Below are 72,089 nucleotides of genomic sequence, written 5' to 3' on the forward strand. Positions count from 1 at the left end.
AATTTACAATTTAGGCAGACGCTCTGAATCCATAGTGATTTACACAGTAAGCAAAATAACATTTTATTCACAAAAGTTACTTAGTGTAGCTTCATTATTTCACTCATTATTTTAATTGTTCCTATTTTTTTAATCTCATGAATTTCAATCGTGTTTCATTTCCTTGATGTTCAATTTCACATTGCACTGTATATTTTATGCAGTATATGCCAAGCCTTGATATCTGTTTGTTTGATTGTTTTTTGTTTTCAGTTTTATGCAAAGCACTTTGTAACCTTGTGCTGGACAATAACTTTTGTATTATTTATCATTATTACACGGCTTGGTTGAATGCTCGATTCTGATTGGTCAGTCATCGGTCATTATTTCTGGATAATGACCGATGAGCTCAATAACGGACCGCTGTGTAATCAGAGACTCAGAACACCTGCTCATATCAACCTCCGCTGCTTTGTTTTATGCTTTATCCAACATGACAGCCATGTAAACAAACAACCAATGTCATTTACAACTAAACGTTGCTCTCAAGAATGTTTTTGAAAACATTTGAAGTGAGAAATAGACGATGCAATGACCGAAAAGTGATTCTATTTGATCCACTGCACTTCCTTGTTAATCGTGGCTACGGGGGAAATACCAAAACGCTCGCCCCAAAACACAGTTGCCCCGGGGCAAATCCGGCGGTATTACAGGCAAATCGGCAGTATATAGAATGGGGGGCGAGTGTGTTTTGGGGCGAGTTTTTTTCTATTTTGTCATTTGTTTTCCGAGGCAAACTCCGCCCAGCCCAATAGGCTACTTATGGAATACTTTCATTGCCGTAAGCAAGGAAATACTTCGTTTTGTTGTTACTTTTGGGTAAATGTATTTATGTATTTATTAAGTAGCCGTGTAATAAGCAGGATAATGCATGGGCGATTAACCACCTCGGGCGATTAACCACCTCGGCTGCGCCTCGGTGGTTAATCGCCCTGTTGGGCTTTAAATTTCAATAATGACTGCCTCCCCATGCATTATCCCTTGCTTATTTTCTCTAGCCCAAAGCACTCCATAGTGTAAAGTAACTCTTGTGTGCCTGCGTGCGTGTGTGACGGTAAATGTGATGATGTTTAGCCCCTGCCCTGTCGTTATTATTCACAGCACCTGTGAAGGTGGCAAGCTGACCAACTGCACTCAACTCAGCTGCAACGGTAAGAGAAACTGACGCATGAACTGTTAATACTGTCACAATGTTAGTACTGTTACTCAGTGGTGTAAAGTAACTAAGTACGTTTACTCAATTACTGTACTTAAGTACATTTTTTAGGTACTTTTACTTTGCAGATATACATTATTACATTATAAAACATACATTAACCACTTTAGCCCTATTTTACACAAAGGCTATTTGAAAATAGCCGATCTACAAGGTTGTGAGCTTGTAGATCTGCTATTTTCAAACATTTTAGTACTTTTACTTTTGGTACTTTAAGTACATTTGGATAGCAATACTTTTGTACTATTACGCAAGTCAATCTTTAATTCCGGACTTTTAGAGTATTTCCACAGTATGGCAGTATTGATACTTTAACTTAAGTAAACATTTGAGTACTTTCCCTGTTAAAATGATACTAATGTCCCTGTAAGGTAAGGTAAGGTAAGGTAAACTTTTATTGTCCCGAAGGAAATTTGTTTTGGGCTTTAACCCCAGCTGCAGCCACACGTAAAACAATGACAATACAAAATACAAAATACATAACAGGGGGGGGGGAGGGGGACAACATTACACAAGTGCACAGATAGTGATCGGTCTACTCTTAATGGTCACTGCAGGGCCTCATTTAGCATTTTAGTTGCCACAGGAACAAACGATTTTTTGAATCGTACATAATTCCATCTAGGTTCGCTATACCTTCTCCCAGAGGGCAGCATTACAAACTGTCCATGTAGAACATGGGTAGCATCACTGACTATTTTCTGAGCTTGTCTTAGCGTGGCCTGCTCGTAAATAGACTGCAGAGAGGGGAGTTGTCTTACTCCTATGATTTTCCCTGCAGTCTGCACCAATCGGAGCAAACACTGTCACAGTGTTCGAACACTTTGGAAATATAGACCAGGTGTGTTTCACTAACTGACAGTGGTATTACAGGAATAGAGAGATTACGATATATTATTAATACTCTACTCTATCTCTGTCCCCCCCCCCCCCCCCCGCACACCAGTGGAAGGACAGTGGGTCAGCGGTGGACTCCATGGGGGTCAGTGTTCGGTGTCGTGCGGAGCGGTGTCTCCAGTCTCGGTACCGGTTCTGTTCCAGCTCGGCTCCGGGCCTGCCTTGCCCAGGTTCCCACCGCCAGGATCAAATCTGCGTGTCCGTCCCCTGTGACCGTGAGTGACACACACTCCCATACCATTCCAAATATGAAGGATGACACTTTCTAGGTTTGAAACAAGTGCTTTGGTATACTATTGTTTAAAAACATCTAGGCTAAATAGCCTTTTATGTTAACACTTTGTGAATATCATATAATAAATTAACCAATTGAAACTAATCAGGAAAAACATACCTGATGTTCAATAGTACTGGATCCAGGATGAGGCCCAATCATAGTTTCTGTGAATTTGTTTGAAATCGCTGAATATTTTGATATCCATTGGAGGAAATTGCTATCAAAGTCCTTTGCGATGGTTTTCAGTTTATTCACGAGTGGGGTGTGGGTCACGCAAACTCCTAGTCTTGCCAATCTAGTTACACATCTTTTTTTGGCTCCTCCCTGCCGTAGGATCAAGGAGTTACGGTACATGGGTGCACACATATGGTCTGTACGTGCGTTGAGAAGACTTGCCCCAGCCATTGCCATGGTACATCTCTTCGATGGATTTGAAGTTCTTTTCTCAAAGGATGCTAGACTGTCAACAATATTGCTAGAAGCTTCCAAAAAAACTAAGGAAGGTTGGTGCTGTATTCTTCCACTCCTTTATCAAATTCAACCATTTGAATGATTTGATTGATGTTGGGCTAGTCTGCCGCATAATAGAATTGAACTTCAAAGCGGTAAGGTTCCTGCACTCCTCTTTCACAAGCTTTGTGACTTGTTCAACAATGATTTCACGCATGCCAGGGACTGCCATGAGATTTGTTGGTATTGTGTTGAAGCGGCCATTAACCAAATTTATAGCAACAATCTCCCATGGCCCTTGGAGTATTCTTGATCTTTCCCCTGATCCACATTTCACAGTGACCTGTAATTAAACATCAGGTCAATGACAGGACAATATTACATAAAATGTATCGTGCAATTAAATCAGAGAGAGAGAGAGAGAGAGAGAGAGAGAGAGAGAGAGAGAGAGAGAGAGAGAGAGAGAGAGAGAGAGAGAGAGAGAGAGAGAGAGAGAGACAGTGTTAATCACACTAACAAATAACACATTTTACATATATCAAAGTTCTCAAAACATTTCAGGCACTTTAAAATTAAATACATTATTCAGAAATGTCACTAACCTTTACTGGACCAGGTGAAAAGGCAACATGAACTGATGTCATTGGTGGTTCTTCAAACACAGAGGCTTCTGACAAAAAGGCAGGCATTGGGACTTCAGTGTGGCCATCTTTAACAACTAGATGACTCACAGCATGCTGCAATATGTTGAAAGAGAGACAGAGGGAGAGCCTTAAGGCATGGAGGCTGTCGACGTCAAATCAGGCTGAGGGACTTTAGCCTGTGTGTCTCCTGCACTTAAACGTTTAACAGCACACTGCAATGTGGACGAGAGATAACCCATGATTATCAATTAATTAGAAATGTAAAGGTGTGATTGAAACATTTACATGTCATGTCACTCATTTTTTCCACTACTTCATCTAAACTGACCTGTACTGTTTTAAGTGAAAAGGCAACATGATGAACTGATGTCTCTGCTGGCGCTTGAAATACAGTGACTGTTGCAGGTGTCATGGTAGGTTTAGGGACATCAGTATGCGTGTCTTTTACACCCAGCTGACTCACAGAATGCTGCAATATGGACAGGAGATGGGGTCACTTAAACAAATTATCAAATAACATCACGCATTTGATTTTTTTTATAGCTTTATTTTACACTTATCTAAAAGAATGATTGTGCCATCAAAAAAGTTGACACCTACATCTAACAATTGTTATTCATTTGTAGCAATTATGAATAGGCATGGCATTCTTAATTGTTATTGTAGTTTTACTCCACCACAACTATTTGAAAACTTTAGTTACTAGTTACTTTGTAGATTGTATTATCATTAAAAACATACATTAACCACTTACCCTATTTAAACTTTAGCTATTTGAAAATAGCAGATCTACAAGCTCACAATGCCATACTGCGATGTGTTTAATACATTGTATACATTTCGTACCTTTTTCTGTTTCCACTGGGACTACAAGTCCGCGGGCACCGCGTCGTGATTGGTCGAATGTCTTTCCGGTCTGAGTAGCATAGAACAACTTCCGTTACACAGCTTTCGGGAAGTGGAGTCCCAGACTCTATTATAGCATTCAGAGATTGTGGAATAGTTGTCTGGTGACGCGAGACTATAGTCAGCCCTATTCATAATAATGACACTAATCTAATTTCTTGAGCCACTATCTGTCTTGCATGTCTGTCTGTGGCGGAAAAAAGTACTCAAATGTTTTGCTTAAGTAAAAGTATCAATACTGCAATGTAGAAGTCTGTGTTACAAGTACTAAGTACCAAAGTAAAAGTACTAAAATGTTTGAAAGTAGCAGATCTACAAGCTGTATATCGGCTATTTTCAAATAGCCTACTGTAGGTATAAAATAGGGCTAAAGTGGTTAATGTATGTTTTATAACGTAATAATGTATATCTGCAAAATAATTAGTAACTAAAGTTTTCAAATAATCGTAGTGGAGTAAAAGTACAATATTTGCCTCCAAGATGTAGTGGAGTAGAAGTAGAAGTATAGACAAACCGAAATACTCCAGTAAAGTGAAAAGTACCTCAAAATTGTACTTACTGTACGTACAGTACTTGTGTAAATGTACTTAGTTACTTTACACCACTGCATGTCTGTGTGTGTGGCGTTGCAGAGGTGGGCTGTCCCCCAGGCAGGCTGTACAGAGAGTGCGAGCGCGGCGAGGGCTGCCCGTTCAGCTGTTCCCAGGTCAGCGGCCGGGAGGGAAGGCTGCCACTGTCCCCTGCAGACCTACCAACACAATGGACTCTGTCTACCGGTGGGTTCTTACCAAGGGCCCAGCTTCCTGCTTTGAAATTGAGTCTATATAGGAAGTGACAGTTCATATGAATAGACTGTAGTTCCGCTGTTTTACCCCTGCTGGTGTCAGAAAGAATTTCTCTCAATGCAAGAGGGTGGGTTTTTTGACGAACTTTAGACTTGATTTTCTTACCTTAATAAACATTGTCATGAATACTATTGGCTTCCAGTCGCTAGTTTAAAGTCTTCTTTAAATCGATAAAGTAGGGTATGCTCTAGGAGGGGCGGGATGATTTGATTGACAAGCTATACAACCAATAGCATTCATTCCTCACCCCGCTCTTGATTGACAAGCTACCCAACCAATAGCATTCATTTCTGGTTGCATTAGCTATGTGACACGATATGACGTTAGGGGGTGTGTGGCAAGAACCCCCCTCCACACACATTTACCTAATTCTTAGGTATGGATTTTGTATCTAAAATTAGGAGGATTTTAATCTAAGGTACACCTTTAAAATACTCTTAATTTTAGACACAAAATGAGCAGTATTCTGCCACTTGTCTTGCAAAGAGCTGGTTCCGAGAGCCATCGTTCCCGTAACCCGAAGGGACAGCTGGGTGTTTCCAAGCAACATCATTCCTGTAACTCGGAGGGATGCTCTTTAGCTCTTTAGATGCCATAGGAACAGACATATTTTAATTGGCTCATCGGCTAACTGGCTAACAACTGCAGACCGTCACACTGGGTTGCTATTGATGTACAACAAAGAATATTGGGTTTGTGTGTGTGTGTGTGTGTGTGTGTGTGTCGGTGGGTGGGTGGGTGGGTGGGTGTGGTGCGTGTGTGTGTGTCTCTATCTCCTGGTTTGTCCTTTTAACGTATATACGTCTTTTAATTATCAGCTGTTGTCCGCCAAAGACGTATATATACGTCATGGAAAAAAAGGGGAAAAAAATGTTGAATTTTTTTATAATTTCAACCCTTGTCGAATTACGAACAGATTAGGAGCTAAAAATGTTCGAAGATTTGCTGCTCCATTCACTTCAATGTTAAAATTCAAACGGACAAACAATTCACTTTGTTTTTTGGTTTAAAACTACTGGTTTTGAGCTATATTGAAACATCAAACAACACATGTCAACGAGGTCAAAATGACCTCGTTGACATTTGTGAAACCACACCTGAATCTCATCTGTGATTAGAAACCATCTGGGGATCAATCATACTGGAGGAAAAAAATCTGTGGCTACGCGAACAGGTACCAAAATCATGGCAAAACCCTGGCAGAGGCTACAGACTGTTCTGAAAAAACTCTGGCAGTCAATGTGTTAAGTGAAGTTACCCAGAACGTCTTTCTGATCTTTTTGTTCATTATGAAGTCTGTCTCCATTACTGCATTGTTGAAATTGTGTGTGTGTGTGTGTGTGTGTGTGTTTATAGGAATGCCCATGTCTGGTGGACAGAGCGTTCCTGGCCTCTCTGCAGAGCGTGTGTCCATCACACCTGTCTCCTCTCTGCTCCATCATAACATCTCAGAAGGAGCAGAGCTCCAATCTGGAGACACACTGGTCCACGACTGCAGCTCCTGGTGAGGAGACGACTACTTTATTACCTTCAACACGTTTAAAAATAGCACCAACAGCACAGGTTACTGAATAGACGTGAAAAGAAGTAGTGGGGCAACAGTCAATCAAAGTGATCGATTTCATTGAATGTATATGTTTTTACATTTAACTCAAATGTTTGTTCTGTGGGTCCCTGGAACAAAATATTTTGAGATGGGGGTCCGCCCCATTTCACCCCATGTCAATTCTGTTAACAATAATGATAAAGATGATGACGATGGAGGAGATGAAATAAATAACCAACTATATCTCCCATCCTTTTCCAATCCTCTAGTTGGTGTGAGCACGGCAGATGGAACTGTTCCTTGGAGAACTGTCCAGTAGACGGAGGCCTGTCCCCCTGGGGGCCCTGGGGGTCCTGCTCCCTGTCCTGTGGGGGTCTGGGGGGCGTGAAGACGCGAGGGCGGAGCTGCACCCGGCCGGCCCCCGCCCACGGAGGGAGGGATTGCGTGGGACAGCGACAGGAGACCACCTATTGTCAAACCCCTGACTGTCCAGGTCCGTTCGTGTGCGTGTGCGTGTGCGTGTGCGTGTGTGTGTGTGTGTGTGTGTGTGTGTGTGTGTGTGTGCGTGCGTGTGTGTGTTCATACTTGGATATGTGCGCGCCACATTTAACCGGAACAGTAAATAACATTAAAGGTTTATCAATTTTAAGGGATTGAAAACTTCAGTCCACCACACCCGATTAAAATGCTGTACGTTACTTACATACTTACAAACATACTGTTGTACTTGGTTGCTGCCCATTCCGAGTACAAAATAATGATACCTTTAAGACATAATCCAGCCCCTACAACCCTTACCACTCACTTACAGTAAATCATTTAAAGGGATAGTTCACCCCCAAAATGACTTTTTTTCTATTGATTATTCACCCCATGGAGACTTGAATTCATAGATATTTTTTAGTGTTTTGTCGCATTCCTAAGCCAATAATTTGATGACCGGCAGCGGTTCCGGTAGGAGACACAAGGAGTCTCCTTTGTATCTCCTACCGGAACCGCTGCCTACCAGTCTGCTGGTCATCAAATTATTGGCTTAGGAATGCAACAAAAACTAAAAATGTCTATGAATTCAAGTCTCCATGGGGTGAATAATCAATAGAAAAAGAGTAATTTGTTGGGTGAACTATCCCTTTAACATAGGAATCCTGTACGAACCTTCCCAAATACACCCTGGACAACGCTCCTTCTCCCTCCTGGCTCTGAAACTGGAATAAACCCCCCCCCCCATTGCAGTCAGAACTGCAGACTCATTTCTCTCTGCGCTCTAGTTATGTGATTTTTTTTAATTGACCTTGTTTATCAACTAGAATGCGTGCTTACTCCGCTTATTCCAATCTTGCACTTGTAAGTCACTCTGGATAAAAGTGTCGGCTAAATGCCGAAATTGTAAATTGCAATGGCTTTCAGTGGCTGGGAACTGGCACTAAAATACCTCTCGCTGACACTACATACACAAATATTTTGCAGTGCAGCTTTAAATGTCATTTGCTGCTTCTGTGAAATATTGTAATTCAGAATGGAGGTTAGCCGTGTTAGATGAAACGATACATTTCACTTGAAGTACTTTATAGCCTGCAGACCTTAGAAACAATGTATCATATCTAATGCGTTTTCTGCTTCTTGCTGTTCGCAGTGACGCAGTCGTTCCCACGGATGAGCCCACCACACCTGGTAAAATACCACTCAATCTATTCCTGCCTCTTTCATTCGCCCAACAATTATCACCGCTGTCACCTTAGAGCTTTCTGCCTTAACCCATTAAGACCGGGAACACATCTGTGTCATTTTAAGATTTCTTTGGCTATGCAAAAAAAAACATTTGTGCAAATCTTTGAATATACTGTATATATACATTTTTTATTCAAATATTTGCTTCTTGGGGTCCCTGGAACACAATATTCTGAGATGGCGGGTCCGCGGACAAATACATATCATTTTGGGGGTCTTTGACATGAAAAATGTCAAAGACATTGGTTTGAGAACCACTGATATATCACTGATATATCAGTGGTTTGAGAACCACTGATATCATTGCAACATGGATTTTTTTTTCAGATAAACTGTTAGGATTTAGAAGACATTTGTAGAATCCCCCAGAAGCAAAGATTTGAGTAAAAAATTTCCTATCTTTAAAAACATAATAATTTATTCAAAGATTTGCAAAGAAAAAAAAATGAAATAGCAGATCTACAAGCTCGTAGTGCGGCACTCGGTGCCGCACTACGAGCTTGTATATCTGCTGTCTGACGGTCTTGTCTTGACGTATTTCCTCTTCCTCCCTCCATCTCCGTCTCTCATAGACGAGGATGCAGGATTCTCTCCCTGGTCGTCATGGAGCCCTTGTACCAAGACCTGTACCGATGCCACCAGCCCTGCCCTGAAGTCCCGCCGGCGCCGCTGTGTCAGCCCCCCGTGCTCTGGATTCTCCCACCAGGAGAGAGTCTGCAACATGCCACAGTGTACAGGTACAACCTCTTCTGTCTGTCCACAAATAACAAACAGTGGTTTATCCCTTTAACCGCTTAAGCCCCATATGCTTTGTTATATTGGGCAAATAGCAAAAATAGCTAATGCTAATAGCTAATTTGGGTGGTTATTTTTTAATTTGTACACCTGCTATTTTTGACCATAACAATTTAGGAAAATGTTTGACATGCCCAAAATATGGACGCCAGCTTGAAACTGGTTGAAAAAGGATGATTGTAGGGACACACTGGTACAGTAGACGAGCGCATCGTGCGTCATTAACATTCTGTACACGGTCAAGGTCAACCTTATGGTCCACAAGGGAAATTTGGCAATACAGTGCAATAGAAATACATAAGAAGAGAGGGACACACAAGTGTACAATTAGTGAGATTCACCTTACCTATTTCAAAGCATCATTTAACAGTTTAATTGACAAAGATACAAAGGAGTGAAGTTAAATCTATTTAAGCCACACTTGGGTACCCTGCACCTTCTACCTGAGGGCATTAATTTATACACCTCATGCAGAACATGGGTAATGTCCAGTGGTGGAAAGTAACTAAGTACATTTACTTAAGTACTCTACTTGAGTACAATTTTGAGGTATTTGTACTTTACTTGAGTATTTCCAATTTCCAGTACTTTTACTTCTACTCCACTACATCTCAGAGGCAAATATTGTACTTTTACTCCACTACAATTACTTGAAAACTTTAGTTACTAGTTACTTTTCAGATATAAATTATTACATTATAAAACATACATTAACCATTTTAGCCTTATTTTATACCTAGGCTATTTTCAAATATTTAGTACTTTTACTTTTGGTACTTTAAGTACATTTTGATGCCAATACTTTTGTACTTTTACTCAAGTACATTTTTAATTACAGACTTTTACTTGTAATGGAGTACTTCTACATTGCAGTATTGGTACTTTTACTCAAGTAAAGGAATTGATTACTTTTTCCACCACTGGTAATGTCTCTGAACATTTTTTGAGGTTGTCTTAAGTGTGAACCTGCTCATAAATAGACTCCAGAGAGGGGAGCTGTCTTACCCCTATACAATCTTCCCTGCAGTCTGCATCATGTTGGACAAAATGTGGATCTCAATTGCACTGAGAGATTACGGAGACCTGTGTCGAATATCTTCCGCCCTCTCTTTGCCCTCTGCTTCCCTGTCTGCACTCTCCTGTCTAAACACAGCAACGCCTCACTAAAAATAATCTTTAGAAAAGAGACAATGGCAGCTGCAGAGGACAGAGAGGTGGACTGGAAAGTCTGGAGAATCACCCTGTATCCAGTGGTGTAAAGTAACTAAATACATTTACTTTATTGTACTTAAGTACAATTTTGAGGTATTTGTACTTTACTTTCCAATTTCCAATTTCCAATACTTTTACTTCTACTCCACTACATCTCATAGGCAAATAGTGTACTCCACTACAATTATTTAAAAACTTTAGTTACTAGTTACTTTTCAGATATTATAGATGATTATATTATGAACCTTGAGCCAAAACACAGATGACATCAACCACCCAGTGTGCTACTTCTAAACAAAGTTCAAGAAGCATCAGTTGGGGTATTCCACGATAGAGAAAGAGACTCTGGCCATGTTGCTCGCAATCCAACACTTCGATGTTTATGTAGGCTCCAGTCCTTCACCAGTGACTCTGTCACGTCCTGTTTTTCATCATTAGCGAGGTAGGACAAATATGTGTCTAACTTTGACAATATTTCAGAGTTTGGTAGCCTACCCCGTTGTTGAGCGTTACATCCCAGTTTTAAACCATCCTCATCCACCTGTGCCGTTGGGCTCACTACCAGAGAAACTGAGGCATCTGGGGTGACAGCAGCTTCAGTACTTTTCTCTGGCCTGTCCTTGGAATCCTCTCTAGAATGAAACAGTTTCAGCATGTTAACATGGCAGAGACGTGTCTGGCGTTTGCGTTCAGGAGTGTGAATTACATAGTCTGTGTCACTCACTTTACTCTTCACAGTATATGGGCCTGAGAACCGTGCACTAAGGGAAGAACCTAGCACGGGCAGCAGGACTAACACCTGATCTCCTGGTTGGAGACTGCGTTCAACTGCCTTCCTGTCATAGTGCTGTTTCATCTTTCCCTGGCTGCTAGAAAGGCTTGCCTTTGCCAAGGCGCAGGCATGGTGGAGTCGTTCCCGACACTGTAGTACTACAGTACTGCAGTATTGATACTTTTACTTAAGTACAACATTTGCGTACTTTTCCCACCACTGTGACAAAGATACGGTTTATAGTCGCTTCTTTTGGGCTTGTTTTCATAGACAGGGTTGCTTATTTCTCTCACAAAACCTGGCAACACTGACCAGGCCAGGTCCATCGTATTGTTTACATTGGATCACAGCATCCAACAGTAGTTTAATAATCATGGGGAAAATATAAGTCACACTTACAGAAACAAACATAGATAGGAGCAACACTACTACTACACTACTTGTGTCGCACCGAAAATAATGTTTTACCGCTACGCGCGGCATCGGGGACTTGCGCAACACGGCCGTACGACAAACTTTAAATACTCGCCGACGGAAAGGGACCTAACTCTATATGAGAGGGACAGAGCGAGAGAGAGGGGAGGGGGGGGGGACTCGCTGCCCTCTCGTCCCGCAGGTGCTCTGGGATTAATATTAATATTATATATATTAATACTATATATTGCGATATAAACGATAGAGCTTCCTATTAAACGATAGACATTTTCTATCGTCCAGACGATACATATCGCCCAGCCCTAACAGACGCCGTATGCCCGACGGAGGCTATCCTCAGGGGCCCCCTAGGCCGCCCGGTCTCTTGGGGGTCCGGCCTGGCATGCCCATCCCTCAGCCTCAGGGACCTGTGGTAGGTCCTGGGTCCTCTGAATGTTTGGGCGGTGTAGCCGTCCCTATATGTGAGGTTGGGACATTGACATTTGCTGAACTGTGATTGGCCACCCATTGTACCCCCCAAACCCTGCACTGTGATTGGCCACCCATTGTACACCCCTTCCACCCACAATGGGTGGCCCCTGGACACCCCCGCTGACTCTATTCAGCACTGTGATTGGCTAGCGAGACACATGATGAAATTAATAACCTATAAATAGGACTATGCACTTTGTGAGCTTCCATCACTGTGATGGCCACTGTGATGACCACACCGCCCACTTCACACTGGGTGTGATTTTTGGGGCGGTGTAACATTGAACCCCCTATAGGTTGATTGATTGATGTACTTTATTTAGTAAGACATGAGAACAACAGTACATGGAAGTACAAATTCACAATACAAGGTCTACTAAACTGGAAGACTCATAAAAGCACTGAGCTTGTTTCAAATGAGTTCCCCATGCACACAAATCATGATGACATATAAGAGACAGACAGATATACACAACTAATGATACAGATGTGCCACTTCAAAACTTCACACGTTACTGTTCTTTCCCTGAAAGTGGCCTGAAAAGGCATGTTTTCCTCCCTGTTCTGCCCTTAAAATTGCACTGTTTTGCCCCTGAAAAGAAGTTGTCACTAAACCCCCCCGTTTTCCCCTTCAACAGACATCCTTATACATGAGAACAAAAGAATGTGTGTTGAATAAGGTGTCAGACTCATTATGAGGCGAAAGGTGATTTGAAGAGTTGCTCAAATTAATTAGCATCATAAAAGCAGTGATCATCAAAATAATTCATCATTTTAAATGCCCTTCTTTGTCCCTCTTATTGCCCTGGGAATCCCCTGAAAATTTACTGTCTTGGCGATGGCAGGACATGTGAAGTTTTGAAGTGGCACATCTGTACGTAGCCTGCGAGTTAGTTCTGGCAGCATACACTCGAGATAGGTTACATGCATTGCTCATTCTATGAGGCTGGTTACAGCGTCATGCAGACCCATACAGTACGTCATACTCTGACGTGGCAGTCACGTCAGTCAGTTGTCCAATCGGGCGGGTTATTTAAGCTCACCATCATCTGTGTTCTGTCTGCTTTGTGTTTCATAGGTGTTGTAGGCAGCGTTGCTCCCACCACCACCCCAGCACCACCAGTGGGCTCTGCTATTGTTCTGTTCCCCATGGGGGGTTGTTATGTATATCTAGCTCCCTGCTCTTAATGGTTAATGATGGCTGTATGATTGTGCTGAGCAGGGAGAAAAATATAGCAGAGCCTGAACGCCAAAATAAAATATTACATCCACACTTGTATTCTCATTCTATTATATTGCTTAAATATATTCGGTCTATAATATTGGTTCAATCTTTCGTGAGTTATCTGACAGAACTATAGAATGTCATACAATCAGTTTACAGGTTACTGGTATGAAGAGTGAGAAATATGTACAAAAGGAGAAGGAGAGAGGGGGGGGGTAGGGGGGTAGGTTAGGTTAGGGCTTAGACAGGGGCCATTTTCCAATTGCAGCCTCCTGAAGGTGTATCTTTAGGGCTGTTTTGAAAGAGAGTAGGGTTTTACACTCCTTTACTCCTTTTGGTAGGGCGTTCCACATTTTTGATGAATAGCATGAGAACGAGTTACTTCCCTTTGTTGAGCCAAAAAAGGGTTGGACAAGGTTTGTGGAGCTGCCTCTGGTATTGTGATCATGGACATCATTAACATTTTGGAAGTATTTTGACAAATACAGGGGGATCCCGATGTTGTGATATATCTTGAAGACCAGGCCCATAGCAAGTTGCTGTACTCTGTCCGCAACCCTAAGCCATCCAATCCTATCAAAATGATCAGGGGTTAGATGGGTTTTGTAGTTGAGGCCAAGAAGTAGCCTTACAAGTTTGTTTTGGGATGTTTGGAGCCTTGTTTTTAAGGCCTTGGAGGTGTTGTGATACCATGAAGTACATGCATAATCGTAATGACCTTGTATGAGGGCCACTGCAAGAGTCTTCAGAGTCTTCTTACTGACTTTACGATCAATACTCCGCAAATAGCGTGTTTTTTTGTGAACCGTTTTGATCGTTTTTTCAGCATTTTTGTCACCAGAGAGGTCAGCCTCCAAGATAGAGCCCAGGTAGGTAATTTTGTTTTTTCTTTTGATGATATCATCACCCGCTTTGATCGTGAAGCTCTCTGCCTTTCTGAGGTTAGGAGTGGACCCAAAGAGGATGCATTCCGTTTTGCCCAGGTGTAATGAGAGCTTGTTGTCGGAGAGCCAGATGCAGATCTTGTTGAGTTCAGAGCTGAGAGTTTTCTCAACCTGCAGCCTGTCCCTGTCCGAGACTAGCAGGGCCGAGTCATCTGCGAACAGGAACAGGTTGCAGTCGCAGGCTGACGACATGTCATTCACATATATCAGGAACAGTAAGGGTCCTAGTATACTTCCTTGGGGAACACCACTGGTGTTCGCTGGGTGCCTGTCCCGGGGGCGCTGCTCAGCTGCGAACCGTGTCCATGTCGAATCCGCTCAAGATTGTTTGTTAAGTGTGTTATATGTTTGTCTGACTTTGTCATCGCATGTTAGGATGACTAAACGGGAACGAAAATGAACTGTCAGTGGTTTATACTGATTTTGGTGGGGATCGGTGCCCTTTGGGGAGCACAGTTCTCAGCTGCCACACAAACAACAACTAACCCGAACGCCGACTTCGGCAGGGGAATGAGCCTCTCCTATAGCCGGGAATTCCTGTTGGAGCTAGCAACCCAAGAGGACAGAAACCAACACCGTTTACCACCGGTGATTTTGGACAACATCCCACCCGAGCTGAGACGGCCAGCCAAGCGTAGGAAACGAGGAAAGAGAGGAGGTATTCGCAACCGACTTCGGCGAAGACACACAAGACCGCCGCTCCCTGCTATCATCCTCAGTAACCTGCGCTCCCTGAACAACAAGGTGGACGAGGTCCGAGCCTATGCGAGGTACTGCCACGAATTCCGCGAGGCATCTTTATTATGCTTCACGGAGAGCTGGCTCAAATCTGATGCGCCTGACTCCCTGTTTGAGATCAATGGATTTACTCTCGTGCGAGCTAACAGAGACTCTAACTCGGGAAAGTCCATAGGGGGAGGTGTCATCGCGTATGTAAATGACCTCTGGTGTCGACAGTTCACTGTAAGAGAAACGATCTGCAATAAGAATGTGGAGATCCTTTGTGTAAGTCTGAGACCCTTTTATTTACCTAGGGAGTTTGGAAGCATCCTGTTGTGCGTGGTGTATGTGCCGCCCAAGGCTAATGCTGCGCAAGCGGCCGCAACCATCGCGGACTGTGTCCATAACCAACAGCAGAGATATCCAGGTGCACCTACTATTGTTCTGGGGGATCTGAATCACTGTTACTTGGACAGCACTCTGCCTGGTTTTAACCAGTTTGTAAAAAGTCCCACCAGGAAAGACAAGATCCTTGACAAATGCTATGTGAACGTTAAAACGGCATATGAATCCAGAATTAGACCCCCCATAGCCAACTCTGACCACAACGTGGTGTACCTGATCCCTACCTATAAAACAAAACTTAAAGCTAGCAAGCCAGAGGAGAGGGAAATAAGGAAATGGTCACTTGAAAGCAGGGAGAGGCTGGGAGCCTGCTTTGACTGTACAGACTGGGACACATTCCACAGCAGCTCCGTAGATGAAACCACCACTGTAACCAGCGACTACATCAACTTCTGTGTGCAGATGGCTATTCCTACGAAGAAAATTAAGATCTATCCCAATAACAAACTGTATGTGACCAGAGACATTAAAATCGAGATTAACGACAGGAAAGCTGCGTTTAAGAACAAGGACTTGGCCAAACTTAAGAGTTTGGACAAGAACCTAAAGAAGAAAATTGGGGAGGCGAAACAGGCTCATAGGAGGCGTTTAGAGGATTCATTTCAAGCAAATAACCCTAAAAGACTCTGGGACACTATGAAAAGTATGACCGGTATGTCTCCTTCCAATAAGCCAATTGTGACGGATAACGAACTGGTGTTTGCAAATGATTTAAACAGCTTTTTCTCTCGCTTTGAGTCTGTAAACGATGGTCTAGATAAAGGTGTAGATTTAATTGATGCGTTGGTGCCCTCTAGTGGGGATAGAATCACTGTCAGTGAGGAGGAAACCAGGCGCATATTTCAGCGTTTAAACGCAAAAAAAGCCCCTGGTCCCGACCTAATAAGCCCCCTTATTCTGAAGGATTTTGCCACAGAATTGGCCCCTGTCTGGCAGCCCATTTTTCAGCACATTGTTGATAATCCACATACTATACCACAGGCTTGGTTGACCGCTCACATAAAACCACTGCCAAAAAAGCCAAACCCCAAAGAACACAATGATTATAGACCAATAGCACTCACATCTGTTATCATGAAAGCTCTGGAAAAAAATATGGTTCATCATCTCAACAATGCCATATTTAACTCACAGGACCCATTTCAATTCGCTTACAAGCAGGGTCGTAGTACAGAGGATGCAGTTGTCACATTGGTTCACGTCATCTCTAAACATCTTGACAAACCAAAATCCTATGCTAGAGGACTTTTCCTAGATTTTTCTTCTGCTTTCAACACAATACAGCCGGACTTGCTCCTCACTAAAATGGTTCAGTTACACATTAATCCTTTTGTTATTCAGTTTTATCTTAAGTTCCTCACTGACAGAATTCAGTATGTAAAGGTAAACAAGACACTCTCCTCTCCCATCAGGACCAGAGTTGGTGCACCCCAAGGTTGCATTAGCTCTCCTGTATTGTTTACTCTTTACACGGCAGACTGTAACACCTGCGAGTCAAATCAGTTTCTTCTGAAATATTCAGATGACTCTACGCTAATAGCTCTGATGACTGACAGTGATGACCCGAAACAGTACCAGGGTAGCGTTGACCGGCTTGTGGAGTGGTGTGACAAAAATAATCTGATTATCAACACTAAGAAAACTGAGGAAATTATATTTGGCCCTGCTCCCGGTGATAAGACACCACCGGTGACAATCCATGGTTCAGCTATTGAACAAGTCCCATCTTACAAATATCTGGGGGTGATGATAGATGCCACCTTATCATGGTCATCTCATATTGATTATATTTGTAAGAGGATACAGCAGCGTATGTACTCCCTACGCCGACTGAGATCGTTTGGTGCTAGTAGTCAGATCTTGTCTCTTTTCTATACGTCTGTTGTTCAAACTGTGATGTTGTACTGTAGCACGGCCTGGTTTAACAGCCTATCAATGGTATATAAGAACAAACTGTATAGCCAAATTAAGATCTGCGCTAAAATAGTTGGTAGGCTAGTCGAGGCTGTGTTGCGTTCCTTTAAAGAGGCCCAGATCAATAGTATGCTTAGACTGGCAAAGAGCATCTCCTCTGACCCCTTACATGTTTTAAATGATGAATATCAACTGTTGCCCTCCGGGAGGCGGTTTAGAGTCCCTAAATATGAGAAAAACAGGCTAAAGAACTCTTTTGTACATCAGTCTGTTCGGCTTTTAAACCAAAGTCGGTAAACCAAAAGGATTTGTTCTACTGTTCTTGTTTCTGTCTGCTTCTGTGATGTATGTCCTGTAATGTACTTTGTGTAATGTATTGTGTATGTCCTGCCTGTATCTTGAGCGGTGACGTCATGGACACAAAGCAAATTTCGGTGAAAGCTGACAATAAAGTTGTATCGTATCGTATCGTATCGTATCGTATCGTATCGTTTACTTCCACCACTTGCTCCCTCCCTTCCAGGTAGGATCTCATCCAGTTCACTGACGTGTCATCAAAACCTATTGCTTTGAGCTTATTGATCATAATTGGGTGATTAACGGTGTCAAAAGCCTTCTGGAGGTCCAGCATGACCATGCCGCAATATTTGCCCTTTTCAATCTCTTGTTTGATAGAGTCGTTCAAATAGAGAAGGCATGTGTCAGTGGAGTGGTTTGTTCTGAAGCCAGATTGGAATTTGTAGATTAGATTTTTCTCAGCAAGATACTTGTCGACCTGTTCATAGACTATTTTTTCCATGACTTTCGAGATGGAGCTTAGAATAGAAATAGGGCGGTAGTTGCCAGGGTCTAATTGGTTTCCTTTTTTGAACAGAGGGGTCACCCTTGCTTTTTTGAAGTCGTTGGGGACCTGTCCCTGTGTGGTGGAGAGGTTTAATATGTGGGTAATGATTGGAGCAATGGAGGCGGCTGAGTCTTTTAGAAATTTGGGGGGGATATTGTCGAGGCCTGTGGCTCTGTGTTGATGAAGAGCACTCAATTTTTTAAACACCTCTTCTGTTTTCACAGGGGAGAGTTTAAAGTCATCTTTGCAAACACCCTGTTTTTCGTAAAATGAGACAACATACTCCTCACCATATCTCCCAGAGTGTGGAGGAAGTTTTTCAACCAAATCTGAGGCTACGGTCGTGAAGAATATGTTGAGGATTTTACTCACTTCGTGTTTGGATGAAATGAGAGTGTCATTCACCTTGAGGCTTAAGTTTGAAAGCCTGGTTTTCATTTTTTTGCTGCAGCCTAGGAGGTTCTTGAGTAGCTTCCAAAGCTCTCGTGTTTTTTTTTTTATTTTCCTCAATCTTGTCATCGAGGTAGCTTTTTTCTGCTAACAGGAGCATGCTATTTACCTTGTTTCTTAGCTTGTTTTTTTCCTTTTCAAGTTTAGCTACGTGGGATTCGAGACCTTTGTTAAAACATTTGGCTAGTTTGATCCTACTTTTGTGAAGCTCAGAACACTTTTTGTCTCTGACTTTCATGGCAGTAAGGATGTCCGAATTCATCCATGGTACCGAGCGGGTTTTGACCCTGATGGTTTTCATGGGAGCCACACTGTCCAAAATTTGAATGAATTTGGTTTTGAAACTAAGCCAGGATTCGTCTACCTGTGTGCTGTTTAGAACGTCGGACCAATCCTGTTCCTCCAGTCTGTGATCTAAGTCCTCACTCTTATAATTTTTGAGGTCTCTGATTGTGACTGTTTTGTGGTAACCGGTCTTAGGTTTACGTTTCTTTCTGGTGCAGAAGATCATGTTGTGATCAGATATGCCACAGGTGGAAACACCACTATTTAGGATTTTTTCCTTGTCCGTTGTTAGAATGAGATCTATGGTAGTTTGAGAGGAAACACACAGCCTTGTGGGCTGAGTGATCAGCTGGTGGAGTGAATGCCGATCACAACACGCCTTGAATGACTTATACACTGACGCTTCCTTGCGGAGTATGTCAGTGTTAAAATCACCAAGAAGAATCGTCTCCGCATGGTCCACTTTAGCTAAGCATTCATCAAGTCTATCATAGAAATCAGTCTGGTTAGGAGGTCTGTATATGGTACCGACTAGCACAGGTTTGGCATGTTTAAAAATGATCTCGACCCACACAGCTTCAATGTTTTCATCCATCAGGTCTTCCCGAAGGATGCAGACATTGTCAGTATGAACATACATGCAAACACCACCCCCGTTTCTGTTCCTATCTTTCCTGAAGAGTTTGTAGTTTTCAATCTCAATCACAGAATCAGTTATCGCTTGATCAAGTTTTGTTTCAGAGAAAGTTAAAATGTCAACCTTACCATCATAAAACATCTGCTTGATTTGTGTTAGCTTGTCTCCTGCTAGAGAATTCACATTAAGATGTATCATGTGCAAGCCAACGCCAAACGATTTGATCATTTTTTCAATGGATAGGTGTTTATCCACTGAGAGATGTTTAGGAGCAGTCTCGGGGGGGGAGGGGGGTGTAGTGTCCATCAAAGCCATTGTTCCGTCGTGGGCAGCCAGCAGTGGGGGTTGGGGGGGGTTGGGGGATTGGGGAGGGTTGGGGGGTTGGGGGGGGATGGGGCGCGGAGGTCCCAGCACGGCCTCTGCTAATGGTCCCATCACGGTCTCTGCTGGGACCCTGGTGAGTTTTGGACACTGACCAATCCTGCACCGTGATTGGCCAATAGTCTACAACGCAGTCTACACCCCTAACCCTTCCATTGTTAATGCAAATTGATACTTTTTTCATATCAGCCAATCACATTACAGCTAGTGTCATCACCACTAGCTGTAATGTGATTGGCTGACTTTGCAAAGTCAGGACTGTGATTGGCTAGCGAAACACATGACACATGTGCAGCCCTATGAATAGCAGTATGGACTTTAAAAAAAAGTAATTTATCCTTTTTTTAAAGTGAGTCATCTTGTGATGACCACACACCGCCCACTTCACACTGGGTGTGATTTTTATTTACTATTTGAATGCAGTTTTGCGTTCTGTTAATCAAGTAACTCGTTGCAGAACTATGTCTTTGTCATTAAAAAGTAATTGGTTACAGAATTACCTACTGAGAATAGTAACTCTTTGGAATACTCTTACATGAACTAAATTGAAACCTCATTGCGATTCCTTTCTTGTCCTGTGAATGAATAGTTTTCTTTCCACCATTTCTCTTTTAGCCGCCTCGTCGCCCCGACTCTTCAGACAATCGCTACGTAATGACCAAGCATGCAGCCATTTATCCCTCAGAGGATGAACTCCAAGCTATCCAGAAGATTGTGTCCATCACAGAACGTGCCCTCAAACTGGTGTCGGACATCATCACCAGTGGCGTGCACAGACATTTTGAGGGGCAGGTGCTCAAGTAAATTACACTTTTTTTTGTGTACTTGGTCTCCTCTTTTTTCCCTCTACACCTATACCTCTTTGCCAAAAATAGCCGATCTACAAGCCCACAACGCCTCGCAGCGTGAGGCGTTGTGGGCTTGTAGATCTGCTATTTTTGGCTAAAGTTCTCCTCAGCAAAGGGATGCTAGGTTTCGAGTGGTTATGGTAAAAAGAAAAATCATATCACATAAAGATTTGGCGGACCCCCTGTAGTAACTCTGAGGACCCCCTAGGGTCCCGGACCCCCTGTTGAAGACCCCTGCTGTAAACCCTTTTTTTCAAAAGGGCCCTTCTGGTCAAGAGGGCAAAGGGCAGGTGCTGTAGCACCACCTAGAGTCTATCTGTGCACGTCCCTGATCATCACTGACCAGGACAAGGGCAAGGAAGAAGAGATGGAGAAGAAAGAAGTCGCTAAAGACAGGTGAGGCATCTGAGAGAGCTCAACATCTCTTTGTCTCCTCGCGTTTCTGTGTTTAAACTAGAATGTTTGAAAAATAGCAGATCTACAAGCTCATGAGCTTGTAGATCTGCTATTTTCAAGTAGCATATTTATAAAGTAGGGCTACAATGGCTTTCAAATAATTGTAGTGGAGTAAAAGTACAATATTTGCCTCTGAGATGTAGTGGAGTGAAAGTAATTACAATAGTATATTTGAAATACTCAAGTAAAGTACAAATACCTCAAAATTGTACTTAAGTACAGTACTTAAGTAAATGTACTTTGTTACTTTACACCACTGCTAGATAGCCTGCCTGTAGATAGTGCCTTTGTAATAGTTTCTAATTGTAACACTCCTCATACTGCATGAGTTGTAACATTATTATGTTTTCTCCATCAAAGCATGCATGCTGTACGTGTGAAACATCTTGACCGGCAGAAATACATCTGCTTTGAGGGACCACTGTCTTTTACATCATTTCTGGAGTGTGGTGAGTGAAACATTGTTCCACAGCATGCCCTATGCCATTGATGGTGTACAAATTATTGGGGTCCATTGGGTTCCATTTTTACACTGTCTTAAAGGAGACACACCATGAATTTAAAAAAAATATTTGATATTTAATATCATATGGTGTATGTCCCTCAAACCATTTTCAAAAGGTTTGAGCCTAAATCAACACTCAGATATACTCATCCCAAGTCAATTCTCTCAGGCTTATAAAGCACTTTCAGCTGCAATACCAAAACGTCCTGTTGGGCAGGGGGGTGCTGTACTGCGGTACTGAGCAATTCTGTCTGGCAAAATACATGGGCAGAAAGTTTGGTGAGGTAAGCAAACTTGCCATTCTGAGATGGCCTGTTCAGACACGCCCATTCTGAAAATCTCTGAAATGAGAATGAATGACTGAATGTTAAAAAAATATATATTTTGGGGTACAAGAGACACTGGGGAGCCAAAAAAATACAAAAAAAATACAAAAAAAGTGAAATTCATGGTGTGTCTCCTTTAACATTGATTTTACAATATAAATTGGGGTCCCAGAGATAGACATGCCATTAAATGGGGGTCCATTAAAAGGGTTGAGAATCACTGCTAGAGCCGTAAAAGTCTTCTTATTATGGGGGTCCCTGGCATATCTTTTCAAATGGGGGTCTGTGGGCTAATTGTCAATTTGGGGGGTCCTTGACATGAAAAATTGAGAACCACTGACATATGCAACAACATGCTGGGTGTACAGTACAAGGCACAATCCATTTTATTTAGGATAGAGTGATTCAATGTCTTCGGTAGGGCTGTCAATCTTCCTCATATGATTGAATTTTCTGTGGCTATTTTAATCCATTTTTATGACACATTAATACAAATTAAATCAATTGCACAACAGATTTATCAATAAGCTTGTGCAATCTTGTTTTGTCTTCAGTTGCCAAGAAATTTGAAATTCCTAGTACCTCAGACTTAAAAGTCTATGATGACTTGAACACTGAAGTTGACGAGGAGGCGTTTCAGTTTTTTAGATACCAGACCTTGGTGTGTTGGAGATTTGTTCACCCCAAGACCCAAATCCTGAAGGTGAGTTCTGTTGCTTATCAACATGGAGCCTTATAGCCTCATCCATACAGTCCTGGCTAGCCTAAAATGTCACACAGGTATATTTTTGTACTTTGAAATGATCTTTGTTTCTATACGCCCAATGTAAGTAAAAGAGAGAAAGTGTCTGAGGAAGAACTTTGTTGGTGTGTGGATCCTTCCGTATCTAATGTGAGCTTTTTACATTACACTTGCCACAAACATTCCTCTCTTGCTAATCACACTTGTTATGTCAACATTATTGCTAGATTCAGTGAGCCCCCCTGCAAGCAATTCCATTCCAATTTCCTTAAATATACTTGGCCACCAAATGTAGTGGCCTGTAGGACCAGACTGAGGAACTTGAAGGGGTCCTTGGGGGGGTTCCAGGGGGTCCCCAGCTTGATTGATTGCTAGGAACCAAATCGACCCTTAATGGGTCTTTAACTCAGAGTCTATAGCGGGAACCAAATGGACCCGTAGTGGTCCATTTGGTTCCATTTACACACTCAGACTGATGCCTTGCCATGTAGATTGGGCTCCCAGAGATGAGAATCGTATGAAATGGGGGTCCGCGACCTCATGCTAAACAAACTGGGGGTCCTCAAAATGATAAAGGTTGATAATCACTGCTCAAAAATCTATGTACACGTGTTTCTTAATGGTTTGTATCTGTCTCTCTTTCTCTCCCATCCACCCCTGTCTCTCTGTCCAATGGTTCCTTGCTGTCTCTCTCATTCTTTCTCTCTCTCTGACTCTCTCTACGCCACTCTCTCCCTGTGTGTATCTTTCTCTCCCACCTCTACCGGGTTCCTCTCATCACGCTGTCCCTCCAGGTACAGACGGCGCGGCCTCCAGCTACCATGTCAAACAGTTGGAGGAGCAGAAGGGCAGGCTGAAGGAGGCCTTGGTCAGGTCAGTCAAAATGTGTACATCTGTTTAAAAACAACAGCAGTTGACCCAAATGGTTTCCAATCAGGAATGACTTGACAACAGCATGATAGTCATAATAACCATTATCCACAAAAGCAAGTGGTTTAAAAATAAACCACTTGACTTAAATGATATGTAGGTGTCCTCTGCTGCCTCGGACACACGCACATTGTACTTTTACAATAACAAGACATAGTCTGGTTATGACATTGCCTCCCTGTCAAATTGTAAGCAGAGTTGTACCGATACTTGTATCGGAAAGGCTGCCGATACTGCCTAAAATGCTGGTATCTGTATTGGCGAGGATGCCATTCCGATACCACATAGCACCGAAGTCTGACGTAATTTACACATCCTAGGTTTGTCTACCTGGTTCTGTTTTTTAAATAATGATATTTCATTCATATTTTGATTTCTTCAATTGATGTTACACGACTGTTTTATACTCTTACTTGTACTTTTTACCTGAGAGTGTACAAATGATATACTCTCAGACCTGTAAGGGTCTATTTGGAACCCCCTCAAGGAACCCAGATGGTCCCTGAACCCCACTTTGAGAACCACTGTCCTAGATTTGTTTAAATGAGATGCGCAAGTTATGGGGATCGGTAAGGGAAAAAATGGTATCGGTTACATCTCTAATTGTAAGTTGTTAACCCCCCTGTTATGTTCACAGGACGCGTGACCTGTCCTCGTCAGAGAAGCAGGAGCACGTGAAGCTGCAGAAGCAGACGGAGAAGAAGAACGTGGAGCTGGACACTGTGAGGAGCCAGAAGGAGAAACTCCAAGAGGACTAGCCGAGGCAACTATCGATGAGCTGAAAGAACAGGTACGGACAGTTAGAGCGAATCACTATCATTTTGAAGAGGGGGTACTGTCTTCCCCTGTATAGGATATGAACCACATGCTTAAAATGAAGATGATTTCATCTTTTTCTTTAAAAAGATGACTGCTAATGCTCTTTATCGTTAAGACCTGAGGCCGATGCTGCAAATGCCTTCTAAACCAGTAGTTTTTCCAAGATCTTTCAAAAATGTTAAAAAATGGCAGATAAAATCTAAAATGACACAGATCCTTTCCCGTTTTTAAGGGGTAACATGTTCTAGTTTACTATTTCACCATATCTAAACTACTTTAATAATACATTTTACACACTTTAATTATACAATGAACAATCAAACAGCTAAGTATGCAATACACATGAACTTAATTTTATTTAACCACTTAAGCCCTAAAATTCTCACTTACATGCCCAAAATTGGGACGGGACGTTGAATGAAAGTGGTTAAATATTGTATTTGCTGATGCTGATATTGTCAAAAAAATAGAATGTTTAAAAGAACAAAAGCACAGCAAAAGAAACACAATACAAAGTGATGAAAAATTGTAAGAGGCAAACCATTTGGGTTAAACAGGTTTCCTTTGCCGATATGAATGTCATTCTGTCAGATTTGCAGATATTAGTGAATGGGATTGGGTGAAGTGACATTTAAATGGATATGGATAATTGTACCTGACTTTCAAACCATGTGCCTCTTGTAATGATTGTTTGTGTGTGTGTGTGTGTGTGTGTGTGTGTGTGTGTGTGTGTGTGTGTGTGTGTGTGTGTGTGTGTGTGTGTGTGTGTGTGTGTGTGTGTGTGTGTGTGTGTGTGTGTGTGTCACAGGTGGATGCTGCGCTGGGGTCAGAGGAGATGGTGGAGACCCTGACGGAGAGGGACCTGGAGGAGAAAGTCCGGGAGCTGAGAGAGACGGTCACTGACCTGGTCAGTGCACCTGTGTTCTTCACCCCGACTTGCATGCAATCAGTGTTTCATAGCCCATTAAGACCTGAGGCCCATTTTACAAACGCCCTCTCAGTGGTTCTCAAACCTTTTCATGTCAAGGACCCCCAAATTGTTGTACAAGCTTGCAGCGTGGCACGAAGTGACACGTTGTGAGCTTGTAGATCTGCTATTTTCAAAAGATTTGTACCGGTATACATTTTGAAAACTTAAAATGGGACATTCTGCATAAGGAATACTTTTACTTTTGGTATTTTAAAGGAATAGTTTACCCCGAAAATAACTTTCCGTCGCATTCCTAAGCCAATAATTTGATGACCGGCAGCGGTTCCATATGGAGACACAAAGAAGATTCTTTGTATCTCCATACAGAACCGCTGCCGGTGGGTAATCGATAGAAAACGTCATTTTGGGCGTGAACTATCCCTTAAGTACATTTTGATGCCACTACTTTTGTAGTTTTACCCAAGTACATTTTGAATACCAGACTTTAGCTTGTAACAGTTTTCCTACATTGTAGTATTTATAATTTTACTTAAGTAAAAAGATTTGAGTACTCCTTCCACCACTGCATTTGGCTTTGTTCTACGCCTTACAATGTATAAACTACCACACATGACGGTCGGTCCCCTCTTCTGTCCTCCCAACAGGAGGCCATTAATGACATGAACGACGAGCTCCAGGAGAACGGCAGGGAGACTGAGATGGAGCTGAGAGAGCAGCTGGACATGAGCGGGGGAAAGGTCCGCGAGGCCCACAAGAGAGTTGAGGCTGCCCAGGAGACCATGGCCCATTACCAGCAGACCATCAACAAGTACAGAGAGCTCACTGCCAGCCTGCAGGTGCATAGATCACTACACACATACACGTTGTACTACTATACTTACTTACCGCAACATTTTAGGATGGATTTTCGTTTTAAATGCATTTTTTCCCCCATGACTTTTTTTGCCGTTTGTAACCCTGAACCTAACTCTAAATCCTAATTCTGACCCCAACCTGAATCTTTTCCTAATTGTAACCTTGGCTCTAAAAGTCTTTGTTAACAAATTCTCTTGTGGTGTCCAGGAAAATGGCCTTCACAAGGTCAATTTCTACTATACTTATGGGGACACGTGGCCCTCAAGTATATTCATAAACACACACACACACACACACACACACACACACACACACACACACACACACACACACACACACACACACACACACACACACACACACACACACATTTGAATACTTTTATTTGGATCTACAAAATACAGTAGCATACAAGATTAAAACACAGTGGGATAATAATATGCATGCAGAGCAGTGATTATAATTTAGCACCAGGCAACAATATATATCAGAAAATGTTAGTCCACTCAAGGATAGACAAAGCACCGCCTCTTCCAGATAGAGAGACAGACACACACACACACACACATACACACACACACACACACACACACACATAGGTCGTCAGTAAATGCACATTGCTCACTGCTGTCTGTGTGTGCTTTTCCCTGTGTGCACCAGGAGACCAACATAGAGCTGACCAACCTGCAGAGATGTTTGATTTCAAGATAAAGTTTGCAGAGACCAAAGCTTATGCCAAGGTACGGCTGAGACGAATGTCAGAATGCTAGGAATCTGATTGGGAGTTGATGGGGATTTGAATCAATCCAATGACAATAAAATGTCTAAAGTGACACTTTGGTACCACTACCACAAAACTCAAGCCAAGCCATACTGGAAAGAAATGGATTGGAAAAGGTTGTATCCAGTTTAACTGAGCACTAGGCTTACGTGATCATAATTCTTGTTAATGGCATCAATGGACATTTAGTTTAAAAGTTTTACATTAATAAAAGTTTAAGAAGAGTAATGAATAGTAACCGCTCATATCATAAAATTAGGATAATCATTTCTGGATCCTAAAATTATTACGATATTTATCAATTCCGATTCCTTCATTTTCATGGGTACCTGGCAGTTTGGATATGGTTCCTAACTTCTATACCCAACCTTGACTGTGTGTCTTCCAGGCCATCGAGATGGAACTGAGGAAGATGGAGGTGGGCCAGGCTAACCGCCAGGTGTCCCTCCTCACCGCCTTCATGCCTGAGTCCTTCCTCCGCCATGGAGGAGACCACGACTGTATCCTGGTGCTGCTGCTCATTCCAAGGCTCATCTGCAAGGTGTGTGTGATCTGCAAAAAATAACGAAAAAAATAGTCTGACCAATGCCACATGGGTTCGATCCTGATTTTGGAGAGTCCTAGACCACTAATGTTTGACCGATCTTTTGTAAAAAAAAGTATTTTAATGTTTTTAACAACATAAGCCCTGTTCATACATTTTCAGAAATAGCCTATCTACAAGCTCACAATGTGTCGTGAGCTTGTAGATCGACTATTTTTGTTATTGTTTTGAAAACGTTTGTTAATGTTCACTTAAAATGACATGCCCAAATAGGGACACTCTGTTGAAAGTGGTAAAACATTGGGACACATCGGCTGCATAATTACAATACTGATCGTCGACAAATAAGTAAAACAATGGCCATATATCAGCCAACCGATGTATCGCTCAGGCTCTGCTTACCACCTGTTCCCAACATGTCCGTGTGTCATTTCCCCTGCAGGCGGAGTTGATCAGCAAGCAGGCCCAGGAGAAGTTTGACCTGAACGGTGACCCCCTGCAGGGAACCGCGATGAGGGGATCCCGTGGAGAGCAGCTCAGCTTCGCCTCAGGACTGGTCTACTCCCTGGGCCTGCTGCAGGCCACTCTGCACAAATATGGGAATGTTGTCATTGGAGAATTCCCACCATGCTAAAACTTTATAACAAGATTCCAAATAAATTAAAAGATTCTGGTAATGCTCCATGTTGCTATCCAGAACTGAACACCTTTATTCCCAATGTATTGAACATCTTCAATAAAAATTCAGTCCAATGAGAGACAACTTTTCTCGCTCGTATTTCGTTTATAAGTTTTGTCCTCTGTTAACTACTTAAGCCCTGCATACTTACCGTCACACCGTATGACGAATAGTGAAACTAGCAATTCTACAAGCTCACAACAATCTGCTATTTTTGCTGCAAGGGAAAGTGCGACATTGTATCATATTGGTCCCTGAATCTGAACAAAGCAAACGCACTACTGGTTTGAAAACACACTTAATGCATTACTTTTGAGCGTCCTGTGTATCACAAAAACCTTAACGTTATCGGTCTCTCCACTCTCGCCACTTCTAACATTATCTGTCCTTCCATTGTCATGTCCTCCTCTCATCCAGGGCTATGAGTGGCTGCAGTGTGGAGGTGTTTAACCCATTGAGACCTGGAACTGTGTCATTTTTAGATTTGAGCTAAAAAGCATTATTTTACACTTTTGGCTATTCAAAAATAGCAGATCTACAAGCTCATAGCGCGGCACCGAGTGCCGCGCTATGAGCTTGTAGATCTGCTATTTTTGAAAATTCGTGAAAATGTGTGCAAATCTTTGAATAGATAAATTTTTAAAGCGAACATTTTTAACTCAAATCTTTGCTTCTGGGGGGTCCCTGGAACAAAATATTTTGATGGGGGTCCGCGGCCAAATACATATAATTTTGGGGGTCCTTGACATGAAAAAGATTGAGCACCACTGATATAGAAACATAAGTTTTTCAGAAAAGTTGAGATTTAGGAGACATGTAGAATCGGCTTCAGGTCTCGATGGGTTAAGAGGATGGGCACGCTGTACTCTGAAATGAGCGTCCACGAGCGCTCTCTGGACTACTTCATCGACCTGCTGCACAAAGACCAGCTGGATGAGACCATTCAAGTGGAGCCACTCACCAAGGCCATCAAATACTACCAGGTAACAACAATACAGGACCTCTAGGCTGCCATCTAGCATTTAAAACATTCACACATTTGTGTGTGTGTGTGTGTGTGTGTGTGTGTGTGTGTGTGTGTGTGTGTGTGTGTGTGTGTGTGTGTGTGTGTGTGTGTGTGTGTGTGTGTGTGTGTGTGTGTGTGTGTGTGTGTGTGTGAGTGAGTGAGTGAGTGAGTGAGTGAGTGAGTGAGTGAGTGAGTGAGTGAGTGAGTGAGTGAGTGAGTGAGTGAGTGAGTGAGTGAGTGAGTGAGTGAGTGAGTGAGTGAGTGAGTGAGTGAGAGTGTGTGTGTGTGTGTGTGTGTGTCTCTCTCCATGGAAAAACTGTGCATGTGCCCGGTCTGCATTAATACGCATTCAACGTATTCATGCTTGTTACTTGTCTGTAAGTAACTCACTACTGTTGTGTCCTCCAGCATCTGTACAGCATCCACCTGGCGGAGCTCACAGAGGACTGCACCGTGCAGCTGGCTGACCACGTCAAGGTATTTCAACGCCTTGTGATTTTATTTTGTCTTTATTTATTTTTTGTTGGTGTTTGCTGCTGTCTGCTGCACCTTTAATGCGGTCACACCCTTGCCCGTTAAAGCCGAAAGCAAGCTACGTACACTGCAACTGTAAAGACAAACGGATCTAACAAAATAAGACTAAGGAGGTTTATTTTGTAATTTGGTGTTTTTTTTTTAATTCTGTTGTGATTTGGCACTATAGTCAAATTTAACAAATTGTCTCAAGACAGTTTACATATAGAGCAGAGACCCAACGTTTCCCCCCCTGAGAGAACATTTGGCAACAGTGGCAAGGAAAAAACTCTACTTTTAACCACTTAAACCCTATACTTAGTTGACTGGATTCCCAAGAACTCTATTCTAGATCCACTCCTGTTTTCGCTCTACACTGAAATACATTGTCATCAAATGTTTGCCCCAGAATAGGGTTCATGTGGTTATTGGGAAGAAACCTTGGGCAGAACCAGGCTCTAGAGGGTGGGCGCCCCTGAGATACAGGGGAATGGAGAGAGAGAATAAGTGCCTGGTGTGCATGGATTCAAGTTCTCGCCACGACTGATCTCAGTCATTTGTATTCCATAGAAGCCAGCATGTCTTCTATGGCATCATGTTGCGCACCTATGCTCTCAATGCGCCTGCGACTGTTTCACAAATCACACATTACGACTTGGTCATACAAACCTTTTTCAGTCGTGAGATTGTATTTTGCTTTAATCCATGGGTGTGTCTCAGTTCATCCAGAGTGGCCTGGACTGTGTGGCAGTGGCGTCGGCTCGCCTGCGGGCCTTCCTGACCGCCGGTCAGGGGAGCTCCAGCCTCTGCATCCTGCTGAAGGACCTGGACACCTCCTGCTCCGACATCAGACAGTTCTGCAAGAAGATCCGTCGCCGCATGCCCGGAACGGACGTGATGGGAGCACCCGCCGCTGTCATGTTTGGACCACAGGTACACATACACCCATTCTACTGTCTGTACGAGTCAGTGATTCTCAAACCTTTGAATTTCAAGGACCCCCCCCCCCTAATTTTTATGTGCACTAGGCCACAGACCCCCATTTGATGCAATTCATCTCTGGGGTCAATTCTTCATCTCTGGGAACCCCAATCTACCCTGTAAAATATTTTTTCAATTAAACAAAAAGCTACTTTTTGATATAATCTTTCACTGATATATTTTTCACAATGACCATTCCACATACAGGTAAATGTTGTTTGACAACTTCTCTTAGAGTGTTTGCCCCTGACAACCGGGAATGTATTTCTTTATGTACTTTCACAGTTGATAACAGGATTCCCACGGTCATGAATTTCCTGGATATATTTTGAAATGAGAGAAACTGTCTGCCAGGCCTGGAAAATGTTTGGAATTCATCAAATGTTTTGGAAGATGTTTGGATATACATAGTTTTTGGCTATTGATTTTGTTCATAAAAAACATGTCTGACATTGTAACATGGTAAAATGCAGTGCTGCGTGAGAGCTGCCTATTATACAGAACATCACGGAACAAAAATAATACATCTACAAGCTAAGAACAAACGTTGTTAGCTTGTAGATCTGTTCTGTCATGTGACGCCTTTGCTCGAGGTCTGTCTTGGGGCATTGATGGAGTAAGAGCCTCATTATTGCCACCATACGATTGATATAGGCCTGGAAATAGGGTGAAAAAGTGATGGAAAAGTTTTGAAAATGACCAGGTAAAAATGTGTGGGAACCCTGACCAGTGCTTTAAAATATTACTGTCTATCCCTGTGTTTCCCCTCCCATTTTTTTTACTTCCACTTAGATGGTTGAAAAAATTCTGAAGGACAGACCTGGCGGAGAGAGGATCCTTACCGAGTATGCTCGGACAAAAAGCCTAACGGATACCAGAAGACGCGACATGGTGAAGATATTGGTTGCACACATGGCAAGTGAACATGGGTATGTTGTCATCTAAAAATTATGCACCCCATACACAATTTTGGTTGTACTTGGTGCAGGCCAAAATCCTCCTTTTTGCAGAAGGCAGCGGCACAGCAATACTTTTGTTTGGATCTCATACGTGTGTGTGTGTGTGTGTGTGTGTGTGTGTGTGTGTGTGTGTGTGTGTGTGTGTGTGTGTGTGTGTGTGTGTGTGTGTGTGTGTGTGTGTGTGTACTGTAGGACGAGTCCTTCAAGGCGTGTTAAAGAGGACTACGCAAAGGGCATCACTGCCTTATTCCCATACCTGGCCGATCCCCAGGGAAATTTGGGCTATGTAAGTACATAAAACACCAGTCTAACGCACATTTACACATGCTCATTAAAACCAAATGACACTTTTCCCCCGTCTTTTCTTCTTGTGTTTTAGGAACAGTATTACAATCCAGTAGATGGGAGTGGGTTTCTGGCATGGCGAGTGAAATCACTTCAAAAAGAAGCATCAGAGGGACAAGAAAAGAGCAGAAATGTTCAGCCACTGACGGGTGTGTGATTTTGATTGTAGCTAGAATTTAAGGTGGAAGTCACATGTTCACACACACACACACACACACACACACACACACACACACACACACACACACACACACACACACACACACACACACACACACACACACACACACAGGAAGAACCAGTGCAACATGTCATGTTTCCCCCAGTCCACTGTCTAGCAACTGTGAAGATGGATCCTTATAGTAATGCATATCACTGGAAAGTATTGCAGCAGTATATGTGGTTTCTACACTGTTACAGGTGGTCCAAATGCTGGCGACAGAGCTCCTGTCTGTGAGGAAAACCAGCTAACCACAGAAACCCAGTGTCGTGAGGCCATTGTATATGGCTGTATGTATGTATGTATGTATGTATGTGGCTCTTCAACTGCCTTGCATTAACCCACTAAGACCTGAGGAAGCATCTGTGTCACTTTTTCATTTGAGCTAAAAAGCATTATTTTACACTTTGACTATTCAAAAATAGCAGATATACAAGCTCATAGCGCGGCACCGAGTGCCGCGCTATGAGCGTGTAGATCTGCTATTTTTTGAAAATATATATTCTTTTAAAGCGAACAATAACTCAAATCTTTGCTTCTGGGGGTCCATGGAACAAAATATTTTGAGACGGGGGTCCGCGGCCAAATTCATATCATTTTGGGGGGTCCTTTACATTTTGCAGAATATAAATTATACAGCAGAAAATGTCCTTATGGTTCATCTTGCATATTGTGGCAATAAAAGTGATTCTGGAGGCTACCTAATCGTGACCAAAACATCCCATTGCGATCCGGCTCTAAACTGTTTGCAAACGGTGACTAATTTTAACAGCAAGACTAATAAAGTTCTCTTTTCACAGACTGGGACCAGTGTCCAGGGGCATCTGGACAGCATCACAGAGTGCCTTCAACCCTATCTGCTTGCTGTGGGTATCCAGAAGAGTGTGATTCACAATGAAGTACTTCATTGTGATTGACAAACGTGCAATCCCTTGTAAGTCACCCAGGGGTTGACACTAACGCCTGCCCGACTCACCCCTCCTCTCCCCTCTTCTAACCTCCTCTCCTCTCCTCTCCCCTATTCTCCCCTCCCCTCCTCTCCTCTCCCCTTCTCTCCTTCTCTCCATATCTACAAGCTCACTGTGAGTTTAATGTTTGGAAAATAGCAGATCTACAAGCTCACTGTAAACTTGTTGCCTTATTTTAAATAGCCAATCGACAAGCTCACTTGTCAGCTTGTAGATAACTTGTGAGCTTGTAGATCTGCTATTGTCACTATATTTATATAGTGACAAATATATATTTGTGTCTAAAATACAGTATTTTTGCTTGAAATGTTCAGCTGTGGCGTGGCTGTACACTGGATCTGATATCTTGGCCAACGCAGCTGTGGACTGAGGGGACCGTCCCAGACTGCACTACTGCAAGGTTTGTTTAACATAACATGACACATGTGCAAATCAAAACCTTTTAGATCTAACTATCTAATGTTAGCATATGGACATTTTCTTGTGGTCAGTCCATTGTCCGTTTTTAAGGAGGCATTGCCAATATATATACTCTGTAGCTTAACTCTTTGACTGCCATATGAACAGTGTAATAGTGTGCCACTGCTGCCAGCAAAAACAGTGATTTTTACTGTATCAGTTTGCATAGAAAAATACTGTACTTGTACTTCTATCCACTACAGCTCAGAGGCAGATATTGTACTTTTAATCCACTGCAATTGTTAGAAAACTTTAGTTACTTTGTAGATTTTGGTTATTGTTTAAAAAAAACATAGGGTACATTAACCACTTCAGCCCCATTTAAACTTTGGCTATTTGAAAATGGCAGATCTACAAGCTCACAATGCAACATGTTGTGAGCTTGTAGGCTTACAAGCTCACTTGCCAGCTTGTTGGACACTTGTCAGCTTGTAGATCTGCTATTGTCTATTGATATGCATGTACTTTCATAGCTTTGTGTCTAAAATATTGTATTTCTTTTTTTTACAGCTCCTGCTGCGGACACAGGTGACAGACACACCATCCCAGACCTACTGCAAGGTGTGTACCTATCTAATGTTGGCTTATTGACATTGTCTTGGGGTCAAATACTAGGTTGTGGGGGTCTGTGGTTTAATGCATAGGCTAAAAAATGGAAGCTCTTTGACACTACAATAGTTTGAGAACCACTGGTATTCAGGTGACAAGTATATGTTGCTTACATTTTCTATAGTTGTCAGCTAATAATAATAATAATAATACATTTTATTTATAACGCACTTTACATTCTCACGGATGTCAGAGTGCTACAGATTAAAAGCATAGCATAAAAACAGCATAGGCAACAAAACAATTACAATAGACCCAACCAGGCTAAACTAAAGGGCCAACTTTTAGAAATTAAAACTCAATACGAAAAACAAACAAAAACAAGCCGTAAATGCACTGATGGGTGAGAAGGGAAATCTTGTATTCGGTCCTGAAGGAGATGGGGAGCCAGTGAAGTGAGCGGAGGGTGGGTGTGATATGGTCATATTTTCGCACTCTCATCAGGACCCTAGCAGCGCTGTTTTGGATGTATTGGAGCCTTTGGAGGCTCTTGTTAGGGATCCCGATGAGTTGCAGTAATCCAGCCTGGAGGAGATAAAGGCGTGGACGAGTCAGCTGACTGAAAGGTACACAAAGTAGATTATTTGTGTCTCCTACCGGAAATACACACAGTCATCAAATTGTTTTCTTAGGAATGCCACAAAAACAAAAATAAATCCATGAAATCAAGGCATAAATCACAGTATTATTCATATTGTAGCATTGTTTTGCCTTATTCATATTATAGCATTGTTTTGTCTTATTCATATTGTAGCATTGTTTTGTCTTTTTTCATAACTATTGATTGTGAAGCATTTGTTTGAAAAGAACACTAACACTTGTTTCCCTGTTTTTCAGAAGCCGTCCAGCACTGACATTTTTTTTTGCCTTTAACCTTTTTCTACTTTTCAGGAATGTTCTTTGTGAATAATTGTCATATTTCTAAGATAATTGCATTCCATTTATGTTGTGGCTCGTGAACCGGTAGTACCCAATTTCTATAACACAATATTGGCCATCCCTGAATTTAATAACAAACTCACACATGAAATAATCAATTCTAACAAATGCATAACAAGCTATTTTGGATTGTATACTGCCTTTTCATGACCCACTACCTTATATTTACATGTGCATGTTGTAAATGTTTAACTCACCATTTGTTTTTAGGGCTGTAAGACTGTAACACTTATTAGGACTAAATTATTTTTTTATTCATTTTGACAAAAAATTAAATTTTATTCAAACAGCCAATATACACTTATTAAAATAGGACTTAATTTCTTAATTAAACTAATAAATGTAATCCCAAAATAATTATGGAAAATGTTACACATTGATTCATTGATAAATACAAAATTAGATATCTACAAAATACACTTTGAGATAATTAACTTAATCAATATAGTTGCAGCCCTACAATTTGTACCTATTTTTCAGAATGTTACATGTTGTTTAATAATATATTAATATATTTACCAGGAGCTTGCTTGATCCCCCTTTTTAACAAATGGGTCGGTGCAAGAATTTTTTTCCCCGTGCACTCCTAAATTGGCTGAAATAGGAGGCGGGTTTTTTGCTTCACCCTGGAAAATATTGAATTTACTTAAACGTTAGAATATAATTTTGGATAATAACAGTAATAGTAGTAATAATAATCATTATAGCATCAATAATATATCTGTCAATAATAAACTGTTTACAGGCATTGTAATAGTTACCATAATATATAATTGTATAATTATCACTAATAACTATAATTAACCTATATATAGAATCATAAAATATAACCATACTATTATTACATATATAATCATAATAACAACAACTATAATAACAATAATTGATAGGACATTATACCAAATATATTGATGGTGTTGCTTACAGTAAAGGTACCAATAATACAATTGTGTTAATAAATACTTTAAACTATATCTGCTCTGCTTTGTCTCTACTTATTATTCTTTTTACCATGTGGTTGAAAAGTGAATCTATATGTTTGGTAATGTATTTAGTCACATGTATTTAACATGTACAATGAATACAGATGTGTGTGGGGTTTTTTTTTGGAATTACTATTCACGTTCAGAAGGTTTCTTCACTACTAAAGCTGAACAAAAAGTGAAACTTTGGAATGCAACCTCATTAATGCCTAAGCCCATACACATATGAAAATAATACACAAACGTTGTTTGTTTAACTGACAATAATTTTTGCCTTCTACAATCTGGTGTTTTAATTTATTTGACCGACTTATCCACTTAACGGTTTGATCCATGCAAGAGTCAAAGCTTGTAATTGAAATTGTTGTCAGACTATAATCTCTGCCTGCTGGACAAAATGGACTTCAATCCCTCTACTGTGTGTAAAATTGTGAAGCAATCTACATGGACATTAGAGCTTATCCAAAACTCCTGGCTGGTGCTGACAAGTCTCACAATGTAGGCTATTGACGCCATTCAGTAACATTAAGGATACTTCCTTTTGACAGGTCGTTCATGAAAGTCCTTGCGGTCTTGTTTCCAATGAGAACCTGTGAGCAATTAGGGGTTAAGTAGTCTCGCGTAGCCAGACCCAACTGAAAATGAAAAACAGCGACCTCTGCTGTTTGTTATAGCAGAATCTGTTCTTGGGTATCGTAATGGTTCCACATGTAGTATATGGTGAGACATTCCCAAGTACATTACAAGGTATTTAATATCTATTATCAGGCTGGGGGAAAATAGGTGCTTGAATTTTATACTCACAAAACATGACATCATAATATAAGGAAAACGTGAAATGTCTTCTGAGTATTTACAACTTGTTTGCAAATAGCAGATATGCCATTTACTCTATATACACAGGGTATTGTCTCCTCACAATATCTCAGATCAGAACAATAAGGTAAAAAAAAAATGGCGAGTTTGCTTTAACAATAATTTATTTTGGGATCTTCAACACCACTGGGGACTGGACTGTGAACTACTATGTGACGATGGATTCCTTGGACCCCCATGGCCGCAACCCAGAACTCTGCGTCGGCGCAACCACACTTTGCAATTGCCCTGAATTGTGAAAATTCTAGTTCAGTCTTATGCTAGATGTGCTCCTGTTTCTGCTCAACATTGTAACAGGGCCTTTTATTTATATGGTATATATTTTACCACGAATGTTTAGCAAAATGTCATGATTCCCAAATCATACCCCATCAACCAAGACAGTTAATAATGGAAAATTATATTATTGAGCATTGGAACACACGTTTAATTTAATGTTTAATATGTCCATAATGATTGATGAAGAGCATAGAGTTAAAAAAAAATAAGGGACAGCGCCCTCTATGTCTTGTCCGTCAGACTGCAGATGGACCCTTCAGATATCTTCCCAAATCTCGCGAGAGTGTGTTGCTGGGATAGAGAAAAGTCAATAACAAAGTTGATTTCCTCCTCATTTGTGTCTCTAAAAAAAGCCATTTTAGTATGAAAATCTTGTACATATTGTGTGTCTTGTGACGATTGGGTCCAATATTTAGTTCAGTAACCATGGAGCTAAGGAATGGTTCAGAAGCTGTGTTCACGTTCACAAAATAAATATTGGAATTGGTCTATTTGTTCTATTTGATGCCTCTTTGTTATGCATCTTTTGGGAGGCCAAATACAGGCTTATATTTTTGTAACTGTCATTATTCGACTGTTCTCTTGGGATAAAAAAACTAAAACAAAACAATTAAACGTCAACGGTATAGTTTGAATTACCGGCTTGCTCCTCCGGACGCGAAACGTAACGTCTGGGGGGTGACAGATACATTTTTACACCCACCCTTTGTTATTGTGGTCCAAGTGAAGACGATGATTACTTTTAATTGAAAGTCATGTGTAATAATTAAAAGTAACTTCCCCTACACTGTCTATGAATTGACCTTCCTTCTCTCCGTGTCTTCCGGGTTGCAGTTGGAGGTTCTTCACCTGCTGTCTCCAGAACAGAAGGCTGAGCTGCTACTGAGGCCTGAGGCTGCAGGCCTGGACAACGGGACCCTCAGCCTGGTCTTCCACAGCTTGATGACCGGTGGTCCTGGGCCCACCCCCACCTCCACCCCCGGATACACATACACCTCACATAACCCCTACTCACCACCATCACCACCACAGAATAGCTTCAGAGAGGTTGCATAGCTTTAAATATTATACATTTCTTTCATCCAATTAAACTTTTACCAGATTGTTGATGGTAATCTTCATAACCTTAAACAATATTATTTTGTTCTTTTTGAAACACTTGCAGGTGGTGAATGGGTTGATGGGAGCTTTCAGACCTGTTGGGAGCCTCTTCAGTGAGTTTGTGTCTCTCACACGTGAGGTACATACAGCGTACATACATATACTATATGCATATATGAGAAGCCAATTACTTGTTTTTATATGACTAGTTTATTATGATTATGCATATTACATCTGCTAACCTGACATGACCCTATCTATCTGTTGCTCTCCAGAGAAATGTATCCGAGATCGGAAGCATGACTCTGACCCAGACCCTGCTGAACTGGACCCTAGCTGAGCTGGCTGGCTTGTACACGCCACATAATACGTCCATAGCCCAACCAATGGAAGAGTTTGATGTGACAAATGTGGAGGATTGGTTCAACCATGTTGTAACGCCACTATTACAGAGATTCTTACCCCATGGGCAACTCCCTGACCAAATCAAGTATGCCTTCCACCAACATGCACCAAGTGTTGCATGTACAGTCCAGCGTCCATGTCTTTCCAATTATGTTGTGCAGGCTAGTCTTGACCAAAGTCCCAGATTTTTCTGGATGAGCCGAGCTAGTTTAATTAAGAGTGCCGGTGGTGTTAGTGGACTTCTGTTTCCTTTCACATTCAACACAACACAACACAAAATAATGGAAATCAACAAAAGGGCAACGTTTATTTATGGATTAGCTCAAAACGTTTCTTTGAATATTACATGCGAGATAGCAAATATTGAATGAGTAATAACTGGAATTGTTGATTGTAACCTTAAACAAGTGACCCAAGCAAGGCAGGACACAAAGATTACAAAAGGAAAGACAAACACAAGCCCTTTACTAAGATGTGAACACAAGGTAGGTGGCTGAACAAAGTACAAATTATTAAAGGGAACTTAAATACAAACCGACACAAGGAATGTGTCACTTTGTGATAGTGAACCTAACAAGACAAAGGTCAACAATGTCCTGCTTTTGGAGTGATAACAAAGGTCAGCCTGTGGGCACCCTCTGGTGGCCATCCAGAAATATTGCAGGTTATGTCCTTTGTAAGTCCCTTGTTTTGTCCACTGTCCATTATCTATGAATATGATGCTGATTATTGTGCTTGCTTGTTGAACAGCTATTTGGACATGGGCAATGACACCACTGAGGTCCAGGACACTTGCAGCATCACCCTTGAAGAAAGAACATGTGGCGTGAGAAGGCTTTATTAATTGTTTCTGAATTTCTTTAATTTAAATGTATTACACAAAGGATTCCAGATTCTATTCTAGATGTCGTCGGATAGGAAAGTCATGCCTGTACATCCATTATCCTTCTCCCCATCTCTTCTACCAGCTTACCAACGCAGTGGAAAATGTGGCCCGTTTCATGCACTGTGCTGCCCGTAGCAACCTCACTATGTCAGAGGCGATGATACTGAGAATGATCACAGAGCTGACCGGAAGGCTCACCCTACTGGTCAATGAGTTCGCCACAGCGGTAAGCCTTGGGCGGTCACTGGTGGTTGATTTCTGCTCATAAGTTCCCTTTCAGAGCCAAAAATATAATATTTTACAACTCTACTTTTCCCCCCCTCGTTTTAGAACTTCAGTGAGCTTGCGTCCCACTTCAGAGAAGTGTTTGCTCAGGTGGAGTCTCCATCCCTGACCCAGGAGAACCTGGAGGACCCAGACTTCATCAGGATGTGGTTCCAGATCAAACTGCTGCCTCTGCTGCCTACAGTTCCCATAAGCCTCCTCGACTGCCTCAGCTTTAAGAACTTCACCTGTCCTGTTTACCAAGCCCTGTGAGTTGTCCCGTTTATAAAGGGAATGCTATATTCTCTAGAACATACCCAAACATTTTCAGCTTGAGACCTGAAAGATACATTTGGTGACTTCCTGGGACCTAAACTTTTAAGAAAAATCATTATGAATTATAAAGTACTAGACCATACCCGGTCGACGCATCCGTGGGGGGATATGCGCACATGATCTGGCAACCCGGGAGGCGACATTGTTTGACACATAAACGCTAATAAGAAGCTGAGATTTGATGAAATTGAAAAACGGGCTTCACAGTTAAGTTCAGATGGTAATGGTCAATGGCTGTGTGCAAAATCAGAGCAATTGGTCCAGCCACTGAGGAGAACCGGGTAGCTTCACCTACCACTACAGACACCTACCACTACAGACGGGTTACTAGAATTATAGTAGGATGCATATTTAAAAAATGTATTTCTTAAAATCTTCTGAAAATCTTTTGTATTCCTTTTCCTTTTATTTAATTTCTGAAAATCTGTTGATTTTCTTTTAAAGATTGTGGGACTTTGTTTATTTTTGAAAAAACAAAAAACAAGCAGGATATTTACTTTACCTTACTTTAATTCATAAAACCTGGTCTGTGACCCAAAAATGGGTCAAGAGTAAGACCCTACGGCTACGTTTGGAAAACACTTATAGTTGAAATACACAAAATAGTCCCGGAATAATGATACATTTCTTTGCATTGCTGGGTCCAGAGTAAAAGATCTGAGTCATCATATGCGTCTCATGGATCCTGATCACAACCACAGCCCAGTGATGTACGATTTGTCTGCAGATATACAGGAATTTCTGTTGCTTTCAGAGTACATTTTTGAGTAAAACATTACTCTATTCTAATACTATACTATTATAGCCTACACTGACTTGTGTATTTATCTTCAGATCCTCAGTGTGTCTCCTCATCCAGCCATAGTGCAGAATGGCTGGAGGAGAACTTTGGATTCTTCTCCATGTTCGCCCCCATCACAGACTTCTATGACCTCAACCGTGACTTCTCTGGAGTGAGTGTGGATAATCTGAACATTTTTACTGAAAACATTGATTTGATTGTTTGTACTTGACACTACAATTTCAGTAACTTAATAACCTTTCAACCTGGCGTATATTTTGGGCATGTCATCACAGGATTGCAAGATTTTCAAAAACGTAATAGCTGATTTGCGAGTGTGACATTATAATTCGATTACGTATAAAATAGGGCTTCAGTGGTTAAATCTCATATCCTGCCCTCTCCTATTATGTCCTGTATGTCTCTCTCTTGTCTTAAACGTGTCCAGATGGAGGTTCTACACCTCCTGACTCCGAAGCAGACTGCAGAGATGCTGCTGGTGCCTACTCCTCCAGAGAAAGACGTCATCATCCATGCAGTGTTTGACCATCTGACACAGTCTCAAGGAGACTTTCCTGAGTTCCTGCACCACCTGGTTCTGCTCGCTAGAGAGGCAACCTCATCTGTAGAGCGTCTTATGACAGCTTAAAAAACGTACAGCAAAATATAATAGTAATTATGATAATAATAATTATTATTATAATGCATGGACTTTTATTTTATTTCTTAGGTTAAGCCACCCTGTGATGTCTACCAAGTCATGCGAGTGTGTTGTGATGATGTTAAATGGCTTACATTACATTTAAAGGGGCTACACCATGAATGTAAAAAAAATATATTATATATAAATATTGCCCCCTAATACGTATTAAACAGGTTGTAAGCCTAAAAAAAATCCAGATATTTTTTCTCACAATCTGACTGTCTGTCATTCCAAGCTTTTTCAGCTGCAATACCAAAACTATTCCTTTTGGGCAGAGGGGTGCTACTGAGCAATTCTGTCTGTCAATTAATATGTTTATTGTGCCAGTGTGGAACGTCTGTACGAGGCCATGCCATATGTACTACCAGAGATAGAACCAGCCGTCTGGGCCAGCATAGATGACCTGAGACATTCTGCACCAGAGGGTTAGCTATACTCACACACACACACACACACACACACACACACACACACACACACACACACACACACACACACACACACACACACACACACACTTGCACACACGCATATGCACAAATGCCTCCCATCATGTACACAAGAGCCAGGACATTTAACTTTGTTCACTCTAGTCTACTACTCAAGAGAATACTTTATTGAAATTATTGCCTTTTTATTAAAAAAAATCTGTGTTGATTTGGACAGGTTGTTTGACAGCCAATTTCATGGTGAGATTTCTTTTATACTCTCTACTACTACTGCTATTGCTAATATGGCTCTCATTTGAAATCCTTTGATTTGATGATCTTTATAAATTGTCCAACCTGTCATCCACAGTGCCCAGTGACCCCCAACAACCCCGTGGTCAACAATTGGTATTTTCTTGTGCGCCTGGCGTATTTCATCCAATTAAATGATAACTTCATGAAGACATTTGGAAAGTCTGTTTCCAATGTATTTTGCATTGTATTCTTGCATGTGAGGCTGTTGTCCTTTTACCATAATATTTAATATTGTCTGACCACATTACCACCAAGATAAAAGTCTTGTAAATGTATTGCATGAATGAACAGGTATCGCAAATAAAGTGATTCCAGTTGCATTTCTGATCTGGTGTCCCGTCTAATATGTCTCTATCCACTAATATGTCTCTATCCACAACGTCAGGCCTATGTCAGTGAGTCGTTCATCCCAGAAGAGAAAGTCCAGAAGCTGGGGCCTGCGTCACGCAACGCCACTACTGATGACATCAGCATGTGGAACATCACACAGATTGACACACTGTGTTCTTTAATGGACTCTTCAGATGGGGAGTGGGATTCAGCTCTGGTAAGAATACAAATGATCTTTGATTGATTGATGGTGTTATTGACAAAAATACATGGGGGCGGCAGTGGCTCAGGAGGTAGAGCGTCTGTCTGTTTGTCTGTCTGTCTGTCTGTCTGTCTGGCTGGCAGGCTGGCTGGCAGGCAGTGTAATCAGTGTAAAAGTGAGAAAACATAATGCGTTGTGATTATATTTACACGTTTTTGCATGTGTGTTCATAAATGTGTGCAGTACATGTATATGGCACTAACACATTTTTTGTCACCATCAAGGCCAAGGTCATCATTTCCAAGTATCTGACTAAGGCGGGCAACAGTCTTGGCAGTGCAGAGCTCAGTTGTGTCAAGGGACCCAACCTGTGTTCCCTGGATACCAGTGTCCTACAGACCATCTCAGAGGACACCCTCAGGTGAGGGGTGTTGGGGAGGGAGCCAGTAGTATCGTAAATCATGTTTACTTTAGTATTTCTTCACTACTTGCACACACTTGAACATCGACATTAATCCAAAAAACTATTATTATAAAAAATAAATTGGGAATATTTTGGGCTTTATTGACAGTGTATAGTAGAGCGAGACAGGAAACAGAGAGAGAGAGATGGGGAATGACATGCAGCAAAGGTTGTCGGGACTGGGATTCAAACTCGCGACACTCTGTCAGACTGTATTAGAGCCTATATATGGTATGCGCCTGGACCGCTAGGCCAACGGGCGCCCCACCCAAAACTATTTTTAACCTAATTAACCCTGGCATCCGTATTTTGGGCTGGCAAAAATAAGAATCAATTATTATTTTATAGAAATAAAAGTCCTAATAATAATAATTCACACATTTTCACAAATAAAAAAGAAAGTAGTAAAATTAGCATACATTTCTACAAGCAACATCGTACAACAAATTATAAAAGAGTGATGTGTGTGATTCCATGACATATTAGCCAAAAGGTAAATAAGATATGTAAGGGACTGAATTTTAGAGACTGAATAAATTACATTTGTGGTTGAAAATGTGGTAGCACTCTTTTGAGATGTGTGCTGTGTGTCTCCTGGTGTTTCCAGTAATTCCAGTTTGCTGGTAGTGTCCAGCTGTACACTGGAGAAGAAGAAAGTGCTCTTTAACATCGCAGAAAAAGCCTTCTCTGGACTCAGCCGCACTAAATGGTAAATGGTAAATGGTGCATTTATATAGCGCTTCTATCCGAAGCGCTTTACATTGATTGTAACTGCACTACAGCTATCAGCACTACCAGCTTCCAGAATACAGAGCCATTTTTGGGTAAGCAAGCATTCATTCACATGTACATGCGTACAAACACATACTGTATATTGCAGTGGTTCTCAAACATTTCCATGTCAAGGACCCCAAGTTCATACACAACTGTCTGTACTGTACTGTATACCAGTGATAATAGCCTAACTCAAAAATCCTCACAATGTCTCAAATTTCTCACGCACGCACGCACGCACGCACACACACACACACACACACACACACACACACACACACACACACACACACACACACTTCAGAGATGGATAAATTCAGTATTTTCTTTATGACCTGTAGGTGGTGCATCCCTTTCCTATGTGAGAAGTGCCGCTGCCTCCAATGTCAACATGGACCTGGATACCTTTGTCAATCTGGACCCGAGTGTTGTACAGGTTAGTGGCGTGTGCGTGCGTACGTGCGTGCGGCCTTGTGGTTGTACATCTGGGAAAGGCAAGTGGTTAATGTATGTTTTTATAATATAATAATTTATATCTACAATAACTAGTAACTAAAGTTTTCAAATAATTGTAGTGGAGTAACAGTACAATATTTGCCTCTGAGATGTAAGTAAAAGTATAGACAATTGGAAATACTCCAGTAAAGTAAAAGTACCTTCTAATTGTACTTACAACATTAGCAGCCCCTCACCCTATTCTGTTGTAGCCAACCACAGCAAGTCGCCTTTGTTTTCAAATGAGGCTCATTTGCAATCGGGGAATAGAGGGTATGCACATGCTTAAAGTGAATGGCACATGGAGTGGCAAAGCGAGTGGCAAAGCAACATGCAAAGTGAGCTTAACATTGTTTAATGTTGTTTAATGCAAGCAGATATGACTTTTCTGTTTTGATGCATGGGCTGTCAAGGCCAGAAAGTATTTTTTTTGACACTCAGTAGGCATTCCTGCATAACTTCGGGTTTGATAAAACCTGTGATCAGTGTTGCCATGTCTGCTTATTATAAGTGACTTTGGGCTTGTTTGTTTGCAAAGTGGCTTATAAATAGTGGTGGTTGTCGTTTTCTGGGCTTGTTTCTAAACTGTAGTTGCTTATTTGGGCTTCCTTTCTAAATGTTATTTAAACCAGTGGTTCTCAAACATTTCCATATCAAAGACCCCCAAATTAATATTAATATGTATTTGCCCACGGGCCCCCATCTGATAGCAGTATTTGATATCCCTTTGAGATTTATTTTAAAATGGCAGACTTTTTTAAGGTATAAATTGTCACTTTAGAATTAAAACAATGAGCAGATAGTCTGTCTATAGACTTAACACTATATTCAACCTGTAAATAAGTCAAGAAGCAAGTCAAGACGCTGGTATGGAACTCCTGGTTTACTAGGATGGGGTTCAATTCCCTGCGGTGTCTGCTGATTGCAGATTGCTGTAGTCTGTTACGTTCCTTATGAAACTACTGTATCAAACTGCCATAACAAACTACCGTATCAAACTACCGAGTACTCTCTGGGTTGAACTGGATTTGAACCAGCACACTCCTACAAGTTATTCTACGGATATCAGTCAATTTATCCGTTGCCCCAAGTTACCGGGGACACTTGACTCAAGTGGGAATCGAACCCACTCAAGTCAAGTCAAGTCATGTTATTGGACAGACGCTCTACCAGTTGAGCTAAGCTGTTGGCTGAAAGTTACAGGTTTCCTGGTGGTTTTAACTTGTATTTCTAGAAGTTAGTCTGCAAAGGGAAGCATCACTAAGGATATCAGTCAATTTATCCGTTGCCCCAAGTTACCGGGGACACTTGACTCGAGTGGGAATCGAACACACTCAAGTCAAGTCAAGTCATGTTATTGGACAGACGCTCTACCAGTTGAGCTATGCTGTTGGCTGAGAGTTACAAGTTTCCTGGTGGTTTTAACTTACAGATTTCCTGGTGGTTTTGACTTGTTTTTCTAGAAGTTAGTCTGCAAAGGGAAGCATCACTAAGGATATCAGTCAATGTATCCGTTGCCCCAAGTTACCGGGGACACTTGACTCGAGTGGGAATCGAACCCACTCAAGTCAAGTCAAGTCAAGTCAAGTCATGTTATTGGACAGACGCTCTACCAGTTAAGCTAAGCTGTTGGCTGAGAGTTACAGGTTTCCTGGTGGTTTTAACTTGTATTTCTAGAAGTTAGTCTGCAAAGGGAAGCATCACTAAGGATAACAGTGAATTTATCCGTTGCCCCAAGTTACCGGGGACACCTGACTCGAGTGGGAATCGAACCAACTCAAGTCAAGTCATGTTATTGGACAGACGCTCTACCAGTTGAGCTAAGCTGTTGGCTGAGAGTTACAGGTTTCCTGGTGGTTTTAACTTGTATTTCTAGAAGTTAGTCTGCAAAAGGAAGCATCACTAAGGATAACAGTCAATTTATCCGTTGCCCCAAGTTACCGGGGACACTTGACTCGAGTGGGAATCGAACCAACTCAAGTCAAGTCAAGTCATGTTATTGGACAGACGCTCTACCAGTTGAGCTAAGCTGTTGGCTGAGAGTTACAGGTTCCCTGGTGGTTTTAACTTGTATTTCTAGAAGTTAGTCTGCAAAGGGAAGCATCACTAAGGATAACAGTCAATTTATCCGTTGCCCCAAGTTACTGGGGACACTTGACTCGAGTAGGAATCGAACCAACTCAAGTCAAGTCATGTTATTGGACAGACGCTCAACCAGTTGAGCTAAGCTGTTGGCTGAGAGTTACAGGTTTCCTGGTGGTTTTAACTTGTTTTTCTAGAAGTTAGTCTGCAAAGGGAAGCATCACAGTAAATACACCAGTGGGATTTGAACTCACGGCCTCTGGATCATGAATACTGCGACTCAACCCATTGAGCTAACTGTTGGCCAAGAAATACAGCCTTCCTGGTGCTTTGACTTGAACAACAAACAAGACAAATACATTTATTTTTTCACCATTGTGTCACTACCGAAAGGAAAGTTTGTCACTACCGAAATGAAAGTTAAATCCGAAAAAAACACTAAGTGTAACCACTTAGTAATTTTTTTTTTTCACCATCGGGTCACTACCGAAACGAAAGTTTGTCACGACCGAAACGAAAGTTAAATCCGAAAAAAAACACTAAGTGTAACCACTTAGTAATTTTTTTTTTTCACCATCGGGTCACTACCGAAATGAAAGTTTGTCACTACCGAAACGAAAGTTAAATCCGAAAAAAACATTAAGTGTAACCACTTAGTACATTTTTTTTTCACCATCGGGTCACTACCGAAACGAAAGTTTGTCACTACCGAAACGAAAGTTAAATCCGAAAAAAACACTAAGTGTAACCACTTAGTACATTTTTTTTTTCACCATCGGGTCACTACCGAAACGGAAACTTTCGTTTCGGTAGTGACCCAATGGTGAAATTTTTTTTTTACTAAGTCCAGAGCTCGATGAATGTTACACTTAGTGATTTTTTCGGATTTAACTTTCGTTTCGGTAGTGACAAACTTTCGTTTCGGTTGTGACACAAAGGTGAAAAAAAAAGTCACTACAAAGTACTACCAATCAACTCTAAATTGCCTGAAACGTACTCCTAACAGGTTTTTGGGGGGATGATTTTGGCCTCCACACTTAGTGATTTTTTCGGATTTAACTTTCGTTTCGGTAGTGACCCAATGGTGAATTTTTTTTTTTACTAAGTCCAGAGCTCGATGAATGTTACACTTAGTGATTTTTTCGGATTTAACTTTCGTTTCGGTAGTGACAAACTTTCGTTTCGGTAGTGACCCAATGGTGAAAAAAAAAATGTACTAAGTCCAGAGCTCGATGAATGTTACACTTAGTGATTTTTTCGGATTTAACTTTCGTTTCGGTAGTGACAAACTTTCGTTTCGGTAGTGACCCAATGGTGAAAAAAAAAATGTACTAAGTCCAGAGCTCTATGAATGTTACACTTAGTGATTTTTTCGGATTTAACTTTCGTTTCGGTAGTGACAAACTTTCGTTTCGGTAGTGACCCAATGGTGAAAAAAAATGTACTAAGTCCAGAGCTCGATGAATGTTACACTTAGTGATTTTTTTCGGTTTTAACTTTCGTTTCGGTAATGACCCAATGGTGAAAAAAAAAGTCACTACAAAGTACTACCAATCAACTCTAAATCTCCTGAAAGGTACTCCTAACAGGTTTTTGGGGGGACGATTTTGGCCTCCACACTTAGTGATTTTTTCGGATTTAACTTTCGTTTCGGCAGTGACAAACTTTCGTTTCGGTAGTGACCCAATGGTGAAAAAAAAAAGTCACTACAAAGTACTACCAATCAACTCTAAATTGCCTGAAAGGTACTCCTAACAGGTTTTTGGGGGGACGACTTTGGCCTCCACACTTAGTGAATTTTTCGGATTTAACTTTCGTTTCGGTAGTGACAAATTTTCGTTTCGGTAGTGACCCAATGGTGAAAAAAAATAATTACTAAGTCCAGAGCGCGATGAATGTTACACTTAGTGTTTTTTTCGGATTTAACTTTCGTTTCGGTAGTGACAAACTTTCCTTTCGGTTGTGACACAAAGGTGAAAAAAAAAAAGTCACAACAAAGTTCTACCAATCAACTCTAAATTGCCTGAAACGTACTCCTAACAGGTTTTTGGGGGGACGATTTTGGCCTCCACACTTAGTGATTTTTTCGGATTTAACTTTCGTTTCGGTAGTGACAAACTTTCGTTTCGGTTGTGACACAAAGGTGAAAAAAAAAGTCACTACAAAGTACTACCAATCAACTCTAAATTGCCTGAAACGTACTCCTAACAGGTTTTTGGGGGGATGATTTTGGCCTCCACACTTAGTGATTTTTTCGGATTTAACTTTCGTTTCGGTAGTGACCCAATGGTGAATTTTTTTTTTTACTAAGTCCAGAGCTCGATGAATGTTACACTTAGTGATTTTTTCGGATTTAACTTTCGTTTCGGTAGTGACAAACTTTCGTTTCGGTAGTGACCCAATGGTGAAAAAAAAAATGTACTAAGTCCAGAGCTCGATGAATGTTACACTTAGTGATTTTTTCGGATTTAACTTTCGTTTCGGTAGTGACAAACTTTCGTTTCGGTAGTGACCCAATGGTGAAAAAAAAAATGTACTAAGTCCAGAGCTCTATGAATGTTACACTTAGTGATTTTTTCGGATTTAACTTTCGTTTCGGTAGTGACAAACTTTCGTTTCGGTAGTGACCCAATGGTGAAAAAAAATGTACTAAGTCCAGAGCTCGATGAATGTTACACTTAGTGATTTTTTTCGGTTTTAACTTTCGTTTCGGTAATGACCCAATGGTGAAAAAAAAAGTCACTACAAAGTACTACCAATCAACTCTAAATCTCCTGAAAGGTACTCCTAACAGGTTTTTGGGGGGACGATTTTGGCCTCCACACTTAGTGATTTTTTCGGATTTAACTTTCGTTTCGGCAGTGACAAACTTTCGTTTCGGTAGTGACCCAATGGTGAAAAAAAAAAGTCACTACAAAGTACTACCAATCAACTCTAAATTGCCTGAAAGGTACTCCTAACAGGTTTTTGGGGGGACGACTTTGGCCTCCACACTTAGTGAATTTTTCGGATTTAACTTTCGTTTCGGTAGTGACAAATTTTCGTTTCGGTAGTGACCCAATGGTGAAAAAAAATAATTACTAAGTCCAGAGCGCGATGAATGTTACACTTAGTGTTTTTTTCGGATTTAACTTTCGTTTCGGTAGTGACAAACTTTCCTTTCGGTTGTGACACAAAGGTGAAAAAAAAAAAGTCACAACAAAGTTCTACCAATCAACTCTAAATTGCCTGAAACGTACTCCTAACAGGTTTTTGGGGGGACGATTTTGGCCTCCACACTTAGTGATTTTTTCGGATTTAACTTTCGTTTCGGTAGTGACAGACTTTCGTTTCGGTAGTGACCCTATGGTGAAAAAAAAAGTCACTACAAAGTACTACCAATCAACTCTAAATCGCCTGAAAGGTACTCCTAACAGGTTTTTGGGGGGACGACTTTGGCCTCCACACTTAGTGATTTTTTCGGATTTAACTTTCGTTTCGGTAGTGACAAACTTTCGTTTCGGTAGTGACCCAATGGTGGAAAAAAAAGTCACTACAAAGTACTACCAATCAACTCTAAATCGCCTGAAAGGTACTCCTAACAGGTTTTTGGGGGGACGACTTTGGCCTCCACACTTAGTGATTTTTTCGGATTTAACTTTCGTTTCGGTAGTGACAAACTTTCGTTTCGGTAGTGACCCAATGGTGAAAAAAAAACGTCACTACAAAGTACTACCAATCAACTCTAAATTGCCTGAAACGTACTCCTAACAGGTTTTTGGGGGGACGACTTTGGCCTCCACACTTAGTGATTTTTTCGGATTTAACTTTCGTTTCGGTAGTGACAAACTTTCGTTTCGGTAGTGACCCAATGGTGAAAAAAATGTTTTACTAAGTCCAGAGCTCGATGAATGTTACACTTAGTGATTTTTTCGGATTTAACTTTCGTTTCGGTAGTGACAAACTTTCGTTTCGGTTGTGACACAAAGGTGAAAAAAAAAAGTCACTACAAAGTACTACCAATCAACTCTAAATTGCCTGAAACGTACTCCTAACAGGTTTTTGGGGGGACGATTTTGGCCTCCACACTTAGTGATTTTTTCGGATTTAACTTTCGTTTCGGTAGTGACAGACTTTCGTTTCGGTAGTGACCCAATGGTGAAAAAAAAATGTACTAAGTACAGAGCTCGATGAATGTTACACTTAGTGAATTTTTCGGATTTAACTTTCGTTTCGGTAGTGACAAACTTTCGTTTCGGTAGTGACGAAATGGTGAAAAAAAAAAGTACTAAGTCCAGAGCTCGATGAATGTTACACTTAATAATAATAATAATAATAATAAACTTTATTTGTATAGCACCTTTCATGACATGAAATGCAGCGCAAAGTGCTTTACAGAGCAAGAATACAGTTACAGTTACAACCAATTTAACAATAAAGCAAACAAAAAATAAAATAAAATAAAAGCAAAAGCATAAAACATTAAATTTAGTTTAATTACATTAAACTTAGTGATTTTTTCGGATTTAACTTTCGTTTCGGTAGTGACAAACTTTCGTTTCGGTAGTGACCCAATGGTGAAAAAAAAAGTACTAAGTGCAGAGCTCGATGAATTTTACACTTAGTGATTTCTTTGGATTTAACTTTCGTTGCGGTAGTGACAAACTTTCGTTTTGGTTGTGACACAAAGGTGAAAAAAAAAAGTCACTACAAAGTTCTACCAATCAACTCTAAATCTCCTGAAAGGTACTCCTAACAGGTTTTTGGGGGGAAGATTTTGGCCTCCACACTTAGTGATTTTTTCGGATTTAACTTTCGTTTCGGTAGTGACAAACTTTCGTTTCGGTAGTGACCCAATGGTGAAAAAAAAACGTCACTACAAAGTACTACCAATCAACTCTAAATTGCCTGAAACGTACTCCTAACAGGTTTTTGGGGGGACGACTTTGGCCTCCAAACTTAGTGATTTTTTCGGATTTAACTTTCGTTTCGGTAGTGACAGACTTTCGTTTCGGTAGTGACCCAATGGTGAAAAAAAAATGTACTAAGTCCAGAGCTCGATGAATGTTACACTTAGTGAATTTTTCGGATTTAACTTTCGTTTCGGTAGTGACAAACTTTCGTTTCGGTAGTGACCCAATGGTGAAAAAAAAAGTACTAAGTCCAGAGCTCGATGAATGTTACACTTAGTGATTTTTTCGGATTTGACTTTCGTTTCGGTAGTGACAAGCTTTCGTTTCGGTAGTGACCCAATGGTGAAAAGAAAAGTACTAAGTCCAGAGCTCGATGAATTTTACACTTAGTGATTTCTTTGGATTTAACTTTCGTTGCGGTAGTGACAAACTTTCGTTTTGGTTGTGACACAAAGGTGAAAAAAAAAAGTCACAACAAAGTTCTACCAATCAACTCTAAATCTCCTGAAAGGTACTCCTAACAGGTTTTTTGGGGGAAGATTTTGGCCTCCACACTTAGTGATTTTTTCGGATTTAACTTTCGTTGATTTTTTTTTGGACTTAGTAAAATGTTTTACTAAGTCCAGAGCTCGATGAATGTTACACTTAGTGATTTTTTCGGATTTAACTTTCGTTTCGGTAGTGACAAACTTTCGTTTCGGTTGTGACACAAAGGTGAAAAAAAAAGTACTAAGTCCAGAGCTCGATGAATGTTACACTTAGTGATTTTTTCGGATTTAACTTTCGTTTCGGTAGTGACAAACTTTCGTTTTGGTTGTGACACAAAGGTGAAAAAAAAAAGTCACAACAAAGTTTCGGATTTAACTTTCGTTTCGGTAGTGACAAACTTTCGTTTCGGTAGTGACCCAATGGTGAAAAAAAAACGTCACTACAAATTACTACCAATCAACTCTAAATTGCCTGAAACGTACTCCTAACAGGTTTTTGGGGGGAAGACTTTGGCCTCCACACTTAGTGATTTTTTCGGATTTAACTTTCGTTTCGGTAGTGACCCAATGGTGAAAAAAATGTTTTAGTAAGTCCAGAGCTCGATGAATGTTACACTTAGTGATTTTTTCGGATTTAACTTTCGTTTCGGTAGTTACAAACTTTCGTTTCGGTTGTGACACAAAGGTGAAAAAAAAGTCACTACAAAGTACTACCAATCAACTCTAAATTGCCTGAAACGTACTCCTAACAGGTTTTTGGGGGGACGATTTTGGCCTCCACACTTAGTGATTTTTTCGGATTTAACTTTCGTTTCGGTAGTGACCCAATGGTGAAGAAAAAATGTACTAAGTCCAGAGCTCGATGAATGTGACACTTAGTGATTTTTTCGGATTTAATTTTCGTTTCGGTAGTGACAGACTTTCGTTTCGGTAGTGACCCAATGGTGAAAAAAAAAAGTACTAAGTCCAGAGCTCGATGAATGTTAGGGACCAAAAAAAGTCACTACAAAGTACTACCAATCAACTCTAAATTACCTGAAACGTACTCCTAACAGGTTTTTGGGGGGACGATTTTGGCCTCCACACTTAGTGATTTTTTCGGATTTAACTTTCATTTCGGTAGTGACCCAATGGTGAAAAAATAAATGTACTAAGTCCAGAGCTCGATGAATGTTAGGGACCAAAAAAAGTCACTACAAAGTAGTACCAATCAACTCTAAATTGCCTGAAACGTACTCCTAACAGGTTTTTGGGGGGACGATTTTTGCCTCCACACTTGTAAACAGACTATCTGCTCATTTTTAAAGTTCTAAAGTGACAAGTTATACCTTAATAAAATCTGCCATTTTAAAATAAATCTCAAAGGGATATCAAATGGGGGTCCGTGGCCAATTACATATTCATATTAATTTGGGGGTCCTTTGACATGAAAATGTTTAAGAACCACTGGTATAAACAACATTTAGGAAGGAAGCCCAAATAAGCAACTACACTTTAGAAACAAACCCAGAAAACGGGTAAGCAGAGATGGCAACACTGATCGCAGGTTTTCCATTGTTGCTGTTCTTCAGAATTTACTACAGACTGATACTACAATTACTTCACAATACAATGGTTGTGTCAACAACTATAATAAACCAGAAACAACAAATTAAGTCACTAGTGTGTTTGTCGACATCACTCAACTGCAGTGGAGCCAGCCAACCAACCAACCAACCAACCAACCAACCAACCAACCAACCAACCAACTCAACCCAACCAGGGAACCAACCAGCCAGCCAACCAACCAAAGTAAACTATAGGATCATAGAATACAGAGAGACAGTGTAGTGTCTCAGTAAACTATAGGATCATAGAATACAGAGAGACAGTGTAGTGTCTCAGTAAACTATAGGATCATAGAATACAGAGAGACAGTGTAGTGTCTCAGTAAACTATAGGATCATAGAATACATAGAGACAGTGTAGTGTCTCAGTAAACTATAGGATCATAGAATACAGAGACAGTGTAGTGTCTCAGTAAACTATAGGATCATAGAATACATAGAGACAGTGTAGTGTCTCAGTAAACTATAGGATCATAGAATACATAGAGACAGTGTAGTGTCTCAGTAAACTATAGGATCATAGAATACATAGAGACAGTGTAGTGTCTCAGTAAACTATAGGATCATAGAATACAGAGAGAAAGTGTAGTGTCTCAGTAAACTATAGGATCATAGAATACAGAGACAGTGTAGTGTCTCAGTAAACTATAGGATCATAGAATACAGAGAGACAGTGTAGTGTCTCAGTAAACTATAGGATCATAGAATACATAGAGACAGTGTAGTGTCTCAGTAAACTATAGGATCATAGAATACATAGAGACAGTGTAGTGTCTCAGTAAACTATAGGATCATAGAATACAGAGAGAAAGTGTAGTGTCTCAGTAAACTATAGGATCATAGAATACAGAGAGACAGTGTAGTGTCTCAGTAAACTATAGGATCATAGAATACAGAGAGACAGTGTAGTGTCTCAGTAAACTATAGGATCATAGAATACAGAGAGACAGTGTAGTGTCTCAGTAAACTATAGGATCATAGAATACAGAGAGACAGTATAGTGTCTAGGTAAACCATAGGATCATAGAATACAGAGAGACAGTATAGTGTCTCAGTAAACTATAGGATCATAGAATAAATAGAGACACAGTGTAGTGTGTCAGTAAACTAGGGTCACAGGTTAAACAAGGAACTTCGCATCAGTCTAAACCAGGGGTAGGCAACCTAAGGCATGGGTGCCAACATGGGCACAGGGGAAGGTGATCATTGGCACACTGGCACAAGTGTGAGAGAGAGTTTTTTTCTTTTAAAATGTAACATTTAAAAAAAAATGTAGTCAATTCAATTTAGTCGCCTCACATCTGTATACAAATTACATCCCGCACATAATTCTACTTGTGATTTTTTCGGATTTAACTTTCGTTTCGGTAATGACCCAATGGTGAAAAAATAAATTTACTAAGTCCAGAGCTCGATGAATGTTAGGGACCAAAAAAAGTTACTACAAAGTACTACCAATCAACTCTAAATTGCCTGCCTAACAGGTTTTTGGGGGGACGATTTTGGCCTCGCCACTTAGTGATTTTTTCCGATTTAGCTTTCGTTTCGGTAGTGACAGACTTTCGTTTAGTTTAGTTTAGTTAGTGGACTAAAATGTATTTCGGCGGCGCCTTGATGGCGTCGTAATGGCTGATTTTACACTTGGCTGCATGCTGAAAATAGCCGATCTACAAGCTCACAACGCGTCGCGCTGCGACGTGTTGTGAGCTTGTAGATCTGCTATTTTCAGAGCGCAACACCTGAGCATAAAGCCTGAGCATAAAGAGTCTTTTAGTTCTACTGGATCTCTTCTCCACTAGTCCGCTCCATTTTAGTCTAGTTTTTTTTTTTGTTGACAAAATTGTTAATATATTTAGTCTTAGTTTTAGTTATCATTGTAGCTTACTTTTTATTTCGTTTTTGTCAGTGAAAAAAGGTAGTCGACAAAAAAGTGGTCAGGAACGAGAGAGAGGGGTGTGGGGTCAAGGTTTGTCAGTTTATCATGCCGTTGTTTTAACCTTTATTAGGTAACTAGTCATTTTGTGTCGTGTTGTGCAAATATCCCGTAGCGTGGTTAAATTAACGTTGAGGATTTTACTGTGTATCCGGCCTGGATATGTCACTGTTTTGCTGTCATTTAGAGTCACAAGGCACGTCGCTCCTAATCAGCGCACAATTACAGCTTCCAAATGGGACCAAAAGAAAGGAAACAATAAAGGAATGCTGGCAAAAAAATACAGCTGCGGCAAAATATAAAGAGAGAATGTTATGTGACACGCTGCTCGGTGACAAGATGTAAAAAAAATGCCCCCTGGATTTGTCTTCTGTGAGACTCTCGTCACACTCGAGGAGCATTGTGTCCCATTTAAGTCGAGACATTTTGTGTTTATTTTAATGAGTATACATATTATTGATTAATGTCTTCTAAGTCTTCAAAGCACAATGCATTCATATCTTCTAAAAAAAAAAAAAAAAGCGAAACAAAAGAAAGAAAAATATTTTTTGAAAGTCGGTCAAAGTTCTGAAAAAGTGGAATGAACGTGTTGGTCCTATTATATACTTATTATTATGTTATTATTTTTTGGTCATTGGTAATGATTTACCCGACAATCCTGGCCACGGTATTTTGCCCAAAGAAAGTGTCATTTTCACAACACACACGGTATACGCACGCACGCGCACACGCGCGCACACGCGCACACGCACACACGCACACACACACACACACACACACGTGCTTATCAGGGACTCTGTTAGGGTTGAGAGCCATTTTGTTCACTTAATTTGACACACGCACTTACTTGCGTACAGTCAAGCTCCGTGCACGCACGCACGCACGCACACACACACACACACACACACACACACACACACACACACACACACACACACACACACACACACACACACACACACACACACACACACACACACACACACACACACACACACACACACACACACACACACACACACACACACACACACACACACACACGCGTGAACACGCGCGCACACACAGACACATGTGGACGCGCGCGCACACACACACACACACACAGTGTGCTGGCATGCAGGCCAAGCAGCACACGGGTGCAGAATGTGAGGCAGGAGCATCAGTAAAGGTTATTAAGGCCTTGTTGATGCATCCACTGGTGGAGGCAGCACCCAGCAGCACCCACAGGGTGACATTTATCACGTATGTCCGGCTAAATGTCACGAGAGAGAGAGAGGGAGGGAGCTCGTCGTCCCTGTCCCTAATTAGGACCCTGAGAGTCACACCAAAAGTCTCTCTCTCTCTCTCTCTCTCTAGCCAAATTCCAATACCGAAAATCTCGGCCACTCGCTCACTCCCACTCGGTCACTCCGACTTCGAACCGGAAGTAGTCGCGGTCCAATTGTTCATGTGCGTCTTGGAGGAGGCGAGTGGAGTCGAGTGGAGGAGGCGAGGAGGCTCTCCACTTCCGCATTGAGCGAGTGTACATCAAGTGTATGCTCGAAACCACTCTCAACAGCTCCTCCGCGGCAGATTTCCGCATCACGTGTAAACTTTTTTTTGTTTTTTCCCCTTCTCCCGTGACGTATACATGGTCCTCCTCCTCCACATGTGCCGAAAACACCGGCCGCACCGCCCCCCCCCCCCCCCCCCCCCCTCGCCCCCGCCGCTCACTCGTTGCGCATCACACACACACACACACACACACACACACACACACAGACACTGCCCCGTTTTTTTCGCGGGCCGAGGCCGCTGGATTAGACCTGGGGCGAAGGTGTTTTAGGACGAGAGGTGCGCGAGCAGCGCAATGGAGAAGAAGGACCCGCCGATATTTCCTTTTTGCTTGTTATTGTTTGATGGCGAAACAATCATGACTGATACACATGGAAGAAGACCCTTCACAGCTAATAGGGAATTTTACATTTTAAGAATCTGTTCATATTTGAATGAGTATGGCTATAGTTAAATGTGAAGCTGTTTCTGCTATAAATATGCATCCACCGTTCTGCGCGCCCCTCGGCTGCGACGTTTCCTTTTTGACACACATCTACACTTCATGGAGTACATCTTTGTACTGGGGTTCTGGGGACTGTACGAGCAAAAAGAGGGACAGGTCAGGATTAAATTCATAAATGTAAATTTGCTCATCCTGGCGCTTCATTCACTATTTCAGGAGTAAATGGCCTTGCACAACGATGTTAACTATAAAGATAACGATGTGGCCATCCACATTGAGGAATTGTCTATTCTTATATTCTGTATAATTCTATACCTGCATATTATTCTATGCATGTGTATTTTCATCCACGGCTCTGGTCTAGCTGTGCGAGATGTCATAAGTGATCGCTGAATTTGCCGTCGCTTTGAAATGACGCTGCTGAGTGCAGCCCGATCCTTTGAGGGCAACCGCTCGACCACTCGTCCTCGCAAATAATCCTCGGCTCTTCGCAGGGGCGGGGCTTAGGCGCGAGTGGAGGAAGCGAGGAGAGTGAGCGAGTGACCGAGCTTTGGGGAATGGAATTTGGCTTCTCTCTCTCTCTCTCTCTCTCTGTCTGTCTGTGTCCCTTTTATGCCCATATATGGACAAAAGAGGGACGAAAGAGGGACAGACAAAGCCTCATGTAGGCCGACCCTCTGGGTCTGGCAAATACTCCGTTAGCGTATGTAACAGTAATAAAAGTCCTGTTTTGTTCAAAATTTCACTTGAATTAAAAGTACAAAAGTATTGCTGTAAGAATGTACTTGATGTACTAAAAGTAAAAGTGCTCATTACGCCGAATGTTCATTTCACATGTTTTCAAAATTATATTTGATGTATAAATTTCTTATACACATTTTTTTTTTTTTACAGCAGTATATGCTCTGAAACTATTTATATCGCTTTTATTCTGGACTTAATATTACACGATGAGACAAGGAGCTACGCACGCACGCGCACGGTGGCCGGGTCCATGGATACTAGGACACCACACGGTGTAAGTGTAGGCAGGCACACGCACGGATCACTCTAGGACAGTCAGAAATTATATTTGAATATTGGTCTTAAAATGTGCTGATATTTGAATATATTCGAATATTATTATAATTATTATAAAACAATATATATAAAAAATCACACCCAGTGTGAAGTGGGCGGTGTGTGGTCACCACAACATGACTCACTTTAAAAAAAGGTTAAGTGACTTTTTTTAAAGTCCATACTGCTATTCATAGGGCTGCACATGTGTCATGTGTTTCGCTAGCCAATCACAGTCCTGAATTTGCAAAGTCAGCCAATCACATTACAGTTAGTGGTGATGACACTAGCTGTAATGTGATTGGCTGATATGAAAAAAGTATCGATTTGCATTAACAATGGAAGGGTTAGGGGGTACACCAATTTTTTGGTCGTGTCCAAAACTCACTTATAGGGGGCGGCTACACCGCCTTAAAAATATATATTTCATTTATTTTTTACAGAAACAGTACAATAAAACTAGAAAATGTGCTCCTCGGAGCACAGGTCTCCGCCAGTACTGTTCCTGATTAATCCTGTCTTACCTCCACTTCAAAAGATATAAATGATCTTTTGAAGTGACACCTATTTATAGGCCTCTATTTCATCATGCGTCTCGCTAGCCAATCAAAGCACACCCTTTCAACATATTGTCACGTGTCACGTGAAGCTTGACCAATATTAGCTTGGTGGACACACGGAAGGACGAGAACGGAAACATAGTCTCCTGGCGGAGACAATAATGTATCGAGTGCTCGGATCCAATAAAACATATATTTTGTTTGTTTTTATAACTTGATACCTAGTTTTTCGAATTCGAGTAATTCGAATAATATAAATATTTTCCCCATAGAGGAATATTCAATATTCGAATATTAATTCACTAGCCCTCGGCCTACTACATATACAGTATTCAATTGTTTTACCCTGATCCTATAAAGCCCCAAAAATAGCCGATCTACAAGCCGGTCGATTCAGTGGACGACACAAGACGTGTAACCATGCAGGTGTAAGTCGGGCCTAACCTCTGATCTGACCTAAAACCTAAACCTATAACCTCTCTAAATGGTGAATCCTAGAACTCTAAACCACAACCTGAATCCAATTGTACTAATTGTAAGCCTATAACTCCCTAAACCTGTTTTTAAAGGAGAATTTTGGACTATTAAAGGTTTTCTTACCTTTTCTATGATGTTATGATATCTTAGGATGAATGGTACAGTAGAAAAATGTCATAACTCCATCCCTGGTGGAGTTATGAAAAAAAACAAATAAAAACAGAATTCTCGCTAGACGAGATTTCAATCTCGAGATTTCTATTTTTTTCTTCTTTTTTTTTAGACAGTGTTCTGTCACTATGAACGTCAGATCTAAAAAAAAAAGCCATTAAAACATGTGATCTAACCTAAGGCCTATCCGCTTCAACTGTAAGTGAGATTCCCCATTCTAGTGAATGAGGCAGCTTATAGGGCTTTTAAGCTGTGGCGGACCAGGGGTGAGTTATGACATCTTTCTACTGTACCATTCATCCTAAGATATCATAACATCATAGAAAAGGTAATAAAACTTTCGTACACAATTCTCCTTTAACCATGAAACAACCATTTCTATTGTGAGTACCGGGAAAACGCTCCTCACAAAGTCTAATTCTCAAATTATTCTCGCAACTTTGATGATGGAGAGGGCCACTATATTTCCACACTCACTCCAGAGGGACACATTGCATATACTGTCGGGCAGACAGATTCTCATATTTTAACTTTTTTTTTCGTAAATAAATGCCATACGTCACCTTCTATCTATGTCGCTCAAAACGTGTCGCACTGTGACACGTTTTGAGCTTGTACATCTGCTATTTGTGTTACTTTTGAAATGGAATCCTGTTTTTTTTTTTGCCATTTTTTTAAGAAGAAAAATATGTGTGAGGGTTAGAGGAAAAATATGAATATTGTTGAAACATTTTCACACTACAAATCTTGTATTGGGGTCCCCTGGCACACAAAAAAAAAGATCCACATATATTAATATGGGGGTCCTTGACAGGGAAAAAAGGTTTGACAACCACTGAGCTTAACAGTACCACTTTAACCCATTAAGACCAGGAATTTCTTTCTTTTGGCTATTCAAAAATAGCAGATCTACAAGCTCATCGAGTGCCGCGCTATGAGCTTGTAGATCTGCTATTTTTGAAAAATCCTGAAAATGTGTGCAAATCTTTGAATATATTGTACATATTTTTTTCAAGTGAACAATTTGTAACTCAAATCTTTGCTTCTGGGGGATTCTACAAAATGTTTTCTTTTTTTTAAAAACTTATGTCTTTATAATATCAGTGGTTCTCAAACTTTTTTTCACGTCAAGGAGCCCCAAAAATGATATGTATTTGTCTGCGGACCCCCATCTCAAAATACGTTGTTCCAGGGACCCCCCAGAAGCAAATATTTCAGTTAGAAAAATATATTATTTAAAGACTTGCACACAGTTTCACGATTTCTTTTTCAAAAATAGCAGATCTACAAGCTCATAGCGCGGCACCGAGTGCCGCGCTATGAGCTTGTAGATCTGCTATTTTTGAATAGCCCAAATAAATCTATAAAATTACACACAGATGCGTTCCCTGCCTTAAAGGGTTAAGAGAGAAAACCGATCAAACGGACCAAAGATCAGCTCTCAACCCTCTGAGTTTGATCGATCGGTAGTTTATTTGTGGCGAGTCATGGCAGGGCATCTATTTTTGGTCAGAATAACACTCTTAAGGCTCTAGTCCAGAGCGTGCAATCAGCAGTATCCCTGCTGAGCTGTTTTCAGCACAAAAGCGCCTCCTCATCAAAGCCTTTGATGTGACCAAATCAGTGCTTCTCGCTGCCTGTGGTGGAAGACGCACTCACATTTTCTACTTAAAGGAGCATTTCACTCCTGGAAGAACTTACAGTCACTCAATGTTAATAATATTTGTAGTAAATAACATTTGAAATGTGCACCCTATGGCCAGAAAAATATAGAAGTCTGTGTGTTTGACTGGGGTTTGACTGGACTGCTGCATTACTACAATGACCATAATGCTTTGGGGCACTGCCCTTCCTTGTGGGGAGGGAAGGCTGTGGTGTTGTGCAGATTAACCCTGCAAGGCCCAGCGTGATCGCACGATCACATGTATGTTTTATAAAGAAATGAGTTTAAATCATTTTTCTTTTCTGTTATTATTTTTTTTTTTTCACCTCTAAATCCTCATTGGGTCCTATTGTTTAGTCTTACAATGCCTTTGGCCAGGATATTTGCATATAAATACCCCCCACAGAGCCAGGAATCATCACAACTTGAAAAGAATCTGGGCCTTGCAGGGTTAAAGCTTTTCATAGATGTTGGTTTCATGTTAATGTGTATTTTCAGACATTTAACCACTTAAACCGCACAACACATAGTAAACTTTCACTCTGTACTTAGTCTGCTCTTTTCCCTAGGGATGCTAGGGTTCAAGTGGTTAATGTAAAAGCAAAAATCCTATCACACAAAGATTTGGCCTGACCCCCCGTAGTAACTCTGAGGAGCCCCTGTTGAAGACCTCTGACTTAGAGTAGCAAAAGTATAAAGTAGTCAGTATTCCTGCTACAGTACGATGAACCACAGAGTTCTAAAGCCTCCGTTTGTTTCTACAGAGCGCCGCGTACAGGCCGATGAGTCAGGCCTATAAGAGGGAATGTTCCATTGTTGCGGTTCCTCTGCGCGGTTCCCAATATGTACAGGAACCCGCCGTGATTTAAGGCCCCTGTCACAGGAGTGTGACCCTTTGCGTCACGGTCACATGGCCCGTAGCCGTTTCACCAGAGTCCCTCCTAATCAGGGTCAGCGGTTAAGAGCCCGCTTTTCATATTGGGGGGGGGGGGGGGGGGGGCATGGCTAGGCTTTAACCCATTAAGGCAATTTTTTTGGCTAAAGTTCTCCTCAGAAAAGGGATGCTAGGGTTCAAGAGGTTAAGGTAAAAAGAAAAATCATGTCACCCAAATATTTTGGGGACCCCCTGTAGTAACTCTGAGGACCCCCTAGGGATCCCGGACCCCCTGTTGAAGACCCCTGTTCTACTCAATTCAATCCAACACAACAAACCTCAACCACATACATTTTACAGACAATTCTCGGTTGATTACACCAGAGAGGACGTTGATAGCTCTATACAGTGCAACACAATGCCACTCATGCGTATATAGTTAGTATAGTACATAGTTCCTAAACCGAAAAAGAAAACGAGCTATGCGCTATAGCCTCCCACGTGCAAATTAAGTCATGTAATTGCGTCGGGGATTCATGAATCCCTGAGTCTTTTACTGGTTGGAGTTCAAGGGCCCTGAACCTCTTAATACGTTTTTGTCATACATACACGTCCCCAAGTGCATGGAAATGCAAAGGAACGGTGAGCGGAAGAGAGCAGGTGGGATTCCGTTCTCCAAGAGAGGATTTGCTTCATTAAACGAAGGCACATCAATGCTTAATTTATGCTCCGTCGCTACGTCTGCGTCGCGCGCCAGGAAATAGCTGATCTACAAGCTCACAACGCGTTGCGGATGCGTCGTGTTGCGAGCTCGTAGTTTTGGCTATTTGGGGCACGCAACACCGTCGTGCGACGAAGTATAAATCGGTCTTAATGCAGAGAAAAAAAAGATGGACTACACGCGCTCGTTTCGGTCCCTCTCCTACGCACTGCTCTGCATCTCTGCCGGCGTTCATTTGTCTTAATTAGGGGGCATCGGTTTAGGTTACGCAGCCTGTACATTTACCAGGACCTACAGATGTGCCACTTCAAAACTTCACATGTTACTGTTCTTTCCCTGATAGTGCCCTGAAAATGCATTTTTTTTCCTCCCTTTTCTGCCCTTAAAATGCACTGTTTTGCCCCTGAAAAGAAGTTGTCACTACACACCCCCGTTTTTCCCTTCAACAGACATCCATATACATGAGAACAAAATAATGTGTGTTGAACAAGGTGTCAGACTCATTATGAGGCGAAAGGTGATTTGACCAGTTGCTCAAATTAATTAGCATCATAAAAGCAGTGATCATCAAAATAATTCAGCATTTTAAATGCCCTTCTTTGTCCCTCTTATTGCCCTGGGAATCCCCTGAAAATTTACTGTCTTGGCGATGGCAGGACATGTGAAGTTTTGAAGTGGCACATCTGTACCTTTCAATTCACTTCACTTCTATGCTTTTTTTCTCCGGTCCTTTCCCCCCCCCCCCACACTCCTGTTTCTCTCCTGTGTTTGGGTCTCAGTTTCTCAGCCACTACGAAAAGCAATTTAGAGAAAACATCTTCAAAATGAAATTAAAATATATTCATTTTCTCGCTCTCTCTCTCTCTCGCTCTCGTATATTCACTGAAGCAGTGGTTCTCAACCAGTGGTCCGGGGACCACCAGTGGTCCTTGAGGGGGTTCCAGGGGGTCCCCATCTGTAACTCTGAGAGTGTACAAACCCTAACGGGTCCATTTGGTTCCATTTGTACACTCTCAGAGTTAAATGAACACTAATGATGATGATTGGGACCCCCCAAGAAATGAAAATGGTTGAGTCCCTGGCATATCTTTTCTAATGGGGGTCTGTGGGCTATTTTGAGTCAATTTGGGGGTCCTTGACACAAAAAAAGGTCGAACACCACTGCACTAAAGAAAAAAGAGAGAGTATATATATATTTTATATATATATTTTTCCCTCTACACCTATACCTCTTTGCCAAAAATAGCCGATCTACAAGCTCACAACGCCTCGCAGAGCGAGGCGTTGTGAGCTTGTAGATGGGCTATTTTTGGCTGAAGTTCTTCTCAGAAAAAGGATGCTAGGGTTCAAGTGGTAACGGTAAAAAAAAATAATCATAGCACAAAAGATTTGGCGGACCCCCTGTAGTAACTCTGAGGACCCCCTGTTGAAGACCCCTGTCTTAATGGGTTAAATACACAGATGAGACCCATTGCAGATCAGCAGGGTGTGACTACTCAATCAACCCAAATCGGGACTGGTTCTACTGGTGGACAATTAGTGGAATGGAAAACAGGTGAAGACACAAGATTCACATCAATTCAGATTCATAATGTCACATAATATAACAGATACAGTGCATACGTCTATACAATCCAATGGCAACAAAAGAAAGGAAAATAATACAATGCATTAATTATCCAACATTGTGATAAATACTATTACATCTAAACAATACTAGGCTAGAGAGGACATTTACAGAAAAGCCTAATTATATTTCTCATCAAGTGAAATATATAGTACTGATAGCCTATATACTGTAAGTATATAAGGGCTATGGAAGGGCCTATGAATGAGAAGAATAAAAGCAAAGTTAAAGCGATATTTCACTTTCAAATAAAAAACATTTAAAAAATATATTAAAATAAATAAATGGAAAAAGTAATGGAAAAATCACGGCCCCCTCACCACACATTAGAATGTACTTCTAATGTGTGAGGTGGCAGTGATTTTTCCAATAATTTTTTAATCTATGTTTTATATATTTTTTTATGTTTCTTTATTTGAAAGTGAAATATCGCTTCAAGACACATTCAAGGAGGGTCTATAGGAATGGTCTGAGATCAAAGTCAATATTAAGACCCATAGGTGACAATGTTTTAGCCCTTTAAGACCTGAAGACGCATCTGTGCCGCGCTATGAGCTTGTAGATCTGCTATTTTTGAATAGCCCAAAGAAATCTAACGTGACAGAGATGCGCTCCAGGATTGAATGGGTTAAAACCGGGAAAGATTCTGTCATTTTTTTTATTTTTTACTGTTGGCTATTCAAAAGTAGCAGATGTACAAGCTCACAGCGCGGCACGAGCAAGTGGCGCCTGTAAATGCAATCAACGGGACACCGCAGGGACTTGAACCCCGTCCTAGTGAGCCAGGAGTGCCAGACCAGTGTATTATACCTCTTTGACTCATTTACAGGTTCAAGAAATCACACATTAGCCCTTTAAGACCTGGAACATTTTTAGATTTGAGCTAAAAGAAACAACAACATTATTTTACACTTTGGCTATTCAAAAACAGGCTTGTAGATCTTCTATTTTTGAACAGTTTTAAAATGTGTGCAAATCTGTTAATATACTGTATAGCCTATATTCTTTTCAAGCAAACATTTTTTAACTCAAACTCCTTCTGGGGGTTCCTGGAACTAAATGTTTTGAGATGGGGGCCAACTACATATTATTTTGGGGGCTCTTGACATGAAAAAGTTTAAGTTTTTTTCAAAAAAACTTGGACATTAGCATAATCCCCCAGAAGCAAATATTTGAGTTACAAATATTCGCTTTAAAAATATATACATTCAAAGATTTGCACACATTTTCACGTTTTTTTCCTTAAAAAATTAGCAGATCTACAAGCTTATAGCGCGGCATCGAGTGTCTTAAAGGGTTAACATTCATTGTCATTTATATTTCAACTTTTACCTAGAGACGCTCCCGATGCGGCGTGTTGTGAGCTTGCAGATCGGCTATTTTCACCATTTTACAATGTATATACATTTTCCTGTGGACCAGCATCTGAACATGTTTTGTGCCGGGGACCCCCAGAAGAGAAGAATTATGTAAAAAACTAAAAACTCAAAATAATTCAACATTTTCCAAGCATTTGATATTTTTCAATGATTTTCAAAAATGGCAGATCTACAAGCTTGCAGCGCGTCACTTTGTGCCGCGAGCTTGTAGATCTGCTATTTTTTTTTGTATTATTATATACTATATTTAATAAATACCCCTTTGAGGTTTTCAATTATTTTTTGATCAAGACCAAACCTAATATTCTAAACCCTACGAGTTTTCTGAAACACTTAAAACACTTTATACATACCAGACAGACAGACAGACGCTGTCCCGGTTTTAAATTGGTTAAATGGCCTGTCTTGGTTTAAAGCCCACTCACCACGACAAGGTGCAGGCCGAGAGTGGGGACCCCGCCCCCCCACCAATCATGGTGGGGGGGGGGGGGGGGGGCTCCAAGTGAAAACACATCGTTCACAAAACAAATCACAAAAAGTGCCACAAAAATGCCACAATAAATTCACAAAAGATCCACAAAATGTCACAACAAATTCCCCCCAAAAATGACAATGGTCACAAAATAACTCACAAAAACATCCATAAATGCCACTCAAAACGCTACAAAGACATTTCACAAAAATGCCACAAAAGAAATTCACACAAAATCAAAAATAATCTCAAAAAATGATCTAAACTTAAAAAAACCTCACTGGTACACTGGTAGCCATACCAAAGAAAACAAAAATGTATCAGACTTGAGGCAAACTTCATAACCAAACGAGTGGCTCAAAATACCAGTTCTCCCCTGCCCCCTCTTCAGACAGATACTTGCGGGGGGTATTTACTCACTGTAACCTCAGGGGTTGGAAGGCAACTGTATACACAGCGACCCCCAAGACACCCTGAGACGTGATCCCGAGCCGATATAGGGAAGCAGGGAATTTTAGGATGCTCTACCCGCGTTTTCTCTGTCAATGCCGCTGCCCCCCGAGGAGAACCAGTTCTACCTAATGCCACTCCAAATTTTAGCTTACGTTATCAGTTTACCTCAACCCAACAAGCCCAAAAAGGATTACTTAAACCTCCCCATTTCATCAAACTAAACTAAAAATGCCCTCCAAAAAAAACTACTTCCATGTGTGATACTCCACTTAAAACTTAAATAAAGTATAGGTTATCGGGGGGGGGTCCAAGTGAAAACACATCGTTCACAAAACAAATCACAAAAAGTGCCACAAAAATGCCACAATAAATTCACAAAAGATCCACAAAATGTCACAACAAATTCCCCCCAAAAATGACAATGGTCACAAAATAACTCACAAAAACATCCATAAATGCCACTCAAAACGCTACAAAGACATTTCACAAAAATGCCACAAAAGAAATTCACACAAAATCAAAAATAATCTCAAAAAATGATCTAAACTTAAAAAAAAACTCACTGGTACACTGGTAGCCATACCAAAGAAAACAAATATGTATCAGACTTGAGGCAAACTTCATAACCAAACGAGTGGCTCAAAATACCAGTTCTCCCCTGCCCCCTCTTCAGACAGATACTTGCGGGGGGTATTTACTCACTGTAACCTCAGGGGTTTGAAGGCAACTGTATACACAGCGACCCCCAAGACACCCTGAGACGTGATCCCGAGCCGATATAGGGAAGCAGGGAATTTTAACACATCGTTCACAAAACAAATCACAAAAAGTGCCACAAAAATGCCACAATAAATTCACAAAAGATCCACAAAATGTCACAACAAATTCCCCCCAAAAATGACAATGGTCACAAAATAACTAAAAAAAAACAAAAACATCCATAAATGCCACTCAAAACGCTACAAAGACATTTCACAAAAATGCCACAAAAGAAATTCACACAAAATCAAAGATAATCTCAAAAAATGATCTAAAAAAAATACAAATTTGACAGAAAGACACAAATTTCACAACAATGCCACAACAATTCACACAAAATAAACAAATAAAGACTCGCCAAATGTGACAATATTATGTCACAAAGAATTCCACAAAAATGTCAAAAAATAATTCACACCAAATAAAATGTTAAAAAATAAAATAAACATTTTTCCAACTCCTGTTCATGTTCTGTTTTTAACATTTACAGCTCCTTCTGTTGTTCAAATGTTAACCCAGCCATCGCCTTTTCACCACCCTTACTTCCCTCCTTCACTTGTACCCCAGAATCTTCCAGGTTAGCCCGTATGATACTTTTAATGGTTTCTTTTGTACGTTTGGTGTCAATGTCTATGGAATAATGTTGAGCAATATTATTCAATTGGTCCTTAGTAAAATGATCCAGCAACTCCTCAGACGCTAAAAACAGTGTGAACAAAACTGTTATGGCAAAAGCTACAGGCTAGTGATGCACTTAAAGTTTGGGCTTTTATGGAGTGATGTGTGTTAGGTTGTTGTTTTCAATGTTTTTTATTTTATTTTGTAAATTCATGTGACGCGCCGTGTGCTAAAATGGATCACTGCTACGTAATTTATTGTGACTATTTATTTTCAGTTATGCTACACACCGCCCGTCGCTACTACCGATCGGATGGCTTAGTGCGGTCCTCGGACGGGCGCCGCCGGAGTCGGTCACGGCCCCGGTGGAGCGCTCGGAAGTCGCCCGAACTTGACTATCTAGAGGAAGTTTGACAAGGCCTTTGGGCCCGGGCCGGAGGAGCGGAGGCTGAGCGACGCGGGCGCGACCGAGCCCCGAGGAGCCCGGCGGCACGCGCCACTGCCGACACCGCACCCGGCCGCGGACCGCGGCGAGGTTTTTCTTGGCCTTTGGGCCCTGCCGGGAGCGGCAGCTGAGCGACGCCGGCAAGAACGGGCCCCGTGGAGCCCGGCGCCACACGCCACTCACCGCCCCCGGCCGTGGACCGCGGCGGACCCCCGGGCGCCGTAGGTCACCGCCCCGCCGAGTGGCTTTGCCCAGTTGAGGCGGGGATAGGGGCTACGGACATTGAACCCCCCGACGACCCTCCGGAGAAGAGCCTCGAGTTCTGAGTACCCGTGAGTTTGACAAGGCCTTTGGGCCCGGGCCGGAGGAGCGGCAGCTGAGCGACGCGGGCGCGACCGGGCCCCGAGGAGCCCGGCGGCACGCGCCACTGCCGACACCCGGCTGCGGACCGCGGCAAGGTTTTTTCTTGGCGACGGACCCCCGGGCGCCGCAGGTCACCGCCCCGCCGAGGCGGGGATCGGGGCTACGGACATTGAACCCCCCGACGACCCTCCGGAGGAGAGACTCGAGTTCTGGGTACCCGTGAGTTTGACAAGGCCTTTGGGCCCTGCCGGGGGACGGCAGCTGAGCAACGCGGGCAAAAACGGGCCCCGTGGAGCCCGGTGCCACGCGCCACTCACCGCCCCCGGCCGTGGACCGCGGCGGCGAGGCTGTTTTTCTCCGGAAAACAGCCTCGAGTTCTGGGTACCCGTCAAGTTAGGGCGACTTCCGAGCGCTCCCCGGGGCCGTGACCGACTCCGGCGGCGCCCGTCCGAGGACCGCACTAAGCCATCCGATCGGTAGTAGCGACGGGCGGTGTGTAGCATAACTGAAAATAAATAGTCACAATAAATTACGTAGCAGCGATTCATTTTAGCACACGCCGCGTCACATGAATTTACAAAATAAATTAAAAAAACATTGAAAACGACAACCTAGCCCAAACTTTAAGTACATCACTAGCCTGTAGCTTTTGCCATAACAGTTTTGTTCACACTGTTTTTATAGGAAGTTTAGTTGGAGACTAGGGATGTTAACAATTAATCTATAATCTATAATCAGACAGACAGACACAGTGAGAGACAGAGTGACAGACAGACACAGTAAGAGACAGAGTGAGTGACACCGACAGACAGACAGACAGACAGACAAACAGACACAGAGAAGAAGAAGAAGAAGAAAAATAATGCCAATAACAAAATGGAGCCTTGCTCTGCAGAGCCTGGCCCCGTAATTTAAAAACAGCCACAACAAATGCTTATCTCCACTGCAATGACCAAAGAGCACACCGTGATTGATCACATCTACACATCACAACCAGGCTATTGCTACCAGTCAGGTGTACTTGTAGACTTACTTCAGCTATCACACTGCGGTATGCTGTGTTTTGACTTGGGCTGCAGCAAGAAGTCAGTGATGTGCAAAGCTCTTCAGCCATGCCCTCTCCCTACACCAACACTCCTGGTCTGTCAAATCCAACTCAGCCGCTCTACCCCAAATGGTATCAAGAAGACTCACCTCAAAACCAACTCACCTCAGAGGTAGGAATACTCACCTCGGAAGACTCACCTCAGAGGTAGGAATACTCACCCCCAAGATTTTCGGGGGGTAGGAACACTCACCCCATGACCTGAGAACACTCACCTCGGAAGACTCACCTCAGAGGTAGGAATACTCACCCCAATGTTTAAAAAAAGGTAAAAAGGTAGATCTACCGGCTTGTGAGCTATGATGTTTAATCCATATCTGGATTACTCCATATCTGGATTAAATTCTTTCTTTGAAGGTATAGAATTAATAAAGTGCTTTAAATAGTGCTTTAAATACAAGGTAGATTTCATCAGAAAAGGTAAAAAGGTAGATCTACCGGCTTGTGAGCTTTCCATTTTCACAGAATGCTTTCATAATGTGAGCTTTCCATTTTCCCAGAATGCTTTCATAATGATGTTTAATTACATTTAGCTAATTAAAGTGCTTTAAATACAAGGTAGATTTCATCAGAAAAGAAGGTAGATTTCATCAGAAAAGTGAACAAGGAATGCAAATAGCAAATAGCATGGTCATTTGCTATGTGTCTCCAGCTCCACACCTTGCCCCATCCACCTATTAGATATCAAACAATGAATCATTAAGTGGGATATTAGTGTTAAGTGGTCAACCCCCCTCCTCCCCTTCACTCCTGTGCCCCCATCAAACAAACAAACAAACAAAGGTAGGAACCCAGAGAAATGAACATTCCAATGTTCATTTCTCAAATAATAATACAAAAATATTTTTAATCAAAAAATATTTTTTATCAAAAAATATTTTTTTATCAAAAAATATTTTTTTATCAAAACTTTTTTTTTTATCTGTGAAATATTTTCGCGGACCCCCTGGCTATGCGTCGCGGACCCCCAGGGGTCCGCGGACCCCACTTTGAGAACCGTGGCATTACACCATTGAGTTTTTCTGGGTGAGTTTTCCTACCCCCGGGGGGAGTATTCCTACCCCTGAGGTGAGTGTTCCGAGGTGAGTGTTCTCAGGTCCTGAGGTGAGTTTACCCACCCCCCGGGGTGACTGTTCCTACCCCCGAGGTGAGTATTCCTTTTTCAGTTGAGGTGAGTTTGTCTTGAGGTGAGTCTTCTTGTATTCCCTTTGTAAAAGGAGCCACACAGGAGACTGGGACCGTTGGCAGGACCACCCAGGATGAAG

At 41.5% G+C, this 72,089-nt stretch overlaps 1 protein-coding gene across 1 annotated transcript; it reads left to right on the forward strand.

Moving 5' to 3' along the window:
* Positions 1–14,912: 14,912 nt before the first annotated feature.
* LOC311038669 (uncharacterized protein) lies at positions 14,913–41,354 on the forward strand (the record flags this gene model as incomplete). Its single annotated transcript, XM_084048239.1, is given in 23 exon segments — positions 14,913–16,179; positions 16,940–16,962; positions 20,654–20,801; positions 22,728–22,876; positions 23,667–23,788; positions 24,483–24,598; positions 24,601–24,635; positions 25,473–25,571; positions 26,240–26,460; positions 27,124–27,190; positions 27,620–27,772; positions 28,218–28,382; positions 29,264–29,437; positions 29,869–29,937; positions 30,694–30,906; positions 31,747–31,845; positions 34,416–34,466; positions 38,426–38,638; positions 38,757–38,831; positions 38,968–39,126; positions 40,066–40,209; positions 40,314–40,516; positions 41,231–41,354. Coding segments are annotated over 23 exon segments (4,089 nt in total).
* Between the last annotated feature and the right edge of the window lie 30,735 nt (positions 41,355–72,089).

Source organism: Gymnoscopelus microlampas (genome assembly GCF_963454915.1).
Source record: "Gymnoscopelus microlampas genome assembly, chromosome: 22".
NCBI lineage: Eukaryota > Metazoa > Chordata > Actinopteri > Myctophiformes > Myctophidae > Gymnoscopelus > Gymnoscopelus microlampas.